Below are 64,046 nucleotides of genomic sequence, written 5' to 3' on the forward strand. Positions count from 1 at the left end.
CAAGCCTATTTCACTTTTAGTTGCACCCTCCATCTCATTGCAAAGAAAACATGTATGATACACCAGTGCTTAGACAAACTTGAGTAAAAAGAGCCTAAATACGTCCCCTTTAATCAAGGTACCTACCTCATTCTTATTGTTCTCTGGTTTGCGTCAATCTCTAACACTGACAAGGACCACAGATGTTAGAATAAAATACATAAAAATAAACAAAAAGGGCTTTGAAATCCAGAACAACAGGATCATCAACATTTTCATAGCACAGGTGCATCGCTCTGAGCATGAGTTGATCACACATAATGTGACCTTGAATCTTCTCTGGAGTTCCCTCCCCCTGCTGGATAACTTATTCCTGTATTTTCATAACAGGACCAAAAGTTGAATAAAATGAGCAGACAAATAATCATAAAACCACTTTATTGCTAGGAAACATGACAATAATTCCACTACTTTTGCTTTTACCACATGTAATTAAAATTACTACTTTAAATAATATATATTACTATTTATAAAATTGCTTCTGGCAGAAAAATATACAGTAATTAATTTTTGTTAAAACTTCATTTTTGAGATGTAGTGTTTTGAGTTAAACAGTGCGGCTTTGGCTTGGCTTTCTAATTGTCATTCATTCTTTAAGTTCAATTAGTTTCTTCAGGTCAGACTTCAACGTCTCCTCATCCTCCTCCTCCTCCTGTATCTCCACCTCCACACCATCCATGGTTCTTTGCAGCTCCTCTTTGATGCGATTTAGCTCCAGAAGCCCATCCTGCAGGTCCTTACAAACTTCTCGGATTTTAGCAGCAAACTCCGTTTTGGCTCCCTTTTTGAGCTCTACAGAATCCTTGGCCAGAAAAAAGACATCCAGAGCGAGAAAGAGCCCGGACATGACACCAGTTGTGACACTCATCACCTGAGCAGCTTTTGCAGCGCTCCCTGCAGCTCCAAGGACCTGAACAGTGCTGATCAGGCTCTCTGTGTTGATTACTAGAGCCTTACCAGCCCGGCCACCTTCCTTCATCACGTGTTTGACGTTCTGGTTGAGGTGCTTCTTTGAGATGCTCTCAGCGTATTGCTCAAAGTTCCACTCCTCAAGTGTTTCCATTCCCTCCTGTTAGGTAAGACACAGAACATTGGACGTCATGACCAACAGATTTTAGAAATGTCTTTAAATGAATCTGCAGAAGACAAGGAAACAAAAAGGAAAGGTTCATCAACCAGAAGTTTTGGGATTATGTAGAGGATACTTAAGAAAAAAAACAACCTTTCTTTCACTAAGAGATAAAAGGACCTACAATCCCACTGCGTAAAATATAAATAAAAGCAGAATGCAATATTTTACAAATTTCATAAACCCATATTTTATTCCCAATCGATCACAAATAATGTCAGATGTTAAATCTAAGACCTTGTACCATTCCATGAAAAATACTGACTCATTTTGAATTTGAAGGCAGCACATTTCAAAACAGCAAACAGTAGGGATGGGGCTCTGTTGGTCACTGCATAAAAAACAGACATGATTCTGCACTGGAAACCACTGCATTGGTTCAGGAACACTTCCAAAAATCACTGTCAATACAGTTTGGCCATGCCATCTTCAAATACAAGTTAAAGCTATATCACGCAGAGGAGAATCCATAAGTGGACATGACCCAAAAACGCTGTGTCTTCTCTGGGCCCAAGCTCATTTAAAGTGGACTGAGACCAAATGAAACACTGTTCTTTGGTCAGATAAATCAAATATCTGAAATTCTTCCTGGAAACCACAGACACACAGATCTTGTGGACTAAAGAAGAAGAACCATCCAGCGTTTATTTAGCACACAGTTCTAAAGCCTGTATCGCTGATCTATGGGGTTGCATCAGTGCCTAGTGTGAGCTGATTACACATCTGGAAAGGCACTGTCAATGCTGAAAAGTTTTAAGAGGTTTCAGAGCAACATATGCTTCCATCCACTTGCCAGCTCTTTCAGCAAAGGCCTTATGCATTTCAGCAAGACAATTCTAAACCACAAACCCCTCACATCACAACAGCATGGCTATACAGTAGAACCGGCTGCCTGATACAGATGAGCTGAAGGCTGCTCTCAGAGCAACATGGGCTCCATAACACCTCAGCATTGCCACAGACTGATTGGCTCCATGCCCTGTCATATAAATGCAGTAATTTATGCAAAAGGGGCCCTGACCAAGTACTGAGTGCATAAATGAATATAGCCTTTTGTTTTTTTTTTGGTTTTTTTTTTTGTTTGTTTGTTTGTTTGTTTTTAAACGTAGACATTTCTGTATTATAAATGCATTCTTACTGGTGTTTTGTGATATTCTAATATTTTGAGATGGTAGAATTTTTTTATTTTCATGAGCTATAAGCTGTAATGGTGAAGATTAAACCAAAAAAAATCTTGAAATATTGTACTTTGTGTGAGATGAGTCTAGAATATACACTGCCTGGCCAAAAAAAAAAAGTCACCACCTGGATTTAACTAAGCAAATAGGTATAAGCCTCCTACACGATAATTACTGCATGGGCGATTATCTTTTAGCTGGCAACAAGTTATTTAACCCCAGCTGATGCAGTGAGTAACTTCTCATTTCTTAAACAATGGATTTTTTCTACCCTAATGGCACGGGCATATTCCAAGATGACAATGCCAGGATTCATCAGGATCAGATTGTGAAAGAGTGGTTCAGGGAGCATGAGTCATCATTTTCACACATGGATTGGCCACCACAGAGTCCAGACCTTAACCCCATTGAGAATCTTTGGGATGTGCTGGAGAAGGCTTTGCACAGTGGTCAGACTCTCCCATCATCAATATTAAAATGAATGCAACACTGGATGGAAATCAATCTTGTGACATTGCAGAAGCTTATCGAAACAATGCCACAGCGAACGTATGCTGTAATCAAAGCTAAAGGCGGCCCAACGAAATACTAGAGTGTGTGACCTTTTTTTGGTGGTGACATTTTTTTGGGCCAGGCAGTGTATAAAAGTTCAACTTTTTGAATTAAATCAGGAAAAATGAACTTTTACATCATATTCTAACTTCTGAGATGCACCTGTATATGCCAAATTTACTGTATGTGCCTCAGGCACATTCAGAATAAACTCAAAGCATCCAGTGAGCCCAGCTTATTAAGTTTCAGGGCGGATTTTGCTCATTCCAACTAAAGGAGCATCAAACTTCAATGCCTTTACCACTGATTAGTTGGTGCCAAAACACCAAGCCTCTAATTACATGCACTGTTTCTAATTTCTTTGAATATAATGTGTGATGTGATTGTTGTAAGACAAGAACAGTTATCTTTAGGACAGAATAAGAATGCACTGTGTCGTGCAAAGCAAGAGGCGCACAAAGTTATCAGCAGACATCAGCTTACAAGGTTGGTATTTACAGATATGAACGTTTGCTGATACTTACAGGTATGTTGTACATACTGACAGTATAATTAGATATTGGCCATAACTGTACCATCAGGTATAGGTGGTTGCCTAGAACCCCACACACTCATCTTGAATAAAGCACATGTAAAACAATGACCAGACTGTCTTCCCTGCTCCTCTCTTAGCTTCACTTGACTCAGCCTCTCTCAAGCCTTGCATGCAGCAGTGTAAACACCTCTACTCACCTGTAAAAACTCCAGGCACTCTTTGATATCCCTCATCTCTTCCTCATAGTCTTGGATCATCTTCTCTACCTTCTTCCTGTCAGTCTTTGAATGCACCGTGTCTGTGATGTTTGCAGATGCAGATGTCACTCCACCTGCTGTAGCTACACCGATGCCTACGGCTGTGACAATGAGTGATGTTCCTGCTGTGAAAGGTGCCAGAATAAGGCCTGTGATGGTGGTGATGGACCCCGCGACGCTGGCCACACCGCCACCGACGCTGGCTGAGACCGTCTTCTTATGGAAAGCGTCTGCTGCATCCGCCAAAGACAGCAGCTCCAAGATGCGCTGCTGGAGAGAAGCGCCACGTTGGTTGAAGAAGCGGACGAACAGACGAGCTGCCATGAAGACACGATCAGCTGCTTGTTCCACCACTCTGAGATGAAGAAACAAGTGTTTCACTGTATTTGTTAAAAAGTCACAAGAAAAGATTTGGAAAACATCTAACTTACTCTTCAGCATCATCATCCTGGTTTGCTTGATTCCACTCGTCCCATCCTAACACATGAAAAAGTGATATTTCAATACAAGTTCCAACCATAACAGCACCAATAAATCTTCAAATACTTAAATCAAACATACCCTCTACCGTTCTCCACCATGCTACAAGGCCTTCCTCATCCTGGAAGTGAGCAGTTTAATAATACCAAGTAACAAAAATGAACATTATGTGGTGTTTTATTTATGTGAACCATAAATGTGTCTTACATCTAAAGGGTCCACAACAGTTCCTTCACTGGGTACTGGGATTTCTGCCAACTCTAGCGTCTGAACTTCCACTGCTGCCTCCTAAAACAAAAAAAGTGTACTGATCTCAATATTTAAACAGAATTTACACTCCGATATTAATGTCCTGTTTTGCTGACAATAATCTGGAGTTTTATCAACCTTGGGTTGCCTATAAGAACAGTAACACGCTGGTTGGAGTTCATGCAACAAATATTGCAAATAAACCGTTTAATTTCACTAGGTAGATAATAAACTTGCTTGTGTTTTCTTTATGACCATATATCTTCTTTTCCCCATTTAAATGGTCTTATGTTGGAAAATAACAGTTCAAGCTAGGAATGTGCATAGTGTAGTGCTGTTGGCTGACATTGTGAAAAAATCAGGGTTTTTTTTTTGTAAAATGAAGAGGATACCACACAAACCCCGTGTCTTAAGTGACCATATATCATTGTTTAACACATGGGTAGCTTGTGGTAAGTCTACCTTAAATAGTAATGGCATGATCGCTGACTACTGAATCTAAAAGAGCAGCATATATTAAATGATGTGGCTGATCGGGGACAGTAGGAAGCAGGCATAGGGGTGTCTTATCCCCCTCTCTCCGAACCCTGTGGATCACACTTAAGGCATTTTTTTTTTAACTCAGGGAAGAAACCCCCCAGCCACAGCTCTGGCTTAGGTAGTCTTGAAACTCAGTGGAGAAGACAGTGAGCAGACGTTTTGTTGCATTTGTGTAGGTGTGTGTATTTTAGGATCGGTAAGGAATTCATCTTCAAAAAGAACCCTTCGATTTTACACCCAATACTCAAAATGTAAAAAAAAAAAAAATATTGAAAATATTAAAGAAACTGATTGGAGTTCAGTCCTGATATTTTAAGATGGTTAAGCGTAAAGATATTTGATCATAAAGATCATAGTTTTAGTTACTAGAGGCTCCAAAGTTTAGGGAAAGTGTATAAAAAGAAACACTTAAGCTCAGTTAGGTGCATTGATTTTGTTTTTAACCAAATAAATATATTAATTCATTCTGCTGTTATATTGCCTGGGAATATAGTATAATGTTGGTGGTAATAATTGAGAATCATGTAAATGTCTGCAGTTGGCCTCCATATAGTTTCAGTAAAAATGAACAACTCCACATCATGGGTTATATAAGGTGTTTGTGTAAGGCCTCAAACAAATGCACCATTTAACCAGAATGAAGAAAGAGGCATTCCCCCTTTCAGTAAGACATACTTGATGTGCTTGGTAAACACATATCTTGTTACTAATGGATTGAACACTATTTGAGGTGTTAGATTTCTTGCATTTTGCCAAACATGCTCAGTTTTCTTGTTTAACAACTTCTCTATCAACCATTTGATCTTTTCCCCCACTAGTTCAATGACGTGTGAATCATCTAAGTCATGCGTGTTTATAAGTGAATTAATACAACTTCAAAGTAAAGCTTTAGCATCAACTGTGCAGTTTTATTTTCACAGTTCATCTGCAAAACATTTTTAAGCCCTTGTCTTACAACAACTTTGAGTAATTCCTAGGTGAAATAATCCGACACACATTACCGACAAATCAATTGCATTATTTAAGTTTCATGTAGGTTTGAAAAACCACCAAAAGTCCACAGAGCCAGACATACACTTGTTTTCTCATGCATCATTTCAGTATGGTGTAATCAACAGTTGTCATGACATTTTCTATCGCTCTTTTAAAACGTTGCCCTGTCATTTAAGCTCAGAGTTGCCATGATGGAGTGACTTGCTTGGCAACGGGAAATTTGGAGTCACAAGAAAAACCACAACCGATTCCACCTGAGAAACCCGAGGCGGTTGTGTTAAAGGCAGATGATGTTCCAAAGGGACTTAACTTGAATGGTAATTGCGTGGACAAATAAAACCTTTCCCATCTCAACCCACCCTTTATAAATATACCAGCCTGCCTGGGTTATTAAAGCACTGATGAGGCGTGTCGGCTTTATTTACACAGCTTCATAATGTCGCTGCAAAGTGACTTGCATGCGAGGAAATGACTAATCGGCATGCTGTACTATGGGAGAACAGCAGCACTTCAGCTGCCAACCTTTTGGTTCAGTTTTTGAACGGCACCTTTATTTTTTGGTCATTATTGCAAAATTTATTACAGAATTCTACCATAAAGTCTTCTTTCACAAAGCCTCTACATTTCAACTATTTTTAAATTCCTTATTGAAGGGAACCGTGCTGAAAGACCTGCCTAATGTTTTACCTGCTCTATTAACTTCTATAGGGAGCAAGTTTTCATATCAAGGATCCCCAACTCCTTTATCCTAAGGGCCAAATTATGTCAAGAATATCAACATCAGTGAGTTTTTCCCCCATCTGCACAAATAAAAGTTACTGAAGAAATTATTTGTTGTTTCAGTTGCCAATGTTTTATCATTTTAATAACACCAGAAGTTGTCTAATGATTAAAAATGGTAAAGTCCAGTATCAAGGACACAAGAAAGAATTGAGGCAAAATGATAAAAAGTTGTATGAGAGGAAAGTGGTCAACATAGTCAAGACCAAATTATTTTACATGTACAAAAATTCTGACAAATTAAACTGTGCTTAAATTAACGAATTATGAAAAGGGTCTCCGCTGGGCCTGACTTGGTTCATGGGCCATTATTTGGCATCAGGAGATGGGAGGTCAATATGAAAAAAAGTCTGATAACAAACAGTAGCATGTCTGCCTCTGTATCAGTATTTGCACAGAGATAAGGCTGGTCATGTGTTGGTAAAGGAGGTCGTACATAGCATTGTATAATTTAAAACAGGGCTTTGACATCTCACATCAGCATGCCTGGGTTTCGTTTCACTGTCATTAGAAGTGTTGTTAGCTGGTGGCTAATGGTGTCTCTTATTTTGAAGTGCATGTACCGGCTGCTCAAGTTGATCACAGCTGTATATTCAATACAAGCGCATTAGGCTACACATAAATATTAGCATGGATTATTGAAACATTTTAGTTTGTGGATGGTCTGAAATTCTCAAAAAAAAAAATCAGTCCATCTTTTAAAATGTGTTTTGTTTTTTTTAAATTGATACTAATGAATTACATGGATCAACTCTTCAGGTCAAAAATCTGAAGTTATGCATTAATTTAAGGAGAATCATTTTCTTATGCAGTCAGACTGGCAACAGAACGTTTCAACACAGTTAAAGTCTGAGATTTAGCTTCATCTGGTTATTAGTACAACTGTGAATGGCACAACAGGTACCAGAACTCTGCATGGACATTTCAGAGAACAGAATTTATGACTTAAAATATAATTTGGTTTACCGTCTTAATTTTTAAAAAAAGGAAGTATTTGTTAAATTGAGGAGGAATTGCTTTTAAACCAACCGCTGTTGGTTGTTCGCCACCATGACAAATACATTTTTCCTACTTCTGCTGTAACACTGCAGAGTTCTAACCTTACAGTGCAGATGGACAAGCCAGAGTCCAGGTCTGTCATCAGGCAAATCCATCTTGCAAAGCTCCAGTCTGAATTGTGCCTTGTCTGAAAATGGATCTGACCAATCAGCATCATTTGAGGAGAGTGAGACGGTGGCTACAGGTGGAGTTTAGTTTTCCTGGAAGGTAATATCAATGTAGCAGTGTAGTAGTTAGCTTAAATGTAGTTAAAAAGTATAGTGGCAGGACTGAATTTATTTATTAAAGAGCCAACACTGAAAGCTTCCATTTGCAGAGAAGATGCTTCCACTCTTCTCCTGATCAGCCTCGGCATGAGTTTTATCCACCAACAAGCTCCACTGCTCCTAAACTACAGCAGTGCCCACCTGTCTAGTTCAGGGTACTACTGGAGCTGCAATTGCCTGCTACCTCTTTTTGTCTCGTCGCTCTGATTGGCCCGTTATAACTGCGACCAATGGGACATTTGTCCAATCACCTTCTGAGAAGTCCTGCGCTTACCAAACACTTTGTATGGGAGATTTCCCAGATGAATGGAAAATATATCCTATGCAATGGATACATGAAACAGTCTATCTGGTGTGTAAGGCTAAGAGGGTCCACTCATAATCACATCTGTAGTAGAGCCCTCAGGAATAAAACTGGACAGGACAGAATTAGATTACATTGGTGGTCATAATGTTATGACTGATTGGGTGTATGTTTTCTCTTCTATTTTAGATTTTCTTTAGTACTTTGTGTGAAAAACTGAGTCCTGTGTTAGGTCATTCATACATTAAAGGCTAGATACAATACTCACCTGGGTCGGTTCCTGAGAGTCAGGTGATGCAGAGTCCTGTGGAGTAAGAACAGAAAAAATAAGGATGCATTAGTAGAGATAAATTCACGTCCATAGTTGGTGCATAAATCACATGCTTTATTGTCCCTTTCATTTAAATTAAAAAGAAAAACTCAGCTTATGAACAGTTCAAAAGCCATACCTTGTGTTATCAAACATTCCCCTTTTTACTTTTCCCATACTTCCTTTTCAATCCATAAAACAAGTTCCCTTGTCAGTGGTTAAGTTTAGGTCATAATCTAGGATCTACCTGGAGTTCCTGAATTTCTCCAAAATAAAAGCAGGCCAGTATACAAACAGGAAGTCACTAACCCTTATGTCAAGATGGTACAAAAAACACAAAATGACACAAAAGTAGTTCTATATGCAAAAAGTGGAATTTTTTTTTAAAAAGGATATTGACCGCAGAAATTCTGAGACTTATTGCAACAAAAGTTTTACTGTTTGGCAGCCCTTTGTGAGGAAAATTAGGAAAAAGTGATCTCCGAAAACATTTACCTAAAATAACCACTTTGATAACAACTTGGCACAACAAAAAGAGCCACTTTTACAACCAAAGAGTACTGGATTTTGCAGTGGAAATTTTCGTATTTTTAGTAGCAGCAGTAGTATTTCAATCCAAAAGGTGCAGGTTGACACTTAAGTTTATTATGCCTACCCTTCTTAATAAACAAATTCAAGACAGCTCTTACACATTATGGGTTGAGTTACACCAAGCAACATAATTACTGATTTTTCTTACTGGTTCCTTTGCTCCAGACCCAAACAAGGCACTTGGTAGAATTCTCTTTATTCTGAAAGTCTACAGGAAAAAAAAAAAAAAAAAAAACTTTGAAAAGCAGCATAAATGTAAGAGACAAAGAAACTTCCCATTTTGCATCTTACTTTTCACTTACTGAACTGGTTTTGAACATACCATTGTTCTTTTCTTTGGCACTTCTGTTGGCTGACTTTTCACCTCAGAGCTGGCATCAGAGTCAGTGTACCAAATAGACTGTGGAGAAGAGAAAGGACTAGTTTTTTGTTTTTCACTTCACTCATTGCTGTTATACCTCTTATATTTAGATTAGCTGATGGGTCATGTATTTTAAGCCTCTGTGTTTGATAAATAAGCTTTACTGCTGGCTGTGATGTTTTCAAGTGACTCAAAGATCTTCACAATAAGCCTTGTATTATATAGTTTCTTATGTTGAAACTTTAATCAAGGTTAGATTGGCACATTAGCAGGTCTTTGTCTTGTGTTGGCTCATGATCAATGATCACTAATCATCAATCATACACCATGTGCAGGTGCTTCTTCCATGACAGTTGGTTTGTATTTGGCCAGACTGCATGCCCGTTTTTTTTAATTTTTTTTTTTTAACATCTGCTTTTAAGACGTACAGCAGTGAGAGGGGTCTGGCTGCAGACGCCTCCTTCTGCAGACCACTACTGTAGTATGAAGTGGCCAGTAGTTAAACCAAACTGCACATGGTTGCACATGACGGTCAGAATAACGAGAAGCTGATTCCACCTTTCCAACTAAAACAGCTGTTGCATTGTGTTTTGGGTGAAGACAAACCTTAAAATAAACAAACTCAATGAAAAACCGGATTCTCTTGTTATTGCACATAAAGGAAAGATCATATTTCACTGGCAAAGCTCCCTAGAAAGCCCCAAGTAGCTACTCAGTACTTTGCATAAACGTTGAATAATCTACTTTTTATTTCTACTTGAGTAAATCTAAAGACTAGTACTTTCTACTTATGTTAAATTTAACCAACGTTAACCATCTTACTTGGGTACAACAGTCAGGTACTTTTTCCCTCTCTGCTTAACCCTAATGCTAACTGGAAGTTTAATCAAATTTTATTTGGAAACTTTAAGCTTGTATTTTCATTCTGATAGATGTGGCATCTCACAGTAGTGGTCTGCAAGAGACCATATTTAATATTGGTTATAAATCTTATCTGATGCATCGTGCCAGGGTCAGCTTGAAGCTAACTTTTAAACAGTCCCATTTGAAAACAACAATTTGACATTTTAAGTTCAAGGCAGAAAAATAAACCAATTGAAAAAAAAGTTGAAAAGGTCAGTAAATCCAGTTAAAAGTCTGGACAAAGGGGTGCTGTGTTTTGCATCTTACATGTCTCTCAATGGTGCTGTCATCCAAGCTTTCAGTGCTGGTGGACAGCTCTTTTTGCAAGGTTTTGGGTTCCTGTCAGGAAAAAAATGGAAAGCTAGCCTGAATCAATTTCATTCATAAACAAAAAAAAACAAAACAAAAAAAAAACACTTTTGGCTTCCTGAGATCAAATGGATGGATATTTGGTTATTTCTGATATGTTGATATACATATATTAGAGCAGAACACCAACTAAATCATTTCTAAATTGTTTTGTCAGTCTTTTTGAAACTCACATAAGACTAACTACATGCAATTCTTCTAGAAAAGGTGGATTTCTTTTTCCATATTTAGACATCCAGCAAGGACAGAGAAACGGAGCTACTAACATCACTGCTGACACAGAATGAGCGTGAGGGGCGCTAAATAAATGTTATGACAAGGCTAAAACTTAAAAAATCAAATTTAGTAATAAGTTTGTACAGTGGTTTGTACAATGGTTTACTGAGAAGATCCTCTCAGAATGTCTGAAATAACCAAATGCATTTTTCTTTGTATTAGTTTACACTTCAAATGTCAGTCCTCCAAAACCAATTTTGAGGAATGAGGATGGAAAAAAGTTCAGCTGAAGTTGGCCTCAAAACATCATGGACTGAGGTGAAGCATTAGGACACATACATATAGCTGAGCTATCAGCTGTAAGTATGTTCATATTTACCACTTCTGAATGTTGAGTATCTTCAGGGTATTATCGGCTGATAATATTGTGCAACCCTAAGGAAATCATGTTTGAAGTATTGCATCCAGCATCTTAAGATTCAGTAATCATCAGTGTAAAAACACGAAACACCTTGGAAACCTCTGATGTAATCATAACATATCAAAAGCCAGAGCAAACATCTTCCCTCTGCCAAGACATACAGCTTCACCTTTACCTGCGTCTTTGATGAGGAATCTGTTTTTGGAGCCACAGAGTCAGTTTCACATTCCTCTTCTTGCATCTGTAGACAAATTACATTTATATAAATGTTTTTTTTCCTGACAGGATGCCAACATAGCAACTTTAAATGTGAAAACAGAATCTTACATTCACAAATTTAATGGATTTTCTTTAGAGTACCTGTGTGTAAGACCTAAAGGGGTTTACTCTCTGCATCATCCCTTTGAACATCCCAGGGTTCTGAGATACATGAGAAAAAAGAAAAATCATAACACCATTAACTGTTAAACAAAATGAACAGTCCACTTGCATCTAAGTAGGTCCCTGTTTGAATGTGGATTAACGCTGTGAAAGCAGGACAGGTCCTCAGTTTTTTCTTTGGTGCCATCTAGTGGTAGTTTGGAGAATAACGCTTGCAGACCCCAGATTCACTGAGGGTACACACTCCAACTCAGCTTGACTTGTTGATTAATTTCACCTTTAACCTCTAAAAATAAACCATCTTTATTTGGGTAGGCTTAACTCCACAGCAGAATAAGTTGTGAGCTTTATTATACTCTGCATGTTCAGGAAAATAATTAAAGTGGGAAAAAGAGCAAAAATTCATTAGTAAATGGAAATTAAAAACTATTACTAAAGGCTCTTCATTCTCTACATTCAAAATAGATATGGACCAAGCTTTCTGTCCGTGCTCTGCATTTATTTCGTCTGTTCTCTTGAAGCAGACTAAAATATGCCCACTAATTGAGGGGACAATGTTCAGAAATGTAGCCGACAGTTCAAGCCAGAGCAGCAAAACTCAACAAAGAAGAACAGATGTTCAATGAACTGCTAACCACAGGAGATTCAAAGAAGAACCTGGTACACACAAGTCAATAAGGTGCAAAGGACTAACGTTTTGACATGCACCATGTCGTCATGACTCTGATGAAGACTGTGCTGGGACACATTAGTAAATAAGTGACTTGTGTGCTCCAGTTTCTTCTTTGAATTGCCCATGGTTAGCAGTTCACTGAATCATTCATTAACAGTCTGGTCCATTCCTGAGAGCACCAACCTGCACCGGTGGATGGGTTCTGTCTGTGCAAAATAGAGTCCTGCACCAGACTGGATACCTGCGGGTTCCTTGAAGCTTTGAGATATTTTTAAGCACATGTTACCTTTTAATTATATCGCATGATGACTTTGCTTTGGTAAATGAGCTGTAGGAGCCCAAGGGAATTACTCTCTCATACATTTCTTTTACAGTCTTTGGTTATACTGTATACAAATGGGCAGCCATGTCAACAGAACCAAGTATTCACTGATGTATGCAAGCATGTGCAAGTGTGTATTTACATGTGTGTGTAACATGCACATGAATAACAGAATGTTCAGCAGCCTATTGCCCTCGTTAAGAGCCTGACTGCAAAGCAGCTAAAAGAGAAAGCACTTTAAATGAAAGTGAGAGGCTGTAGGTAGGCATTGTGTTTAATCACAGGGTGGGTCAGGTCATGGATCCGGGTATTAATGGGGAAAATTGCAGGTAACAGGTCAGGTCTTCGTTCTGAGATCTACACGTGGGGGAATGCAGGTTTGCAAAAGTGGACCCATGCAGGACTCTGGAACAATAGACTCCTGTTTTAAGAAAGAAGAATACTTCTGACTACTTGTACTTGGTCTCTTACAGCTTCATATTTGGCAAGCTTTCCTCACAAACATGTACTATGATAGCTCATCTTGGCCCTGGGACGGACACTACAAAGCACAGCTGGTCAGAGGACGAGTGGCGCAGCAGTGAAGGAGCTGTGGAAATTTGTGCTAGATAGGTGAGCTCTAGTGGATCAACTGTTAATGTCCAACCTAACAAAACAGATGTGTACGAGCAGCAACAGCTGTACTGTTCAAAGAGCACAGATCCATTTTCATATGCAACAGGAACATAAATTAACCTTTAGGTTGGGAAGGTGATCCTAAAATGTTTGCATTCAATCCTTGGCTTGCTTTGTGAGTTGCAATCACCTTGAACAGCATTTCTCAAATGGTGTGGTAAGGCACACTGGTGTGCCTTGGGGGGAAGTTTAGGTGTGCAATGGGAATTTGTATGACCAAATGTTCTTAGTACAACAACACAACAGCTAAAGATACCTTGACCTGTGTTTTATAAACTATTTTACATGGATATAAACATGGCGAGCCTTGAGATTTTTGCTCGATCTTAGGTGTGCCTTGAGGTAAGTTAAGGTGTGCCGAGGTAATTTGTACAACCAAATGTTCTTAATACAACATCATGACAGCTAAAGATAATCTAACCTGGTCTTTATAAACAAGTTTGCATAGATATGAACATGGCATGCCTTGAGATCCTGGTTTGATCTTGGGTGCGCCTTGGACTAATAAAGTGTGAAAACCACTGGCCCAGAAAAGATGTGGTCAGATCACTTTCAGTTGAACTTGAAGCAGTTCATCAGCAAATCCACCCAGCCAATCGAGCGATGACTGATCCATCTCTACAGCAGTAGACTAAGCAGCAGCCACTCTGTAGGAGTGAAAAGCTTTCTGGGAAATATTGATTGCTGTTCAGAATATCATTATTAATTATGAAAAAAGAATGCGTAACCTAATAGGGTTGTTGTATTGCTCTTGTTACTCAGGTTAACTATAATATTAATGTATATATTTTTGAGAATTGTTAGCTAGCTAGCTAGCATCTTTGAGCCATTCCACAATGCAAAGTGTGACTGGTACACGTTGCATTTTCTTACCTACACAGTGTGAAAGGCAGACTGTGACACAATAATGTAAAGAAAGCCCTTCGTTTGTTGCCTCTGAGGGGAAAATGCAACAATGCATCATCTTAGCATCTCAAACAGGGTTTAGTAAATAAACCACAGGTGTGAAAGCAATTCAAGTATTTAGTTGAGATCTACCTGCTTCTCTGGCACGTTGTTATTGTCTGTTAAGTTTCCACTGCTGGAGGAGAGTTCATTGTTGAGAGGCTGGGGGTCCTAAAAAAAACATGCAAGCAAAAGAATGAGAATGTAGAGACTTGAAGAGGTCATAAAGTAAGATCACATCTGCAGATATAAACAATCCACCTAATCATCATAGTCTGGTACCTTTGGCTGAGAAGATTTGAATGGGTTGACTTTCTGTATCATTCCTGCAAACGCTCCTGAATTCTGAAGTTAAAAAAAGATGTCACATTTCTAGGTGAACAGCAGCAGTTTTGCAAGTCAGTCAGTCAAATGATTAATTTAAAAAGGAAAGGTACTCAGTAGGGCTGTCAGCATTTATCATGATGTTATTAAAGGTCTATTGTTAGTGCTTTCATTTTTTTGTAATCACATTGTTGGATGCTTTGTTGTCCCTTTCAGCTCACTTTGGTTGAGCCACAGTAACATCAGCCACTGTGATGTAGAGTAAGTCCACCACTGCTCCTTAATGTCTCATTTCAGTTTAACAGACAGCTCAGTGGTCATTGTCATCTTGTAAATCAAACGTTTTATCTTTTTACTGTCCCTTAATTTCCTTTTCAATTCACAACAAGTTAATTTTTTCTGATTAAGTTCCTCATTGCTGGCATCGGGCCAAAACCTCATATCTCCATTTTTCTTTTTTTTCCCCATTAATCAGCGCTATCAGTCACCCTTTACATCTGTCATTGGGTTTTTACAAATTTTAAAGCAATAAAAAAGTGACTATTGCCACTCAGTGTTTTAAATTAATTGAAAAAAACAGCACTTTTTTCATTCCTAGGAAAATGGTGGTTTTGGAGATATGAGGTTTTTCCCAATGGCAGTGTGTTATTATGTAAAAAGCAGGACTGTGTCCAAACAGGAAGGTCATTATCATAAGTTAGATGGTGCAAAATCCAAAATGAGACAAAAACAATTTAAAATTTTAAAAAGTGTAATGAACTACAGAAATTCAGCAATTAATCACCATTAAGAAAAAATATTGTTTGACAGCCCCAGTATTAGGCATCTGCTTTTTTGTTTTATCTACCTGCTTCTCTGGCATGTTGTTATTGTCTGTTAAGCTTCCAGTGCTGGAGGAGAGTTCATTGTTCAGAGGCTGAGAGTCCTAGAAGTAAACATGCAAGGCAGAGAAAAACACTGAGAATGCAAAGAAGAGGTCCATTAAAGTAAAACAAAAACGGCTCAGTGCTGCAATTAATAGGGCTGAGAACAAAACTGATATCATTTTTAGAAATGAAAAACTAGACTTTCTCTCAATCTCTTTCTGCTGCTCCCTTGGGCCTCCAGAGTTCACACCCTTTTACCTTGTTTACTTTCTCCAAACAACAATGTGGCCTCCAGCACTATTGAAAAGTTTATTCCCAATAAAAGGTGAAGTAATGGTTATGGATTTATCACAATAACTCTCCCTCCCCTGAAACTAAAGAGTGCACTTTCACCCTTAAGAGTTCCTTTATCCCAACACATTTGTCTCTAATGACAAAAAATGTCAGCTTTCCAAAAACTGTTGTAAAAATAATATATATTAATATGTTTTTCCACTTTAAACAAGTTAGTCTTTTAAAAACAACTTCAGCCTAAAATATACATGTAAAAAAAATGAATGGTATTTCGTGGATCTTAAGCCTTTAAAGGTCAATTTGTTTACATAATTCCACTTTTCTTTTATCGAAAACAAAACAAGAAAATATTTTCCATAAATACATTTCAAGGAGTGTTTGATTATGAAACGGTGATTAGTGATAGAAAAGTGATTAGCAGCAACACTGATTTTGATGCATCATTTTTTTGCAGCATCAGAAAAAAAAAATCGCAAAGTTCTAACAACAAAAAATTTCAGCTTCCCAAAAACTTCTGTAAAGTTAAATATATTGTTTTCCCACTTTAAACGAGTCAGTCTTTTAAAACTTAAAGTAAAAAAGCCTGAAATGTTCATATCAAATATGAATTACATATTGGGGATTTTAACCCTTTACAAAAGGCCAGTATGTTTTCATAACTCCACTGTTTTTAACAGAAAAAAACCCCTCAAAGGCACCCTTGCAGAAAATGGTTAATCTGAAATTTCTCAGCATGCTTTGAATGGGAAAGTGGCGCCATCTGGTGGACAAATACAAAAATTGAAAGCTAGTAGTCCAAAATGAAATCTTACTATATAGGAATGCATTAGATTATGTAAAGATCAAGATGGGATCTTTTCATTGGATTTCAATGGGACATTTTTTTGTGGTTAGGAACAAATGTGTTGGTTTTTGTGTAGCTCAACCATTTAAGGCTAATTTAAGGAACTGAGACGACAATTCTGAAATAAACTTGCATCCTCTGGCTAACTTGAGCCATACTCATTCAGCACAGCCAAAATGGCTTGAAAAAAAAAAAAAGGCACAAAATGTCCCTAGGATCTCTTAAGGGTTAAAGACAAGTTTACAGCACTTGAACCTCAAAAGTTTTCTTCTGTAACATTTTATTAAGAAATATTAAAGAAGAGCTTGATATGAGTGATTCTGTGTTAATTTGTATTTTCTAAGGAGGATTTGAAACCTTTGGTGCAGTGGACTTGAATGGGTTGACCTTCTGCATCATTCCTGAAAACTTCCCTGGATTCTAGACATGAAAAACATTTGATTTATTAACATGAACTTCCAATCTGCAATTTTGACTTGCTGATGACGTACTAAAGAGCCATCACCTCTTTAGCTTCAGGTTCTATCCTGATCTCTGGTGGATCTGCAGAGTCACTCTGAGGATCGCTTTTTGGCGCCTGCTGATGAAGGAAGATAAAAGACGCTCCTAATAAAGCCAACTTATACATGAAGTTTTGGGGTTCTGAAGCTAAACGTAAAGAGAAGATACCTGTGCAAAGGGTTTGAAGGGGTTCACTTTCTGCATCATGTCTTTAAACATACCAGGGTTCTAAAACACAAGAATTCAAGTTCATTTTGAGCTCAATCAAGTAAATTCAGTCCACATATAGAGACTAAATAACATTTACAAAAATCTAGGTGGTAACATGTCGTCTGGCTTTTGACTAGGTGCTTGGTTTCACAGATCTACCTGCTTCTCTGGCACGTTGTTATTGTCTGTCAAGCTTCCACTGCTGGAGGAGAGTTCATTGTTGAGAGGCTGGGAGTCCCCAAGAGTCAACATGCAAGGCAGAAAAAAATAAGACTGAATGCAAAGAAGAGATGAGGTCTGAAAAGTAGAACAGCAACAATGGATGACTAATGCAATCAGGATTGCATTGTGGTACCTTTGGCTGTGAGGATTTGAATGGGTTAACCTTCTGCATCATTCCTGCAAATGTCCCTGGGTTCTAAATAACAGACACAAAAACTGGACAATCAGAAATTATCTAATTGTTCTGTGTGAACAAGCTACATATTCACAAGTCAACTTGACTTAAATGTCATGAACAATGTGCAGTAGAGCAGAGAGAAGCTGTGTCTCAATTCAGGGATTGCATCTTTTGATGACTGACAGCATCAAAGCTGTGCATCAAAAGCTGAAGGTTACTTTGAATGTAGCCAACAAATACGTCCTCCTTATCCCAGAGGTTCATTTGTTGCACCCCTTATGGCCAAACATTCCCAGGATATATTTTGTGTGAATTAACAGTGGTTTACTACTGTACTTTTTAATAGAGTTGTTGCTTATGCCACCTGTGATAGCTGATTGTATGTTAAAATATATAGAGATGACAAAAAAAACATCTCCTGATCTGAAAATATGAAAGATTAGAGTTTAAAAATAAGAAAGGAGGGATGCTATCCCTAAATTGGGACATATCTTGTGTATACCTCTTTGACTTCAGTTTCTTTTGTCGTCTCTTGTCGATCTGCAGATTTATTTTGCTCATTTGCCACCTCCTGCCGAGAGAAAAAAAGGTCAGGATCAAAAAAATTAACATCCTTAACAGAACATGCTGGCAAGCTTTTTACTAGCTTGTTGTGCTTTTATTATTAAATGAGGGGAGAAGATACCAGTGGTAAGGGCTTGTATGGGTTGGCTTTCTGCATCATTTCTTTGAACATATTAGGATTCTGAAACATAAGCACATATGTTAACTCTCTGCATCAAGTTAAAACAGATTTGCATGTAAAGAACAATATTTACTGTCCTCTGATGCAGAGCTGGCCATGAAAATACAACCCAGAGGAAACCTTGTTAACCCAGCATGTAAACAAAGGGAGAAAAAAAATCTTAAATCATGTTTTTATACCCACCTGTTTAGATTCTGAGACCTTTCCCTGTTCCAGTGACTCAGAGGATGGAGCTTTAGGGACCTGCATGAAAAAATGAGCTGAGTTGACTGCTGTCAATCAGAAATCCCTCTTGTTATGGTTTTTCCCATCAGACAATGCTCGATCTACCTGCGAAGTAGACTTGAATGGATTGACCTTCTGCATGACTCCTCTCAGCATCCCAGGATTCTGAAATACAAGTTTCAGACATTTAGAAATTGATGCACCAACTTCTCAGTTTAAGTCCTCTAGTTTTGTTTATTATCTTAGCTGGATGAAGTTCTGGCTGCAACATTGACCAAACCAGAACAATGTTTGGGGTCTTGTTAGCTTATTTTGAGTTCTTAAAATAACTGTTTAATTAGTAAAAGCTCAATTATTATTTTTTATTTAGCAACAAGTTTGGTGACCTCTCTCACTTGTCTCCTTCTTCCTTGGTAACTCAGTTTGTGAGGATGGACTGATCTAGGCAGATTTACACACGTGCCATATTCCATCAATTTCTTCATTATGGATTTAACTGAACTCTAGGGATGTGAAGTGCCTTGGATTTATTTGTATCCATTCTGTGACTTATACTTTTCAATAAACGTTTCTTTAAGTTGCTTAGAGTGTTCTTTTGTTTTTAAGGTGCAATGGTAGCCAGGAATACTGATTAACCAGTGGACCTTTCAGACACAGGTGTCTTGATACTACAGTCACTTGGGACACATTCACTGCTCTCAGGTGATCCTAATTTCACTACTAGTGAGACTACTCGCACCATTTGTATGGACCTCTGTTGAATTAGGTCAGTCACTTTAAAGGGAGTGAATATTTATGCAACCACTTACTTTACATGACATATTTTTATTTAACTGATCTTAATTTTGTAGAAATCTGTTTTCACTTTGACATCAAAACGGGTGTTTTGTATTTTTTTTGGTCAAGAAAGCCAAACTTTATTGACCATGATTTATTTTTTTATATTTTTTTTTATAGGATCTGTATAATGCCTATGCATATTCCACTGAAATGTCGTTCTTAGAGCTTTTAGATTGACCCAAGTGTGGTGTTGCAGCAATACTGACATCACTACCCACAGTGCATTGCACAAGAATGGCAGCCAAAGTGTGAATCGGTTCCTTTAAAACAGGAGTTTCAAATTGCTCAATAGCCCAAATGTCAGTAATTCACTACTTTAGTGATATATGGGCTAAAAAATAAATAAAATAGTATCTGCCAGGATATTTGCTTTTCACCAACCTGTCATGTGCAGTTATGTCATGTTGTAATACCTGAGTTGTCCTCACCTGTGTGGAGTCTGGTCCTTGTTCTAGTGATTCTGATGAAGGAGCTTTGCTGACAGTGGAGGGGGCCTGATTGACGAAAACAAAAAGACACATATATTTAGATTAGGAAGTCAAAATTAAGACAACTGTACATTTGAATGTCGTATGGATTTACCTGTGATGTATACTTGAACGGGTTAACCTTGTTCATAACTCCCATCACACCACTCCTCTGTTTACAGAAAACACAGATTAAACATGCCGGCATTCGGCAATCGTTGAGATAAATGAGCAACTTCTTCTTACCTTTGTTTTTGGGTTTAGTTCACTTGTGACCTCGCTGTTGTTTTCCTAATAGAAATAATTACAGTCAGAATGTGTGGAAACACCTTTGTTTGTGTATGTGTGGGTTTAAACATTTACCTGCGAGGCTTCAAGCACTTCTGCATCCGGCCGGCTCAGGCTGTGTTTGGTAGGGTTGTCTAGTTCCTAAGGATGATAGATCTTTAATTAATAAAACAAACACACAAAGACAAGCAAAATGCAGAAACTTTCTCTGAAGCCCATCATACCTCCTTGCTGGGTCGAGGAGGAGCAGCTGGAGATGTAGCTGAGCCTTTGTCTCTTTTAAACATATACATGCTGAAATAAAAGTGTACTCAATATAAGTGAGTGACAAGCAAGGAAAGTGGCTCTAAATAAATATAGCCTCAGCAAAGTGGGCTGGGCTTTTCTTATTGCAGTGTTAAAGCTGTCATCAGCTGCCAAGGTCGTTCCTGGTCTCACTTTAGTCACACAATCCAAACTTCATTCAAATATTTTAACATTTTAGAGGCAATGAATTTGGTAAACGCTCAAATGTCGTTGAATGTCAGTGACATGCTTTGGTGGAAAACATCTTTTAGTTGGATAACAAAACGACTTTGACTCAAAGAACCGGTTGTTTCCACTCTGTTTACACTACGTCACCTGATAGCTTACCCCGGTATAGCCTGACGTGAAAGCACGGCAAGCTAGTTAGAAAAGTTAACGTACGACGGTTTAGTCGAAGTTTGGTCGAACAGGCTTACGCCGAATTGAAATATGTTCCCAACTGTGTGGTAATATGTTTCTAGTTTACTTTTAACAACACTGAGCTAAGCAGAAACACGACAAACGTTTAAAGTGGTAGTATTTTGAGCACGGTTTGGCTTGTACGTCACATAGGCCATCAGAAACAGCGTTGTTCTTTGTATGGGCGACTACAGAGGAATGTTCGACCACGCAAAAACCAACCGACAGCACAATGAAACGAAGGTGCTTACCTTAGAGTTGAGACTGAAAAAAAATGCAGGGTTTCAAAACAACAACCGACGACTAAACTTGTCTTAAAAGTGGAACGACACCGTTTTTCACTTCCTTTTCATCACGGAGAGACGTCGAACTGGTTTGTCCAAAAGTGAGGCGGACCGCAGGTGTTTGATTACCGATAATAGGGTCTCTCTTGTCTGCCCTGATTTCAGGCGAAGGTTTGGTTAAAAAGGCAGAAAATAGACAGCCAGGCTACACAGGCATGGTATCAGTGACTAGTTCCTCTCCGCCCTAAAGCTATGCATACTTTTTAAGAAAAAAGAGTCCCGTGTCCTCATTTGAATCACCTGTGTTACCTTTACAAGGGCGCGGCCTCTTTCCTATGGGATTTACATTGTCCCATCATGGCTATTTTGGGGTGAATTCAGCGATTTTGCTCTGCTGCCAAAGCACTGGACCAAGGATATAGTTTGGGATTTTTCATTGGTTTTAATTGTTATTTTGCTTCGTTTTTAGTTTAGATATTAGTGTTACTTTTTCCGACAATAAGGAATAAACTTGCCAAAGACCAGACCCAAAAGGGTCCGAAAAGTAAGCAATTTTCAAAAATATGCCAAAAGAGGCTACTCTGCACTTTAATTGTATTCATTCAAACGTGATATCTGAATTTAACTCAAGATCTAAAATTAACCAGTTTGTGACGTATTCCTTAATCAAGTAAGACCATTTTACACTCCCTAGGTTTGAGCGTACATGGAAGTCAGTACTGCTGTCAAAGACTAAAACTAAGATTTCCCCTAATTTATTTTATTCATGTTAGTCTTGTAAGCACACAATACAGTTTCAGTTATTTTTTGTAAAGCTTAGTTTTTATTAAGTTTCTGTTAACTAAAATTATTTTTACATTTTAGTTATATAGTTAGTTTTAGGTCATTCTAATAACCTTGTACTGGACTGCCTAAAATTTGACAAAACGAGTAATTAAGTTGTCATGCAATAATTTTTTTCTTTCTTTTTGTTTGTTTTCGTTAACTAATCAGCTTCTTTATACTAAAGCACTTCTTGGTTGTTTGGTTTAGCAAGTCAAAACAGCATTTCAAGGGGGAAAAGTATAATAATTTGGCTTTTTAAGCAAGAACAACCTAATTTTTAAATGATTGGTCACTACATATGCTACGCTCAAACATTAGTGGCAACATCCTTCTTCCGTTGTGCTCAATTTAGCTGAAATTGACTTCTATAGTATAAATTTCATAATCCTAAAAGTAGTGGCGGACTTAGCAATTTTGGGTCCCAAGGCAATCCAAGGTATAGGGTCCTTCACATCCATTGTTCTTCCTCCTTATTTTACCCTCTGAGACTGACATCAAATACGACAAAAAGAGATACAGGTTATAGAGAATTTAAATAATTCAAAATTTAATTTTAGCCACTTAATTTTTTTCCCTCTGCTTTTACAGAAACTTTTTCTCGCCTGGAAGTTTGGTGACTTTCCAGGTAAATTAAAGATTAAAATGACATCAGTAATTCCGATGTTGAATCTCTTTAGAGATAGCATTATCCAACATAATTTTTTGTCACATGGGCTGTGACAACCAATGGCAGGCTGTCATGCTTTGCCAAACAGCGCAGGTCCAACTCATTCTCTCCGGACTGAAATACAGTCATGCAGTTTTAATTGACATAAACAGTCTTTATTTAGAGATACACCTTTACATTAAGATATCTGAACATATGAAAATAGAGTATTTACATGAACATTTTTGCCAAAATTATTCAGAATACAGCGACAGTGTGAATTACTAACATCACCGGAAAAGCAACATTCACACTAAGGACCTCATTAAACTTTATACAGTCATACAACTAGAGATGGTTATTTATCTTTATTTACAATATATGACATAAACATCTTCAGCTCTGTGATAGCTACACAGAATATCACAGGGGCACATTCAGGTTAAATTATTCAGGTTGGCATACCACAATGGGTCCTATGCAGGCATAGAAACAAAAATGGATGCCACACGATAAGGCCAAACATTTATCTTTATATAACTAAGAGGCAACACAGTAAATGTGTACAAATTTTATAGGCTGTTTTAGCAACTGACAATTTTGTACAGTATCCCTGTGGCTTTAAATTCCCAAGATAAACCAAGAAATACATAAACAAAAGATGAGACACAATTAGCGTAGGCAAGTAAAAGTACAGTACAACCTACGGTTAAACATTAAGGAAAATGTCCTTACTCAGATTAATTTATTTATTTTAAATCATTGCTGTTTTACTAATACCCTCCATCCTGATCTTTGGTTTAGAGAAAGAAACACTCAGGATAAATGTGTAAGGCCTCAGCACAAAGTTTCTACTTACAGGCTTTGTTTCATGTTAATGCAGACTCATATTGCATTTACATGAAAAATAAACATTTAGCTGTTTTTCTGAGTGGCATTACTTTCTTACAAGATGAGCCTTTGTAGAAAACAGCTACTGTTTTTCTGTGTTGTTTTCTCTGTTGGAGTTTTTTTTTCATATTTTCCTCTTTTTTTCAGTTTTTCTTTTTTTTTTTCCGAAGTTTACATAACACAAAATTCTCAGCTGCCACTGAAGCTCTCACATGCATGTGGTCGCTTCTTCCTTTAATGTGCTGCATGACAGCTTCTGCTGCAATTTTTGAGTGAATAACTACTGGGACAAATAACTCAAAAGAACAGAGAAAACTTGTAAAAAAAAAAAAACAAGGAAGAAACATTTTTTTCATGTGAATGCAATAAGCTTCTGTATGTTCATACTCTTAATAATGATGCAGATTACTTTTGTTATAGTTATCTCTTCTTAGCATCATTAAGATGAGATAATAATATGTATCATACCATTAAATACAACAGTCCTACAAAAATACTTAACATGTGAATCTATATACATTTTTGTTGAAACTGTGTCAAAAAAGATTTAATTGTAATGGTCTCCTGGATTACAGTTCATTGTAATGTGTTCCCACTCAAAATTTTTCCTTAGTGAGGCAAATGGAAATCTCAAGCTTAAACGAGCAGTAAATTAAGCAGTTTCTCACCACAAAGCAACATTTGATACGTCTTATATTTAAACCTTCATGTATAAACCTTGTACCAGTTGAACAATTCAGGCTAGGGATGGGTAAGAGTGCTTGGTGTGGCCTTCATCCTTCATTACTCAGGTAATGTTTCATTCAAGCACACTATGCACACTCTTTTAAGCTTAGACATTTTGACTGATTTAGCATCACATGTGTTGTTAATGAACACAGAGAGATATCTTCTCCAACCACAGCTCTGACTTCAAAACACAGCGAGCAGGATTACAGCCACAACTGCTTTAAGAAAGCTACGGTGACACTCAAAGGACAAATGACACTGAAGGCAAACAAACATTAGCCTGTTAGCACCGACTAACCAGCCAAATTCAGGTACTTTTAAGCAGTGTAAGGTGAATTTGCTAAACACACCGGCCACTGAGGCAGGTAAATAAAAGTAACTTAACAGATTCAATTAGTGAAAGTAGTGGTTTTCAAAGTGAGGGGGAGTAAGCCTCCCCTAAGAGAAACAATGTATTCTGTGGACCCCCACCCCCATAAAAATACCATTTAAAAATGTAAACAGCTATATTTTCAAAAAATTAAAGCTCATCTTCAAAATATTTTATCATAACATTTTTAAATTTTTTATATTTTGGTCTGCATGTGTCTTTATACATCCATCTTTCCCAGGAATTAGTTGTTTAATTTCAGTAATGAACTTACTGCCAACACTACCTGATTATTATGCTCATCTTTAGAGGGAACTATGAGTTTACATCTCTGCAGCTGATGCAGGATTGCATAAGTGCAGATCATCCTCCACCTTCAGCCTTGCCTGGTACTCGATTTTGATCATTACTGGTGCCAAAAACCTGCACTTGCACAGGCTGTCTTGGTATTTACGGTGTCAAATGTCTCAGTTACCTTCAGTGACCAAAATTAATTTTACTTCTAGTCAAAGTTCCCCTGTTTTGATTCCTAGTATTTATGTCTTAATAGGACCCCAAGGTTTGCACAGCCTTATGCTCTTATTAGCTTGTAAATCTTTGCAAATCAAACACTGTGGCTGTTGAGCATCATTAAGACCAATGCAGGAAAATCCTAACTTTAACAGCCGAGTAATATAGTCTCCACATTTACCATAAATCTGTCTGAATATCATAAGCCTTGGTTATCATATTGCACCCTATTCAACAATGCTGATTGCTGAAATGAAGTAGCTGGTAAAAAAGTCTTTGTGGCTTGTTGATTGTTTAAATCCACCAGTCACAGTGCCCGCTATAAACTCATAGCCTGATCTCTCCATGAAGTTAAATGCTTTAGTTAGTTTGTTAGCCTCAGAGCAGCGTGTTTTGTCTGTGGAGTGGAGTTAACGGCAGTAAACGACTAAAGTTTGGACAATCTCATTCATACTACAAAGCTCGGTGCTCATGTTTTTTCATGATTTTAATAATCCTCAGACCATCATCTCGTGTTATTTTATGCAGGACTGGGATTTAAGGTACTGATGAGCATTATGATAAGGGTACTCCAGTATTAAAACTACTGTAAAATCCCATCCCTAGTGCCTACAGTGCTCAGTTAAATGTGTTTGTGTTCCTTTTATATGGACGATAATCTGTGAGTAAAGTAAATGTCACAATATAGTACAAACATGAGAACAACTCTTTTCCAAACATGGATGCTTAAACTTAAATGCTCACAGTGATTTCATTTTAACATTATTGTAGTGCTTTTGCATATATTGATATTTTTTAACTTATTAAAATATACAGTTTGTTTTCTTTTTTGCAAAGACGTTGGAAAAAATGGTCTGCTAAGTTCACTTAAAATGTCTATTTATCTACCATGGTCATGATTCCTTTACAAACTACCTCTATTAAGCCACCAGAGGGGGCTAGTTATCTTTTTTTAATGTGAAAGTTTCTCACAAGGCTCCAGTAGCATCCTGTAGCTCCTCTCTGATTGCATTTAGCTCCACGATTCCATCATTAAGAACATTGGCCACCTCCTTTATCTCAGCCACCACCTCCTTCTTGCATCCTTTCTTCAGCTCTCGAGAGTCCTTGGTGAAGTACTTGTCCATGCCTCCGAAGAGTCCTTGGACCGAAGCTATTGCTGCATCTATTATCTCAGTCGCTCTCATGATGGGCGAGTCTACTAAGCTGATCATCTGGACGGCCCGGCGGATCTCCCAGTCCTTCGAATAGTGCTGGGTCCCTGACCTGAGGAAAGGATGCCCGCGGAGTTTGTACAAGCCCTGATTGACGAAGTGGAGGATCTTCCCAATGTCCAGCAAGTGAGTCTCATACTCCTGTAGGACTAGCTCCACCTGGGAAAGCACAAAGGACAAAAATATTAATGAGTAGAATTACAGTAGAATCCTTGATAAGACTAGTAAAGTCAAAACCAACATGTTAAAACATAAATAATGGCAGTCGGTGTCCTATATTAACTGAAGTACTGTGCATCTCAATAGTAGACCGTGCATGCATTCAACAGCTTACCTTTTTTCGGTCATGCATGTTGTTAACATTATCCGATATTGCAGCAGAGGCTGAAGTGATTCCCCCGGCTGTTGCCACGCCAACACCAACAGCTGTTATTACAAGAGAGGCCCCAAGAGTGACTGGTGCCAGAGCCAAACCAGCAATGGCTGCGACGCCTCCTACAGCTGTGGTTGTTCCCCCAGTGATGCCTGCTATCTTTGCCTTGTGGTGGAAAGTGCTGATATCGTCTGCGATGGTGTGGAGCGTGATGATGGACTGCCAGAGGAACTCAGCTCGCTCCGTGAAGACCTTGTTGTAGACACGCAGGCCACGGTGAACTTTATCTGCCAAGATACTGAATGACCTGGAAATATTTGGAAGAGAAAGTCTGGTTAGTAAAACATAAGGTGTGGGAGTGACATGTTAATACATTTGTTTTGTCCAAAGAATCAGAAACAGTATTTACAAAATTCACCAAATATTCTATGAACCCTGAACATTAAACACATCTTTTAATATTTTCATCTGACTCAGATTTTTTGTAACTGTACTTTAACTGTGACCCTGAGGTGAGATGGTAGCTTGTCCTCACATGGCTGATCAACTGGATTTCTAATGTCACTGATGGTTTTAAACCAGTGCACAGTTCCTCTCCGTGTCTGCACCGGCCCAGAGTACACAAATACTCTGTTTGCCAACTGGAAGCTACAGCTGGGGCTAACAATATGCTTCATTTTAGTCATGTATACAAGCATGACAAGTTTTCAGCCTTCTAGTTCACATAATGTTAGAATCTAAACATACAAGTCAAGTGGAATATCTTATTTTATCTCACTTTGGTCCAAAAAAAGAAAAAAAGGTTGTTTTTTTTTGCCAAATTTGAATTCATTTTCACCACTTTTCCCACCAGTGTTGCCTATTTTAACACATTTTTGCCAATTAAGACCCATTTTTTTGAAACCCTTTCCACCATTTTTTCAGTCTGTTTTTCTACTTTGAAAACAATTTTTGCCACTTTATGCCTAATGTTGCCTCTGCTGACCTATTATTGCTACTATCAACCACTTTTTTTTTTTTTTGCCATTTTCCGGTTATTTCTTGCCACTTTTTTAAATCTAATTTTTGCCATTTCTAGTCTATTTCTTCTACTTTTAAATCCCATGTCACCACCTTTTCCACCATTGTTTGACATAATTAATCCATTTTAGCAATGTTTAACCCATATTCTGTTTTTTTAACAAAACTATACATTTTTAAGAAGGCTATTTACTACACAAATGAATAAAAAAAATTTTTGTTTCTTTGATATTCAGGTTAAATATAAAATATGGATATTACAGCTTCATTTTATAATGGATCATGGTTTTCCTCATCTTCATGGTCCCAGAAATTAAATTAAATTCAGCTGTAAGCACTGCTGCCATGATAAAATGGATGGGAGTTATGCATAACATGCATGTATTTACATACTTTTATTTTGTGTATGGCTTGCATGAACTTCTGTTGCACACTAAATTGCCTGTTAGGGACAATAAAGACTTATTTTCTCCTGCTGTGATCTACTGTACAGTCAAAGCCAAACAACTGGCCGGTTTCTTGTTGAGAGCTTGAATCACCTGGTTTTATTCAGTAAAATTACTGATTTTAAATCGTGCTCAAAAAGGTTCAAGAACACAAAAAAGCGACTCAATTACAATAACCTGAGTAAATGTACTGTGTTACTTTCCACCTCTGCTTAGTTCTTTCTGCTCTTATTAGGCACATCTTTTGAAATCAGTCATTTAACTCACAACTCCATTAACTAAGGGTATTCCAGCAGCAGTAATAATCCCTACTGCACCTTTTAAACTATTGGCTAGATGATTAAACTTTCACATCAATCTAGTTTAATAAAGAAACATACTTGGACTCATCCTCCTTTAAGATTTTGTCCTCATCGTCTGATGGCACCTCATCCCATTCTGAAAGAGTCAAAGAGGTTTAACAGGCTTAGAAAATGTGATTTCATTGTTTATTGTCAGTTTCATGTGGCTTCATCGAGATCTGATTGTGACTCACGTTCCACAGTGTTCCACCACTCCATCAAACTATCCGTGTCCTGTGACAAAACAAAACAAACATCTGAGCACAGATCTACAGGAAAACTGATTCAGTGCTGCACATGTAAATACTTGTTGGTTAAATAGAATATCTGTTGAGCAAGATTAAAAGGAACAGACCCCTTCCTCATCCTCATCCTCTGAACCTGCTGCAGCTCTCTCATCCATCTGAGCAGCCAGCCACTCAGCCTGGGAAAAAGGGGACAAAAATAAACCAGGCTCTTTGCTACATACTTATTGTATTCAAACAGATTAGTTATTATAACCTGGTTTTATTTAGCCAAGACCTTAAAATTTCTAAGAACTAGTTGACACGCTGGCTAGCTATGTTGCCAAACTGGCTCAGTCACATGTTAAAGGAATGTGTCCGATCAGGAACACAGACAAGGAGATAACAAAGCCAACAGTGGAAAAAAACAACATTTCATATCCCAGATGGCAGTCAACAAAGTGTACCCTACATGAAGCATGCTGGTAGTTTTTTAAAAACACAAATTAGAGAAACACTAAATCCGCTTTAAAATGTGGAGTTTAGCTTTAACATCAAGAATACTAAAAACATACTGAAGAGTTGTTAATAAAGAAAAATATAATAGTAGTCTGAGGATGAGTTCATAACAGAAAAAATAAACATATAAGATAATCTTAAAGATTTCAGCTCAGGCTACAGATGCTCAAAAGGCACCATTAATTCAAAAATCAAAGGTGTCAATGTTGTGATTTTCCAGTGAGTCAAGACTGACTCACTGAAAGTTCCAGTAGCCTAATTATTTTGGGAGCAGAACAAAAACTGTAGGTCAGATTGATCTTTAAATCTGGGTCATTTTACAGGTCATTAACACTAAGCTTTTAAGCCACAGATGACCAAGTTTATCAAAGGATTTTAGCAATGAGCCGCTTCGATTGCAGCCACTATTCAAAGAATCCAAGAAGAAAGAATTACCAAGTAAATCACACATTGCCTCAGGTAAAAGGTGCAAACTCACCTTGGCAGCCTCTGACAGGTGGTCACCAGATTTAGCTCCTGGTGGGTCTTCACCCTGCATGGCTTTGCCCTGCCAAGACAACAGAAGTAATGAGAAGAGAGTAAGAGCATTCACATTTGTGAAGATATGAAAGCACTCGCAGCTAAATCATTCACAGGTTCCAAACTTTTAACAATCAAATTCAAGATTTTTTAAAGACCTGAGCAGATAAAAATTAATATATTTGGTGTGGAAAAAGTAAAAAAAAAAAAAAAACAGAAAAAAGAAAAAAAAAAAGAAAGGCAGGTGAGATTTCTCAGTACATCGGACAGAACTGAATTATCTGGTTTATTGTTCTGTTAATGAAATGTCAATCAATACAAAGAAACAGAGATTTTTATTGGTTGTAAACACCCTAATTTGATGATTTCAAGCACATCTAATGCATCTTTTGCATCAACATATGGTATAGAGATATCTATAATAACACTCGGAACAAGCATACAAGATGGCTGTTAAAAACAAGACTAATGCTGTAATGCCAATTTACTGAACGTAAACATTTTTCAATGTCTTCTGCATCAACACGCCACTGCATTCAGGTCTTCCTCTGGTCAGATCAGTGCAGTAGGTTTTCTTTGGACAGTAGTCTCAGAACCTCTGTCGTTCTTTTCTTAACTTCTGAACAGACTCGAAACGTGAGCACAGATTTGATCTTAGGAAAAAGCGCAGTGTGAGCTGGCGTGTTGTCTTGATGACGAATGAAACCATTTTTCCACAATTGTGTTTCTTTCTTCTGACTTTTTCTGGCAGTTTTTCTATTACCTGTTGTTATAGCGTTGATTCACCATTGAACCTTCTGGATCCTAAAATTAATCGCTCAATGTCAAAGAAAACATCATGGTCTTGAATTTGGACTTGTTTTGTCCAGCTTTCTTCATCTTTGGTGACGATGGTGTACTCCAGTACATTGACTGCTGTTTCATCTCAGGATCGTACAGGAAGATCAGTTTCATGGCAAGTAAAAAAATTTGGTTTCCTTCAATTTGTTCCAAAACATCTCCACAAATTTACTTGCATTTTTCCTTTTAATCATGAGGCAGAGGTTTTGCAACACTTTTGTCATGTTAAAATTATTCAAGCAAAATTTGCAGAACTGTCTCAATGGAGACCATTTCTGCTATCATTCTTATATTGAGTCGATAATTTCCAACAATTTGTTCATTTGTTGAATGTTTTCAGAAGTTTTTGATGTGCATGGACATCCTCCCTGCTTTCACAAAATCTTTTGTGCCATTCAAACACACGTACACGTGACATGCAGTGTCCCCATACACCTCTGCTAATCTGCTCAAAAGATACTCCCGGGGTGAGTCAAGCAGAATGCTTTGACTTTCCAGGGTGCGTATGGCTAGAAACTCCCATATGGATAGATACATTTATGACAATGCCTACTGAATACAATAAATTGATTCAAAAGCAGTTAATTCATAGTAACATGAATATGAATTTGAGGGTGCAACAAGCTTTATGCTATAAAGGAGGAGGAAGATTTTCCAGCAACAGCAGCAGCAGCAGCATGGTGTATCAGCATTAATGCAAGCAGGGATTAGTGAGAAGGATGACATTTTTAAATATACCGCTGTGTTGAGAGCAAGAGCTGTGATTGGTTGTGGGAGCTAACATGCGTTCCTCAACTTTTAAGCTAATCATTTTCTGATACATTAGCAAAAACATGCACTCCAATCAGTATTCAGCAGTGAACAAAAGACATCACTTATTGGAAACTTACAGCAGGTTGTGCATGAATACCCAACCTTTAATATATAAAATCAGTGTGACTGTGAATTAGCAGTTTTATCCTCATAAGCGCACTGTCATTATTTAATAGCCATACCATAAGTATGATTTAAATCAAATAAATGTAGGTAGAAAACAAAGACTGGAAAGGATATGTCTAAGTCAAAGTGCCCCCTACAATCTAAGCCCATTCACTAATGAAAATAAGACTTTTAAGGATCTAAAGAGACCCAGCATTCATGAGAATAGCTGTAAGTTTGATCACGTGTTCACCTTAGCCTTGAATTTCTTGAACTGCTTCAGTTTAGATGACTTCTTCTGAAAAAGAGACAGAAAAGTGTTGAGAATCACATATTTAAAAACGCCAAAGATTAGGGGTGATAAAAATGACATTTATACCGGTTTGCAGGTGTCCACTTCATCTTGGTCACTGGCGTACATCTCTTCAGGACCCAGGAATTCATTTCCTGTTTGTGTAACGTCATCCTCAGCATAGACATCCTGCAGACAAATATGTCAATGATAAGTCAAAACTTTGGAAAAATAATGTACTAAATCAGAAATGATGATGTTTTTATGGTGAGCTTACGTCAGCTGATGGTTCAAGCACGTATGGGCTGAAACCAGTCATTTCAATCTGTCCGTTGGCTGTCTTTGATTTGCGTGGGGGGGGAATAGGAACTTTTTGTCTGAACTTTTTCTAACAAAAGGAAAGAAAAGTATTACAAAGCAACCTATGACATCTAGTCAGCAGATCTTCCTGTTATATAAAATGTTAAGTTTCTGAGCCTCATTAACAGTGTGATGCAACAAAGAGTGTTCAGAGATGAGTTTAGTCTTCCACTGAGAGTGTCAATGACATTCAGCTCTGTGCTGCATTCACATGTGATAACTCCTATTGCTGCTAATCTTCTGTCAGATTGATGGATGCTTTCTTTTGTCAGTGCATTACATCACAGGGTGTTTCTACTTTTAAAAAACACACTATGCTTATAACACTGCTACTGTAAAGCTTGTTATTGTTGCCATTGTTGAAGATACTTTATCACATTACCAGTTTATCCATCCCCTTTAGTTCTTCATCATCTAACTCCTCTGCTGAGAGGCTGCTTTTCTTCTTCTGAAGACAGCAGTCGTCCAGCATGTCCTCCTATAAATATATATGTAGGAAAATTCAACGCATCTCTCAATGCACAGCAGACAAACATTCAATAAAAAAACTAACTTACCTTGGAGCTTCGACGACCCACATTCAGTAGTTTCATTTTGGTCGTTTTTTTCTGTTAGTGAAGGAAAAAAGAACATTTATTCACATCAGGATAATAATGTGTCAATGAAATGTTGTATAATTAGAAAACAAACTTACAGGTTTAACATCTTCATCTCCATATGGGTCTTCATCTCCATTTATACCAGCGGACATTTGAAGAGCTCTCTGTAATTGCTCATCGTCCATAAAATCAGCCTAGGTAGAAGAGAAGTTTACTTTAAGTGAAAATGATGACCTGCTACTCATAGTAAAACTGTATTACTACAAATGTTTGAATTACCATGTTAAAGAGGTAGCATTAATAGAAAAATATTACCTTGCTAGCTGACTGAAGACTTTGGTGTTTTATCTCCTCCACATCCTCAAAAGCATCTTCCTAAAGTTGAGAAAAAATATTACAAATTAGATATATCTATATCTAAATAGGAAACCAATTACTTGTTATAGACAAGGGTTTTCATCAAAATTACACAAAATGTTGTTTGATTGGGCATGATTTGGAAATAAACACTTCTCTATCGAAGGCCTCACAGCTGACAATTCATATCAGAGCAAAAACCAAGCCATGAAGTCAAAGGAACTGCCTGCAGAGCTCAGAGACAGGATTGTTGCAAGGCACAGATCTGGGGAAGGCGACAAAAAATCTGCTGCACTGAAAGTTCCCAAGGGCACAGTGGCCTCCATAATTCTCAAACGGAAGAAGTTTGGCACAACTAGGACTCTTCCTAAAACTGGTCGCCTGGCCAAACTGAGTAATCAGTGGAGAAGGGCCTTCGTAAGAGAGGTGCCCAAGAACCCCATGGTCACTCTGAGCTCCAGAGATCCTGTGTGGAGATGGGACAAAGTTCTAGAAGGACAACCATCACTGCAGCCCTCCACTGATCTGAGCTTTATGGCAGAGTGGCTCGACAGAAGCCTCTCCACAGTGTAAAACACATGAGTATTCACCTGTGGTTTGCAAAACAGCACCTGAAGGACTCTCAGACTGTAAGAAGCAAGTTCCTCTGGTCTGATGAAACCAAGATTGAACTGTTTGGCCTCACTTCTAAACTTTATGCCTGGAGGAAACCAGGCCACTTGCCTAGTATCATCCCAACAATGAAGCATGGTGGTGGCAGCATCATGCTGTGGAGGTGTTTTTTTCAGCAGCAGGGACTGGGAGACTGGTCAGGGTTAAGGAAAAGCTGAATGGAGCAAAGTACAGAGATATCCTCAGTGAAAACCTGTTCTGCAGCACTCAGGACCTTGGACTGGGCTGAAGGTTCACCCTCCAACATGACAATGACCATAAGCACACAGCCAACACAACACGGGAGTGGTTTAAGGACAACTTTAAATGTCCTAGGATGGTCCAGCCAGAACCCTGACTTCAACCTTGTCGAACATCTCTGCAGAGACCTGAAAACAACTGTCCACTGACGGTCCCCATCCAACCTTACTGAGCTCAAGGGGATCTTAAAGAAGAATGGCAGAAAATCCTCCAATCCAGTTGTGCAAAGCTTGTTGCACCATATTAAAAAAAAGATTCAAGGCTGTAATTGCTGCCAAAGGTGCATCAACTAAGAACTGAGTAAAGGGTCTGAATAATTATGTCAATGTGAAACAGTTTAATTTTAATAAATTTGAATACATTTCTAAAATTCTGTTCTCACTTTATCATTACCAGATGCTGAGTGTAGATTAATGAGAGAAAAACAGATTTAAACAACTGTAGTAATGTTATTCAAGGGAAAAGTTAAAATACTAAACAAATTAAGGCATTTACTAAAGGTATTCACATGGAAAATTATGAAAATTCACCCATTTTATACAGCATGAGAGGCATAAGCTATTCTTGTACATGCTTATTGAACTGGAGAAGACCCTTACCTGGGATTTCTTTCGTGGTGTGTATCCATATGCTCCCAAAACCTCATCTTGTGATTTGTCCTGAGGGTAAAGACATCCAAACATCTACATTAACATGTTCTTTCTACAAAAAAATGTAAGCGCAAAGAACATGCTGTCAAAACCCACCACATTCAAATGTATCAAGTCCTACCTTTGAGTTTTTACGGGATGCATGTCCGCTTGCTCCCTTCAGATCATCAGTCTGGAGAGGCACATGAGCTATGCATTAGGTCAATAAACTGTGACGTACTACTGTATGAATTAAAATAGATGTTTGATACCTTTTCTACAGTGATGGCAAATCCTCTGTGTGGCACAAACTTGATCTTCATCCTCTTTTTCTTCTTCTGTAGAGAGAAAAGATTCAAAGTTAAGAAAACTTTTTTTTACATTTGATTAAAAGCTCATGAACTACAGTCACACATACTAGACCTCAAAAATCCATCAGTAAAAAAAAAACGTGCAAAGAACATTAAAAAGTAGTGGCTGACTAGCCCTGTTTAATACATACTGCAGTGAGAATAAACAAGTTTATGTCATATGCTGATGACAATGTCATGCTTTGCTCACGGTCCACATTAGCTCTTGTCCATTTACAGCTTGATATTGACACCGTTCAACTGAATTTATGATTTTTTTTATAGTTTAATGCTAATAAAACTAGGGCCATGCTTTTTTTGCCTCTGATCTCCCTGTCCCAGGGTTTACATACCAAGTTTGGTTCGAGTTACAGCTAACAGTCCACATGCAATTTAGGTGTATTTTCTTGACTCGGAGATTTAAAAAATGGCAAAAATCAAACATTTTCTGTCCTATTTAGACATAAAAAAGTCATCCATGCTTTCACTTCTTCAGGTCTGGACTACGACAATTCCCATTTTTCTGCTATCGCCCAAAAATCTATTTCCAGTCTCTAACTCACGTAAAACTCAGCAGCCAGACTTGTAAACACCAAGACCTCCCCTGTTCTCGCTCCTCTTCACTGGATACATCACACATTTATTAACACCTTATGAGCCTAGCCTCTGCCTACATTCCCGGGGAAGTAGCCTCCTTGTAGTACTCACAGCTCGCCTCGTCAGAAAAGGTGGCAGAGCATTTTCTGTAAGAGCAACGCAATTATGGAACTCCCTACCTGAGGAGCTGAAGTTCGCTGATTAAGAGCCCTCTTTTAAACCACACCTTAAAACCTACTTTTACAGAAAAGCCTCTTTAAAGTCTGTTTAAATGGTTTAATTTTTTTTCCATGTAATATGCACATTGTTTTATTGTTTTACTGTTGTTTTAGACCTTGTAACCAATTTAAAAGTTATGTCTGTTTAATATCAGTTTTTCTGTAGAACCTGGCTATGTTAATCTCACTTTATTAAAGCTCAGGTCTTGTGCTCAATGTTTTTTAACATTTGTCAATGTTGTTTAAATCTGTGTGCTTAATAATTCTGGAATAGGTTAAAGTTACTACTTTTGCAACGATTTTCACAGCGATTACATCCTGGCATGAATACTTAAGTTGCTGTCAACAATTAATCAAAGTAAGCTAACCTCTCCATGACCAGTCCCATCCTCCTCTTCTTCACCAGTGCTGCCATCCAAAACCGTCCCCTGTTGAAAACAACAGAGAGCATCAAATATGTTCTGTATGAGCCATTTACAAAGATTAATACTGATCTTGAGCATTTCAATATTTTCTCTTTATGACCTAAAGTTATAGTAAGAGAAAGAGGAATTCTAGTTCTTGTTTTCTGAATGCAATCATGCAACACAAGCTCTCATTCCAAAGCATTTTTGTCCAGTTTTTCAACATTTGAAAGAAACACTTCTGAGCAATTTGAGCTGTTAAAAAAAATCTTTGACACTTAAAATACCAGAGGCTTATTGTACTGGTTTAAAAAAGGAAAGCTCTTTGAAAATATACTGCCTGTAACTGGGTGAGAAAACAAGATAATCCTATTTTGTTAATAGTTGGGATTCTGCAGGTGCCATACCTCTGACCATCGCCGTATGATAGAGTTCTTCTTGCTCACACCTTTCTTGTCATCATCCTGCTGTGGAGTTAAATAGTTGTCATGAGATCTTCTGTATGAAGTCTGTTTTTGTACGCTTTTAGACACATGTGGGTAGCTGAAATGGTTTAATCTTCCATGGTAGATTCAGAGGAAAAACAATCATTAAAGTAACAGACACTTCCAGTTTCTTACCTTGGATTCTTGAGGTAAATGTCCATTCATGTGTTTTCCATCTAGCGTGTAAGAATGAGTGGATGCTCTTCTAAGCAGCGCACTGACTTTGGTCTTCAGAGGTTTCTTCTGGAAAGAGAATAAGCCAGTATAAAACAGACACTCGGTTTTCAATGCGTTTCATTCAAACAAAGCTTTAAAAAAGGATTCATACTCGGTACTCCAACCCGTTCTGTTCTTCATCTTCATTTTCTCCAGCTGATGAGTTCCATTCTGCAAGATAATCCTGCAAAACAAAAGCACTTGCACTCAAACCAGTACGATACTTTAAATACAACGAATATTTGTCACAATTATACCTGTGACATCAAAATGCAAGACTAACACAACCTTGAAAGATTAAGATTTGATTCTTACCTTTGAAGATTTACGTGCAATTGGCAGTGTCCTGCTCTTCCCCTCTGCTGTGTCATCAGGAAACTTGTCCTTCAAAGAGAAAATCATTACTGGAAAACAGACAAACACAACTGAAGCAGTAAAATTTAACATTACTGCAGCTTTATCTACCTTTGATCCTCTTCTGGAAAGTATTGACATTCTGTGCTTTTTGTCCTTTTTCTGTAAAAAGAAAAATATTTACATATGTACAGAAAAACATGAAGATAACAGCCACAGACTGACCACTTAGAGTATTTAATCTTACCTTAACCTGACTGCCAGAGCCGTCCTGCTCCTCGCCACTTCCTTCTTCAGAGGCCTCTTTCTTTAAGAGATATAAGGACCTTGTTAATGTGGTCTTTTTGCTTACTAACAAACAAAACTGACCAGAAAAAATCATTCAGGTCTTACCTTGTATGATTCTCGTCGTAGTCTCAATGTTCCAGACTTGAAGAAAAAGAAACACAAACATGAGTCTCTTTTGAAAAGAGCATTGCCATTTGAGTGATCAACAGCCCTCATGAACATGTAAGCCACCAACCTGACCACTACACACACTATAACTACAGTTGATACCCTGGTGAATCACTACAATACAGCACTATCCCTCAGCCTGGATTCTCTCACCCCTCTGAAGACTCGCTCAGTCTCCTTTACCCACCCAGCCCCCTGGTACACTGCTGAACTCCGCTCCATGAACACTTCTGGCCAACAGCTGGAGAGACTTTCTAAAAAATCTGGCCTCACCGTCCATCTGGAGGCCTATAAAGAGCATGTGAGCTCCTACAAAGAAGCTCTCTCCAGAGCAAAGTCCAGCTACTACTCATCCCTCATCAGTGACCAGCAAAACCATCCCCGGATACTATTCTCCACAATAAATCGCCTTCTCCGCCCCATTGACAGCCTTCATCCCCCAGCTGACTTCGACTGCTGCACTAGGCACCTGCAATTTTTCCAGGATAAAGTTGCCTCCATCCAGCAGCAATTTTCATCTGGACCTCCAACTCAGGATTTCACTTCACACCAGGACACCGCTCCTCCACCTCACTGCCATCTTTCCTGCTTCACACCCGTGGACACTCTCCAAGTGACCGAATGGGTCAAGAAGGCCAAGGCATCCACCTGCTCTCTCAACCCCATGCCCACACCACTGGTGAAAGCATCTCTGTCTGTTCTCTGCCCCATCATGGTAGACATCATCAACACCTCATTATCATCTGGAATTGTCCCCTCATCCTTCAAAACTGCCTCAGTAACCCCAATCATCAAGAAGCCCGGGTCAGACCCGGAGGACCTCTCCGACTATCGACCGATGTCCAACCTTCCCTTCATCAGCAAAATTCTTGAAAAAGCAGTCGCTGCCCAACTCCAGCAACACATGTCCAACCATGAGCTCCATGAACCTCTTCAATCAGGATTTCGCACTCACCACAGCACTGAGACCACCCATATCAAAATAACCAACGACCTCCTCACAGCTGCAGATTCTGGACACATTAGCCTCCTCATCCTCCTTGACCTAACCGCTGCCTTCGACACAATATCCCACACCATCCCCCTCGACCACCTGTCTCATCATCTTGGCAGCACTAGTACAGCTCTCCTGGTTTCACTCATATCTCTCACAAAGAAAACAATTTGTTTCCATCGGCACCTCTCCCTCATCCCACGCCCTGGTTAACCAGGGCGTGCCTCAAGGCTCTGTTCTTGGACCTCTCCTTTTCACCATCTACATGCTTCCCCTTGGACAGATTATTCACAAACATGGTCTCAGCTTCCACTCTTATGCAGATGACACCCAACTCTATTTCAGCACCAAACCATCCACTCAGCTCCCTCCCCACTCCCTGGTAAACTGCCTCCATGACATCAAAGCCTGGATGACCTCTAACCAACTCAAACTCAACAGCAATAAAACAGAGCTCATGGTTGTGGCCCTCAAAGCGCTGCTGCAGAAGGTTGGAGATCTCATGCTCAATGTGGACGGGACCTCCATCTGTCTGTCCTCCGAGGTCCAAAACCTGGGCGTCATCCTGGACTCCACTCTCTCCTTCCAGTCCCACATAAAGTCTGTCACCAAATCTGCCTTCTCAAGAACATCTCCAGACTCTGACCATCACTCCCTGATTCTGTGGCTGAAACACTCATTCATGCTTTCATAACCTCCCGCCTGGACTACTGTAATGGAGTCCTGTCTGGAGTACCCAGCAAAACCCTGGACAGGCTTCAGTACGTCCAAAACTCTGCAGCTAGAGTTCTCACCCGCACTTGACCCTGGCAACACATCACTCCGACCCTCATCCACCTCCATTGGCTCCCTATCAAATCCCGTATCAACTACAAAGTCCTCCTCCTCACATACAAATCTCTCCATGCTCTGGCTCCTCAGTACCTTTCTGATCTCCTCTATCCATACACACCAACCCGCAACCTTCGATCTTCAGACACCGGCCTATTTTCCATACCCAAAACCAAACTCCGAACCTATGGAGACAGAGCCTTCAGTGCTGCAGCCCCCACCCTCTGGAACACTCTTCCTGCAGACATCTGTGGCGCACCATCTCTGGACATTTTTAAAAAACGTCACAAGCACCACCTGTTCACCACAGCCTACAGTCTTCATTAAACCACCCCTTACACTCATCCTACCCCTCACATAGTTTGTCCATGTCTATGTGTTCCTGTAAAGCGTCCTTGGGTTTCTTGAAAGGTGCTATATTAATTCAAGATATTATTATTATTATTTAGAAACTTGCGTAGAGAATTCAAAGTGTTTCCTTACAGGTTTGAAGTCAGGGTCAAGCTGAGGGCTGTCTTCAGGCCAGTCCTCAACACACTTTTCCTGCATTGGCATTAAGAAGAGAAAGCACTAAGAAAATGAATTCGATCTTTGTAGTCATTCTGTCTTGCACCAATGTCAGACTAATATGGGGATTTTGAATAGGTTGTTAGTAGTCACGTGATCCCAATGAAAAGCAAATGCAAAATGGGGGGCAGGAAGTGATGGACAGTCGTTAGGAATGAATGGGAACGGAGGAAAGTTAGTACTTTAAAGCTCTAAATTGACCTGAAAGCTGCAATCATCAGTAAACTTCTGTAAACATCTAGTCTGATCCTGACACTTTACAAAAAAGGGATTTTTTTTTTTCAATTTACCTGGCATAGAGGCAATTATTATCTCACATTATTACTTAACCTTGCAGACCTCCTGGCCTCGAGCATTGACTAGCCAGATGAAGGAAGACAAGGGTCTAGAGGAGTCAAATACTGAGCTTAGAGGCTAGCTGAGCCCCTTTAACCATTTATCACCTTTGTTTTGTCATAAACACGTTTCTAGTGGAAACGCCAATATACTATTGACGAAATTAACTTTGTGGAATAAGAGACCAAATTACTATGTGCCTTTCACAAGAGTCTGTTCTGCAAGACAGCCATGTAATGTGAGCCACGATAGCAAGATCCTGCTTGGGTGTCAGTTTTCTTCCCTACATTTTTTGTCGTTATTTAATCCAAATTCAAAAAGCCCAACTGGTACCGAGTGAAGAGCTGTTTGGGAGCCAAAAGACCAGCCATTATTAATGAGCTCAGCCAAATTATCCAGAAGAGACATTTTTCATCACAACAAGCGAGGCTTGACTGAATCAGCTGTGGAAACACAGGCAAGATTGTGGTTTACAGCAGGGGTTCCCATCTTGTTTTCCTTGGAGCACCCCTTCTTAATCTGAGAAGAGCTGAGCCCTCCTAAGACCCACAGGAAAAAGTGACGTATTATCAACATCAGTTTAGATCATTTCATTGATAAAAACCCAAACAAAACAGGCAGACCCATGGTTTTCTTACCCAAATCCCCCCAACATAAACCATTTAATAAGTGATTTATCACAGTTTAGGTCACCTCTGACCAGACAAAGCCTTGCCCTGTGATACTCCACAGCTGCTAGGGAGTCCTAGACCCCAGGTTGGGAACCAATGGTTTACAGTGCTACACTGTAGAAAACTGTACTGAATGAAGCCAGACCACTTTGTGGAAATGGACCATACAGGAGCAGTGTTTGGCTGTTTGTCCAGACTGTAGACAGAGGCTTTAAATCTGTGCTTGCCGCTCTTTCTCAATGAGCTTTTCAAACTTTTTAAAATCATTATTATTGCATTTTTTAGCCTGACTGTGCCACTACTTTCAGGACTCAAAGTAGCTCACTTTTTTTTTTTTTTGCAGTTTGAATGATTGGCACAGTCATAAAAAGAACAAAATTTGGGCAATTTAATAGCCCTTCTCCATGCAGAAATCACTTCCTGCCCCCCATCTGGAATTCTCAACTGTGTTGTGAAGTTGTCTGCAAAGAACCTATACACCTTTTGCATCTAACGTCAAAATATCTGTTCCAAACCAGAAACTTACTGGTTGTCAGTGCTACATAATACTCTAGTTCACAAATTCTTTGCCGTAATCTTAGAAAGCTAGAAACATAAGATGCAAAAGGTATAAGATACATGCAAATCATTCTATGTAGGATGAAAGAGCATTTTCCAGAACAATGTCTTTTCGGCTGATAGCTTTGTGATTTACATTGCGGACTCCCATACATGAGACTGGGGAGTTCAAATCCAATGTGGGTCCTTGGGCAAAGTTGAAATGTTATGAACACCTGTATGTTGCTTTGGACAGAAGCGTCTGCAACATTGTACTGTAAGAACAGAAGCACTAAACGGGCTAATGCCAACTCTAGCAAACATGGGTGTTACAGTTTAAAATGTGATCCTGTGGATTTCAACCCAATGAGACGTCAAAACGGACTACTTGAAAAAAACATCTGTAGTTTTCCATTAAATATACAGTGCTTAACAAACTTATTAGACCACCTGTCATATCTGTCTCAAAGACCATCCAGCATCATGAAGTGCTTTAATGCAGACTCTTCATTTTCAGTCAGCTCTCCACGTTTTACCATTTTGAACAGGAATGAGGGATTTCAAACTGAATTCACCCAAATTTGAGCCGGCTCACTGGGCTTCTCTGAGAAGTCAGAATCAAGTATAACATTCAACCACTAAAACTCATTTTTCTGTTCAGGAAAGCAAGTAAATAACGATAATTTGACATATTAATCAAGAAGTAATAATGTGCTTTACTATTTTTTTCAGTTTTGTGTAAATCAGTAAATTTGAAAATCATGGATAACAATATTAACTATATTTTAGCATTAAAAATATCATTTCGGTTAAAGAGCTTCTACATATTTGTGTAATAACCATTGCAGAAACATAAAAAATGATTTTGGTAATTACCAATGCTGTTAATTTAGGGCAGCTGTGGTATAAACCTTACTTTGGTTAGGGTTAGGGTGGTCTAATAAATTTGTTAAGTACTGCATGTCTTATGAACATATTTTAACATTTTAAATTAAAAAAACATTCATATATATTCAAAGGGCAACTACTGTACGTAGGCATCAGGGCTTTTGTTTGCTTCTAAGATCACTGCCTATGTGCAGGGAAACGACTCTTTCAGTCTGGTCTTGGCAAGTTTCTCCATTCATTAGCGCTCTCATGATGACTCATCTAATTTGACTGAGTCACTGACATTTGTGTTAAGTCAACTAATTCTATCATGCTCCTCTCTTTTACTTTAACAGTTCCAAAAATAAACCTTAGGCATAATTATTGACTAAAGTGCATAGAAGCCTAATGTCCAAAGTGGAGCTTCACTGTAGCGACTGATTTGTTGTTTCATGCTCTGAATGGAATTAGTCCATTTAATTTCAGTGACTTCATTGCCTTTTTTACTCTTGTTTTCCAACCACATCTCACATTTTAGTCCTACTTCTACTTTAATTTGTACCATCAGCATATTTGTGACTATCACAGCATTATGGTGTAAACCCTCTCAGTAGCTACTTCCACAGTGCCTCTCTTTTCCGTGTCTGTTACACCTTCATTCCACAACGGCATTTTGTATGAAAGCGACCATTCTGCAATGGTGGGGTCGATCTCACCCCACCTCTGATCTGGATCAAGAGGTAGTATCAGAGCTGTAACAGACGTTTCCGCAACGAGTGTGAAAGGATGTCACGACATTCCGCAATGGCTAGCGTGCACTGCTGTCTCTATAAACAGGAGATTTAAAAACCAGCACGGTTTATTTAAGTGACATTTCATCAGAGAAAACAACAGGGGGATAAAACAAAGAATAATGTGGATTAACTGGAGAGACTGTGAGGTTAGAGAGCTGATCACACTCTGTACAGGAGAGGAGAGAGCAGACACATCTCTGCTCGCAGCAGCGTCTGAAAAGTTCCATGATGTGTTCAAGTGAGCTCGGTACTCTGAAGTTTCTGATCTCTGACGTAAATAGTTGTGCTGTGGCACTGCTTAAAGTCGGACCTCCAACTCAGAAACATGGAGGAAAAAAAGTCTGTTGGATCTAATCGATTAAAATGAATGTTCGTGTTATTTTACTCATATTTCATTTAGAAAATACAAAGTTTTGAACAGAGAAATCCAGAGTTTCGGGTTTCATTGAAAGCAGCAGCTCGGGCAGCGGCTGCCATCTGATTACGGGACGGCGGGGTGTGTGTGAAGGCTCAGGCATGCACGGCTCTGTTACACCTTTGTGTGAATTGCTGGTTGCGGAACAGAGACGGGAATTCCTTTTCACCTTTATTGCGGAATCTCTGTGTAAAAACGGCTAGTGATTCTACTCTCATTGTCCGGGCAAAGTCATTTATAACTGTTACACATTCATTCATATTTTTCATCACTTATATTGTAAACCACTTGATTACTTCATACCTGTCCAATCAGCAAGATGTCCTCAAAAACAACGTAGTTCTGGGCGTCCACCGGTTTATTTTCCTGTGAAGACGAAACAAGAAGAAATGCCGAAAACATTCCCACAAAGAAAGTACTTTCTATCAAGAGCACATACTTACCCAAGATACCATTGCATTGTTTATTATTTGTCCCTTATCTTAGAACATACTGTTGCCTGAGGTGATTATAATTAGGTCATATGTCTTTAGTATACCTACCAGAGTTTTTGGTTTACGATGAATAACCGGTTTAGGGAGTCTTTTGAAGGATAGTTTTGGGGATGTTTTTGGAACAGGTTGTTCAGGCTCGATCTAAACACAATCAACAACAACAAAAGAACATCATTAGGAGCATAGTAGGTTCACTAGCAAGAAGACAAGTGAAATAAATGAGGAAAGTTTGTTTCTCTGAACTGTGTTCTTGGCATACAAGGTTCGCTGGCATGGGTGGCCTTTCTGGTTTCGGTGACTTCTCCGGCCTTGGTGGCTTTTCTGGCCTGGGTGGCTTTTCAGTCTTCTGTGGCTTCGTTCGAGGCAGAGGCTTTGGAGGACGTTTAAAGGTTTGCACCTGAAAGAGTAATTATAGAAGGTTTGAGGTCATTCAAATCAGAAAATCTCTTCAGAGTAATTAGTCTTGATTCCATGCATCCTACAGAAGAGGGAACCACTCATCTATGTGGTTTTACAGAACACTGTATTGGTTGTAAAATATTATATGGTACTTGAAACTTACATGGGTCATTTGGGACTGGCTGGGTGACATGGACAGATTCCTGGCCCGAGAGAATGGAGACGGCTGCAGGATGTCATGTTTGGTTCCCTCAGGAGTCATTAAGAAAACGTCCTGTGGCCTATCCACAGATGTAGTCTGAGTGTCTAGACTGGATTCTGATGGTGCTGCCTTGAAGAGACCTGGAGATGATACCATATCCATCTTTGTTCCATCTGCCTTGCTGGTAGGCTTTGGGGGAAGTGGTTTGAAGATGTCTGGAGTACTGTTAGAAACATCTTGGAAAGGGTCTTTTGAGGGAGTAGCACCGAAGGGGTCATCCAAACTGGAAGTGTCGTGGAATAAATTCCTGGTAATTGGGCTTGGGAATGGATCGACTGCAGATGTGGATGAAGGGGAAAAAATATCCATAATTTCCTTGGAAGATCTTTTAAAATTGGACTCTTTGGTGGCAAGTTCCCCGCTCTTATCTGGGACACCCTGACACAAATCCACTTCATTGGCTGTAGATGTGTAGAAAGGGTTTGCCGCCTTCGGTCGAGTTGACTTAGACGGATCATCCTTGTTGTCTGAAGGAGATTTGAATGGGTCATCAGAGAGATTGGGGGATTTGTCAGAGAAGTTCAATAAGTCTGGTGAGTTCTGGTTTCCATTGTGAAGATGGCCGTTGGTTGATGGTTTCACATGGTTTGGTGTGATGGCCTTTAGAGGTTCTCGGATATCGGCTCTGTTTTCCATAGTTTTAACTCCAGTTTGAGGATCCAGAGGTGAACTTTGGAATTCAGGTGGAGGGACAAAGATGGCATCAAAGTTAACTTCCTCTGAGGTTTTTCTCCCTGCATCCTCCTTTAAATGACCTTTGCTGCCTGATTCCTGATAGCAGAAGACAGGGTCACATGTTCAGTAAAAGTACGAAAGGTAATCTGGCTTGAAAATAACAAAAAAACTTTTACTTACCACATAATATGTATAAAAGGGGTTACTTCTTGCCAAGCCACCATTGACTCCATTCTGAAATTTATACAGGACAGAAAATAAAACAGGATTATTTTACTATGACTTAGCAAAACAAATGGTGTTCTTAGACAAAATAACTGAATTTTTTTCCTGGCAGGTTTGAGTAGTGTGCCAAACTTTCACCCCCATTGACCTTGACGTTTTCTTGACAGTCTGAAGTAAACATTTCTGTGCGAAACTGGAAGTGGGAACTACGTTAAAACTGCCCTGTATGCTGTATCTCATTCATGTTTTGTGCTTCTTACTCGTGAAGGACCACAATTATTCTCTGCAACCCAAGTTCCCCCTGAAAAGGCTGATTTATGTTTTACATTTAAAACAAATCAGACACAGCTCTCTGTTCATCTGCGTTAATTTCATCAATATTTCATCCATCCATACCAAGCTTATGGATACAAATCAAACCTTGAAATACTGATGCCAATCTAAAGTCTTGAAAAGTCCTTGTTTTTTTAAGTGTGTTTTTAAAATTCAGCTGTACTTTACTCTAAATAGTACAGTTATATTTCAGAGGCCAAAAATTATGTTTGGAAAGATACTCAAAGGTGTCACTCTAAGTCCTAATTTTGCTAAATTTAGACTAACGAGTTATTACTCAATGAATGTCAAACAGCAAAACAAGCTCTGCTACTCACTTAGGAGATCTCATGATAACAGGAACTTACATTGTACTTTTGAGAACAAAACAAGAGAGAGGGTGTGTATCATACCCGTGCTGCAGCATGAGGAGGATTTTTATTCTCTGTGTTCAAACCGTTCTGAGAAGAAGAAGAAGAAAAAACAAATCGGTATCGTGTTATCATAACAGTCCAAAGTATAGTTGTGTAATGTACCCTTTATGGAATATCTGAGACATTTCAGCCACACCAGAGCAGGACTTTCTCTATAATCTGCTATGACTTTTGATTTTGCTCTTTAGATGTTGAAAATCACCTGTCCTTGAAGAAGCTTGTGGTTTTTCGCCACAGCAGCTGAGAGATCACTTAGGAAATCACCATCCTGTGAACAACAAAAGTTATCTGAACGTACATCAACATACTTATGGAGGAGTAAGCATGAGAAGACATGCATCATGCTTTTCTTGGATTCTTAAAAGCTGTGATAAAAATGTCATGTGTTGCTTGCCAGAAATGTAAACAGAAAGCTGTCAACGGCTGGTCATGCAATGTAACAAGCGTGTCTACAGATTCTGCTGGTTGCTTTGTGATAACTAGGAGTGTCTACACAGCACACTTAAAGATACAAAGACAGACTATTACTTTACAAGGACACGTTTCTTCAGTTAAAAGTTGTTGTTGGTGGTTTTTACTAACCTGTTTGTTGACAGAATCATTTGCAGATGATCCGCTGGATTCAGAGTTTGATGAAACAAGAGTCTGAGCATGAAAGGGAAAAATCACAATCACAAAACAGATTGTTTTTATCCTTACTATAGAAATGTTCAAGTACTGTGTAGTGTAGCTACTCACCATGTATTGATTTTGGAAAGGGCTCTTGGAAACTTTCTTTAGCATATGTTGCAGCCTTTCGACACTCTGGAGAAAAGAGAGAAGAATCAGATTTGGCCCACTTTCTTGGTTTTATATCGCGTTTACTGGGACAAAATAAATACTTTTTGGGGGAAAGTAGCAATTTTTTTTTGTTTTTGTCAACTCCTTAACAAATTGGATAATTTATGTTGCTCTAAACCAGGGGTGTCAAACTCAATCACAGTAGGGGCCAAAATCTGAATTTAGGTCCAACCTGAGGGCCTAACAGGGTCAAGATTTAACCGAAAACTTTCAACCGTGTTTTCACAGGTAATGAATTATAGGGGAAATTAAACAGTGATGATAAATGATTTTGAGATTTCTTTGAAAAAAAAAAGAAAGAAAAAAAAGTCAAAACTAAATATCACAGCATCAATGTTACTGTGTGTCCATGTCAAATAAACGCTAAATAAATAAATAAATGTGTTTAAAGACTCAAAATCTGAGATAAAAAGTCAATTTTATAAGTCCTAAAGGTCAAAATAAAAACATTAAAAGTCAAAGAAGGTTTTTTAAAAGGAAAATATATGGGATCAAGAGTTAAAATCATGAATTTAAAGGTCAAGATATGACAAAATACAAAATCAAGAGTTAAAAGGTCAAAATAGAAGAAAATTGTGACTCTAAAAAGGTCAAAATATGAGATAAAATTCTCAATCAGGAGTTTAAATAGTGAAAACATGGGATTTAAAGTCAAAGTTGGGAGTTTATAAGGTCAAGACATTATTAAAAATGAAAAATTGTGAATCTAAAAGGTCAGAATATGAGAGAGAAGGTCAAAATTATGAATTTAAAATGTCAAAATATGAAATAAAAAGTCAAAATCCTAAGTTTCATTCATAATCTTGGGAAGCAAAATGAAAATAAGAAATGAAAACACAAATGGATTTCTTTCCCTCATTCCTGACTTTATATCTCATTATTTCTACTCTCTACTTTTTCAGATTTTTATAATTTAAAAGATTTTTGTTAGTGTTCAAGTTTAAATTTACATTTCTAGACAGGAGGGAATCTGCAGACCTCATTCTGGTGAGACAGTTCAAATTAAGATATGATGTGATCTTGCGGGCTGGGTGAAACTGCACCATGGGCCGCATTTGGCCCCCGACCTTGAGTTTGACACCCATGCTCTAAACCATTGGTTCCCAACCTGGGGTCCAGGACCCCAGGGGAGGTCACCAAAGATCTAAACGGGGGTGTAAGGCTTTGTCTGCTGCCAAAATAAAATTAGCAAATATTGACCAAAACTATGATACAGCAGTTATTTATTAGTGTATACAGAAGTCTTTTGATAAGAAAAGCATGCATATGCCTTTTTAGGGTTTTATCAGTGAAACAATAAAAATCTATGTTGATTCCTGGTGGCATTGTGTCACTTTCTCTTCTCTCATGGGTCTTCACTGCTCTAAACCATGTTAACTACTTTTTTGCATACATTAATTTCATGTGGACATGGAGGACTGAATCATGCTAAAGATGAGGGAGTTACAGTTTAAGTTTAAGTTATTATCAAACAGATATTGCTTGGTATATTTTAGCCCTGCTTTTACATCTGGCAGTTGTTTTCTCTTCATAATAGTTTTTTAAGCCTGGGTTAACATAAACAGTTATTCAGAAGTAGTATTCCAATGTCTTACCATTGAAAATAACTGAATTAAACCGCTTATCTTTAAAAATTCGTGGTTAAGTAATAAAGCATGGAAAATCGTGATAATAGTCTGAGTGCAGTGTGACCAGATTCTTTCTGCTTTTCTGAACTTGAACAAAAGCAGCCATCAGTCACAGACATGACAGTGCAAAAAGACATTCAGAACAGCTGACATCATGATGCTTGGGGCTTGGCTTCCCAGTCTGTTTTCCTCTGCAAGATTCACTCCATCATTTAACAAAGGCATTGTTTTAGCAGAAGCATGCATGGCCTTCAATACAAGCGACATTTAGCATAGTTAGACAATGTTATGTGTATGGGTTTTGACTGCTGGATAAATTATTTCCTACAATAGGATAAGAAATGCATACACTATTAGCAGTAATATTTTGGATTAAATAAAGCATTGCAGTTTCATGTTCCCTTAGATTTACAGTTGTGTGAATGGAAGGTAAATACTCAGTCCCACATGTCCTAAACTTAAAGCTGTTATGGTTAAAATGTGATACAGGAGACACATGGTAGAGTTGAGTTAGGCTAAGGTTGAATTGTCTGCATATTTGTGGGGGAAACACTCAAAACACACATGCAACTGCCTTTAAACCAACAACTTTTGCCATTGAGGATTTATTTATTTAAATAAAGTTACTCACAGGTCGTCTATCCCCAGAAGCACAGTTCGGTGCAGCTGCATCTTCTCCATTGTCGTCCGCTCCTACCTCGGTCTCCTCCTAACAAACATTCACATTAGAGCATCCATAGAAACAGTTCAGCTAAAATGGGGCAGCTAATAACTAAATGAGCTAACAGAAGGCTGTTTTAAATCCACACTTCTCTACGCAAGCCGAGAAAACGTCAGCTAAAACGTCAGTACGCATACAAAAATACACTTTTTAAAAGCTCGGCGCCTACCGTAGTCGTATCTCCTCTCATGTTCAGCAAAAAAATGTTTATAACTTCATTAAAACCGGAATAAATTTCCCTTTATGACTCAGCGATGAAAATCCTTTGAGTTCACACACGTCAGTGCGTCCACAGGATTGACAGGACTACTGGAGGTTAATTACCTTCAAGTTTGATGCACCTGTGTGAAGTCAGCCGTGACGTATGGCAAAAGCATCCGGACTATGGAATTTCAAAATAAAAGTCTTCAATGCGCGCGCGAACGGAAACCTGCGTTGTTTAGAGATGACACCAATGTGGAAGTGCCGAAAAAAAGAAAGAAGTGGAAGTGCCGAAAAAAAGAAAGAAAAAAAATGCAGTTCCTCGACTGTCCACTAATTAAAAAGAGCAAATAAAAAAAAATCTCTGTGAGGTCCCATGTTAACATGCCCATTTATACATAAGAAATAAACATGTTTGTGATAAAAAAAAAACACATTCTTATTTCAATAGCCCTTTTTTCTATTGTAACACTGCACAAAAATGTGTATCTTAATCCATTTTTAATTTATCAGCTGTATTTCCCCCCTGAAAATAACCAGGGTTGCCCTACAAATTTCACCCAAGGGCCAAATTATGTAGACAGGTTTAGCTGCATACTGCAGATTTCAGACACCCCCTTTTGCAGACCACTATAGTGAGACGCCACGTCTGTCAGAACAGAAGTGGCATAACTTGTTATTTGTCAACATTTCATAAATAGAAAATAAAAGGTCAGAGGTCTAATCTGGGATTAAATTCTAGACATAAAGCTATGATAGCTACTTAGTTCTTCTATGTAAGCCAAGCTATATGCTAACTTTCACATTAGCAATGTGAGCTTTAGCAAATGTAGCTTCAACTAATCTAGCTAGATTAGCTACATAGGTAATGCAGCTACATAAGTAAAGCAGCTACATAGCTATCATAGCTTGATTAGCTTGAGCTATGTAGCAACTTAGCTACTTTTTTCATTATTTTTACTTCTTCTTCTTTTTTTTTTTTTTTTTTTTGAACTAATGGACAGTTTGCCCAAGTTAAGGTTATGACATTTATTGTTATTTAGTTTGTGTTTGTCAAACATAATTTTAATTTATTTACCACATCAAAAACCTAAAATTTCAGCAATAATATTCAATTGTTTTCACTTGCTCATTTTATTCTTTTATTAAGTGATTCATTTCCCTTTTTTTCCTTTTTTTTTTCCTTTTCTTGCACAACAAAACACCAGACAGACAAACCAAGGACAGAATGAGAGATGACATCCTACAAAGGAGCAACAAGGTGGATTTTAAACCCAGGCAACCCAGCTCAAGAACAACAGCCACTGCACATGGGGCATACAAGCATAACCAATCGGCGGTTTCACTTGATTTTCATTCAACTTTGATATACTTTTTCCATGTTTAACATTTTTTACATTTGAACTTTTATTTTGAAGACAAGTTGAGTGCTGTATTTCTGTAACTTGACCAAGTGTTGTTATTTTCCCACTGCCTGACATCTCAATGCAAACAGACCGGTTGTCCTCGCCCAGCTCAGCGGGGTGGTGTGTTGCAGGGTTTGTTTATGTGCTGAAGCTTGGTACTAATGTATGAGGAAATACTGCTGGTTTTGATTTAATGACCAACAACACCTTGTGCAGAAATAGGAGAAATGCTTTTTAATGTGCACATGAACAGGAGAGCAAACACAGACAGATGATTGACAGTTCTGCTGGTCTGGCTCCTCCTGTTGGGCCTTCACACATAAAGCACAACAGAAAATAAAACTTTCGGAATAAAACTACACAGCAGTACAGATATTTAATTTTGAACTGCACGTTTCCTGGCCAGTATCAGTTAACCAGGGTTATAGTCCTTGTAGAAATTTATATCAAAACTGAAAGTAATGATTGTCAAAAGGCTGATCACAAAAAAAGATAAGAGAAAATATTTCTTGGACAGCAGAGTTATGATTTTTTTTTACCAGGCTTAAATAAGTCATAACAGAGGTGTGGTTTCTAGGTAGTTTAAGAGCAACTGATGCAGATCATTTTAAGCCAGCCTGTTACATACGTGGTACAGATGTCCATCAGTGTAGAGACTTGTGAATAAATAATGTTATAACAAGCATTAAACTCACAACTCACACTAGGTACGTATACTTTTCCAGTGCATATTACATAAAACACAGTGTCATGCAAACTGACCGGAGGTGCAGTTTCAGCAGCTGTCCAGTAGATGCCAGTAAGTCTTAAAGACTGAGAATGAGAGCCAACCTTTGGTTCAAGTAAAACTAAATTTTATAGCAGGTACATGTTAAAATAATTAACCATTACGTTATCAACAATGTCAGTCAAGGCTCAAACATTGTAATGTAGTACAATTTCTCAAACACATATTTTGTATGTTTATTTTATTTCCTTCAATGTTAGCATTTGAAACTGAAGATAGCACAACAAGTTTATCCCAGGTCTGTTTTTGTTATATTTAGGTTCAATTTTCACTTTTTCTAAATGCAGGGTGACACAATAATGGTGGACAAACATGGTTTATAATTTGATAACTTATATTTGCTGTTCATTTCCAGGGTTCATATGCACCATGGTAAAAACGTCATGAATGATTCCCAGACTGTCAGGGGCAGAAATGGACAGAAAAAATAATAAAAGGGGGTTAAAAGATGGTAAAAAGTGGCAAAGGGGTTAGAAAAAAAGGCAAAAAGGCTTTAAAATTGGCAAAGAAAAATACTTAAAAGTGGCAAAAAGGAATAAGACAAAACAAAGAATAAAAAAAGTGATGAAAAGAGGTTGAAAAGTGGGTTAAAAGAGCCAGAAATTGATTAAATGTGGTAGGACTTGGTCAAAGGTGGCAAACAGGGCACACAGAGACAAAATATATTCGAATCGGCAAAAAAATGGTTGAAAGCAAAATTTGTTTGAAGGAGGAAAAAAGTGGCAAAACTGGGTTAAAAAGTGGTGAAAATGGGTTAAAAGATACAATATGGGTTAAAACTGGCATAAATTGATTAGACGTGGCAGGAATTAGTCAAAAGAGGCAAAAATATGGCACACACAGCCAAAATGGTTACAAAAAAACAAGGTTTAAAGTAGCAATTAATAAATGAATAAATAAATTGGATAATGGGGGAAATGTGTTGCAAGATGCAAAAATGCAATAAAAAAAGGGGTTAAAAGATGCAAAAAGAGGAAAACTGGGCAGCAAAAAGTGGTGAAAAAGGGGTTAAATAGTGTCAAAAATGTGTTTAAAGAAGCAAAAAGGATTAAATGTGGCAGAAATTTGTGTAATGTGGCAAAAACTGGTCAAAAAGGCAAAACAGGGCAAACAGGGTCAACAATGGGTTGAAGAGGGAAAAAGATTATTTAAGGGGAGATAATACCCAAAAAGCAGCCAAACTGTCTTGAAAGTGGTGAAACGGGTTTAAAGTTAAGTCTTTGTCATCTGTACTGTAGTTACATTCTGAAGAACTGTTTCTTGGCTACGTACGTCTGCCTCTGTGTAGGGTTCAGAGCTTTTCAGACCTATGGCGTATGCCAGGGTGTAACCTTGATGCCTGAGTGTAAAACAGTCTTTCTGTAGCAGCCTCTGTCCTGTCATACAATATTTCCACAGTAACAATAAACATGTAACGCCTGACTGCAGCTCTGTCATGGCTTCACTGTCTCATTTAACATACTGTGCCATTTACTGTATTATAGCCTACATAAAGAAAGTTGCACTGAAAATGAATTTATTCTTACACTGTAAAAGAAAAGCAATGATGTGATAGGTGTAGGAGGCATAGGAATGTTTGAGCATGCCATGCTTTTACCAAGAAGTCATGTGATTGTCGAGAGAGTGAAAGAAAAACATCTGGGACCATATCTGGTATTTACTGACGGGGAAAAAAAAGACAGGCACATGGCGTGAAATTTTCCGTCTTACCTTTCTCACGACATCTCAGTTTGTATGGTCAGTAGCCAAAGACAAACAGCGATACAGAAAGTTTTACATAGGTAACTTCTGTCTTTACAGCTATGGTGTCCACACCAAACCCAACGTTAAACCAGTGATTCACTTAAGTTGGGCCATAATTTGGTTGTGTTACAGAGACATAAGGTTCAGCTTAAGAGCAAAACGTCCTGAATGTGCTGAATGTGACCTCTCAGTGAAAAGCATTTTTCTTAATTATTGCAGTGTTTGATACAGGGCTGTCTCATCTCTAAATTATCTCTGCACCGGCAGCTGAACTTCTGTTAACTATCATTAATTCACAAACATTCACAAAAGTGAGAGTAAAAACATAATAGCATAATGATCAGAGGAGAACTAAAGCCATCAGCTTTAATCTACGTCTATTAGCGTGGATACAGTGGTTTTTGAGGTGACAGGGACTTTTAGTGCTTTTGCATCTCATCTTACTGAGTCCAACTTGTGTTAATCTGAAAGGTGAGTTAGAACACACCGTTTGTTGACTGATGATTTCTGCCTTTTATTGTAAAAATGTAAGCGTACTTGCCATGCCAGGGAAAGTTTAGTTTTTAAGATGGCATCATAAAGAGAATTAGACACTCTGTTCTGTCCAAACCTGTCTTGAAGGTAATTTATTTTCCCAGAGAAATATCAACATGTTTTTGTTCATAAAACTCACCATTTCACATGATTTTCAAAATCCACAACAATTAACCACAGCAACCAAACGTACGAACGTCAGAGCACACGGCACAGAGGGGAACTCTAGACTGGCACAGCACCAAGACCTGCTGCTACGAATGAGGCCTTCCTCTTTAACTAAAACTTAAAGTTTTGTCTTATTTCTGTTCAACAGGGTTATAAATGTGCATTTATTAGCTGAAAAAAGCGACAGCATGTACAGGAAGTCACATGTTTTATTTTAAAATATCAGGGAGTTCCCTGATATTTCGCATGCATGCATGCGGGCATGGCTGGTGAAAAAGAAACTAAAAAAAGAAGATAAAAGGAAGAATGTGGTGTTCGTGATGTAGATTATCTCAGCTGTTCTTGAACCACTCTTGTTTTCCATCTCATCAACAAGTAAGTATCAAATCTTATTCCTATTTTACATGTGTTTCATGAACAGCAGCTATTATTAATTTTAGTCTCAGTTTTAGTCTTTAAATGACACACATTTTAGTTTTAGTCACATTTTAGTTATTTGTATCCTTTTTAGTTTCAGTCTAGTTTTAGTCGACGGAAACTCAGAACATTTTAGGTTAGTTTTAGTCCATAAAAAGTCATCACATTTTAGTCCAAGCATTTATTTCTCGCCTAAATCTGGTACCAAGTCATGGGAGTGTTTTCTACACACCCTGCCAGACCTGGGGTCCCTGTTTCTACAGCTGAGAGGCAGAATGGATACAGATGCATTGTTTTTTTGACAGATTTCACCACAGTTGAGAAATCTCACTAAATAGACTAAATAGTCTAAATAGTCATTTTAGACTAGTTTTAGTCATTTTGACGAAAACTAAACTTACTTTTAGTCAGTTTTAGTCATCACAGATCTATTTTTGTCAGTTTTAGTCTAGTTGTTGTCATGGAAAAAAGGCTGCCAACAAACATTTTTAGTCATAGTTTTAGTCAACAAAATTAACGCTGGTTTCATGCAGAATTGTGACATATGTAGGATTAGTAGTAATATAGAGAGGTAGAGAAAAACTTGGAACTAAACTTTTTAGAATGTTTGCTTCCTTTGCCTTTGGGACAAAGTAAGTCTCCTACACAGAAAACAATGGCCCATGTGTCTATAAATTCCCTGAATCAGTTAGGACACTTAAAATTGAGCCTGCTGCCTCATAATGCACATAGACATTTGTAAAGTTATGCTTTATAACCATATTTTATTTTAAACCTGGATGTTAACCACTGTCATCAAAGCAACAAAAATGAGTTTAATTTATTTATGCTGTAGTATAATAAAGTCTGTTTCAAAATGTAAACCCCATTTTATTAAAGCAGAATGAGCTTTTTGTTGGTGATGTTAATGTGGATGGGCACTTTGAACTGGACTATTTGGAAAGTTACGTTAGACTTCAAAATTAAGCCATGATGTCAAACCTCAGGATGCTTAAATTAAGTATAGAAAATCGAGACAACTTTGGAAAACAATTACTAAATTTTCTAAAGAGGCAAAAAGGTGAAAACTGGCAAATATAAAAACCAACCTAAACCTTAAAAAGAAAAAAATAAAAGGTTGAAAATGGCAAAAAAGAAGTGGCAAACACGGGTTGAAAATGGCTAAAATGAGTAAAACCAGAAAATTAGTGGTAAAAACAGGGTGAACAGGGCCAAAAGGGGCAATTAAGATGGGTGAAAAGTGACAAAATGGGGCAAAGAAGGGGAAAATTGGGACAAGACCAAGATTATTTCTAATTGTCTAGTCTTCACAAATGTGTCCTAAAATTATTTATGTGGACACCTTATTATTTTAGTTACATGAAATCTATTCCAGATTCTGTGACATTGAGAAGAATTTTTCCAAAGCCTCCAGATCTGTTTAATCCCTTCACCTTACTTTGTTCATGACTTAAGACAAAGGAGGATTTTAAAATCAGAACTTTAGGGGTGCTAAAGACATCATGACATGTAGACATCTTTGCAAGTCTTTACACACCTGCAAAAACACCAGTGTCATTGAGTATTTATTCTATGCAGTGTGCTGTCTATGGTTTATTAAACTAACTACAGTGAAAACTTAGTAATGTTAGTTTAAATATTATTATCACATACTAGTAGTTCTCATCATTGGGATTTTACAACATCATAAAAATATAGGATGTTCTGTAATGAGACATTCAACAAAACAGAAACTTTCACTTATTAATTGTAAATACTTTAATGCTAATTCTGTTTTACTCTTATATCACTACGTTTTGAAAGCAGGACTTCTATGTGGGCTTGTTTAATAATGTGCTTTTTAAACATGCTGTTTAAAAGTATGCTGTTAAAAGTATGTAGTGGTTGTATATTATTCCACCACACAAGGCCCACACTTGCTTGATCATACTGACACCTAGTGTCTGCTGTCAGTACCACCTCTATAAAAAGTGCAGTATGGTCATTTTTAATGACAGTTGTGGGTAACCTTGCAAAGCAGATGCACATAAGTTTTACAGCAGCAGCAAGTTGGTCTAAGATTACATTTTGACTGAATTGCAGCTCTTAAATTGTCCATTATTTGTATCTGTATTGAAACAATCTTAAAGTCCTAATTTTTGCATTTTTATTTTGGCCAGATTTGACTGTTTGTCTTAAAAATGGATGCATCTGACACAGATACCGAAGACTTTATCGACATACTAAGTGCTTTACACCTTCACAGTGGGTTGATGCCAAACAAGGAAGAAAAGCTTCTTCTACAAAAGCTGCAAGGACTGGTGACAAACATCAAATGGAGCTCAACGGATGTCGCTGGCTTGTTCCATGCTCTCTTGAAGCGATTCAACTCAACAATAAATGTCCGCTCATGTCTTGTCTCATGGATGTTAGAAATGTTGCACTGTATTGAGATTAACAACATCACTCCTACTTGGAAATGGAAGAATGAAAAGACTCTGCTTGATCTGGTTCAAGACAAGACTGAAACAGACAAAAACCTTGAGGAACGCCTAGCAGATGACACAGAAAAGGAACTGAATGAAATTATCGAGGAAATCCGCCAGCAAGAGTTAAACCAAATCGATGAACGTCTTTTAGATGATGTGAAAGACATTGTTTCATCAGTTTATCTCAGTCCTTTACAAAATGATACTTCCAAGCATGGGGACTTGAAAAAAGATCTTCTGAGGCTCTGTCAGGCAGTAGGAAAGTTCAGACCCCGACTGACGCAGATGGTGAGCTGGTGTATAATGGTGCTTTCCAAAACTGGGTGCCTAATTCAGGTTGGCACTGGAGAGGGAAAGTCATGCATCGTGGCAATGTTTGCCGCTTTTCGAGCTTTGAGAGGTGAAAAAGTTGACATCATGTCCAGCTCATCCGTTCTTGCAGAGAGAGATTTGAAGGACTGGAAAGACTTTTATAAGGACCTGAATATCAGCGTCAGCTGTAACTGCAACAAACCATTGGAAGAGTTGAAAAAGTGCTATGAGTGCCAGGTGGTTTATGGTACAGTGGAAGAGTTTGCTGGCGACTGGCTTCGGCACCACTTCCAAAGACAGGACATATTTGGGGAAAGAAAATTTGAATGTGCAATTGTGGATGAAGTAGATTCCTTAATGCTTGATAAGGGTCTACATGTGGTCTATATAAGTAGCGAAATGCCGGCTTTGCAACACCTCAATCCACTCCTGGCCTTTATTTGGGCCACTGTGAATCAGTACAGCAAGACTGGCAGGGGAACAGGTGTGGAGAGTAGTGGTCTACTGCAAGCTGTAGAAGAAAAAGTAAAACAAGCTTTACGTTTTACACCATGTGATCTTAGCAAAGATAAAGGTACCTGCTACGTTCCTGGCTTCCTCTCAGATCTGGTCAACTCCACGCTCAAGGTCTGGATTAAAAATGCTTTCACTGCCCAAACCATGTCATCAGATCATGAATACGTCCTCGAGAGACATGGGGTTGTGCCTGTTGACTACAGCTGCACAGGTGTTGTGGAAAACAACATGAAATGGACGGATGGGCTTCAGCAGTTCCTTGAAATGAAACACGGATCCAAGCTGAGTGACATGACGGCTATCACGAACTATATGTCCAATGTTGGCATGCTTCAAATGTACGGAGATCAGATTTTTGGGATCTCTGGGACCCTTGGCCGAGAAGCAGAAACTGCAACCTTACAGAAAATCTATGAAGGCATGAAGACCTGTCAGATACCAACATTCAAGCGCAGAAAGCTGTTTGAGGTGGAAGGGGTGATTGTAAACAAAGAAACAGAATGGATAAAGAAAATCTGTGATGTTGTCTCTTCACAGACCAATCCTACACTATTTAGGGGTCCAAGAGCTGTGCTGGTCATCTGTGAGACCATCAGTCGAGCAAAGGCTCTCCACCATGCTCTAGGAGACACAGTCCCAAACAAAAAACTCTACATAAGCAACAACATGGACAATACTGCAGTCTTCTCTAAGGATCTTAAACCAGGGGAAGTCATCATAGCAACTAATCTCGCAGGTCGTGGAACAGACCTTCAAGTATCTCAACCAGTGAAAGCAGCAGGGGGCTTGTTTGTTGTCCAGACCTTCTTGCCAAAAAATGCTCGAGTTGAGGCGCAGGCATTTGGCCGCACTGCTCGACAAGGAGCTCCTGGATCTGCTCAACTCATCGTCTGCACAAGTCATGTGTCAAAACCATTCCAGTTGCTTATTTTCAAGAAGAAACTTGAGTCTATGCTGGATAATATAATGGATGTCACTCCTGTGCTCCGAAATCTTTTTTGGATGCAACTGAGCTTGTACCAAAGAGGACATGGTGATGGACAAACTATGTCTTCAATGCTGTCATGGATTTTGTCTGAAGACTCCAATTCAGACATAAAGACCATTAAAAAGGTCAGAGATGACTTTGTAGCAGAAAGCCTACAGAGCTTCTTGGAGAATGACATCCCAGAGATAAAGAAGAAGGCAGAGCTCTTCAATCAGTATCTGGGGGTTCTGGAGGAAGTGCACAAGAGCAAGAAAAACAACACAGATGATTCATACTTGTTCGCACTGAACGAGTTTTGGGGTTTGTGGCTACTCACGAATGTCAATAAGAGCGAATCGATTAAGACTTTGACAGAAAAACTGACTAAAGACCTGGAAACAGCGAGGCAAAAACTCAACCAAGGAGAATCACCACTATCAAACTTGTACTACTACACTGCAGCTGGAAATGAGCTGCGAGACAAGGGGCATCTTGCGGAGAGTATTAAGATGTACACAAAGGCCATCGAGATCGATCCTTGTTGGGCGGCAGTTGCATATTACAACCGTGCTTTTGCATCTTTAGCCAAACAGAACAGTCAGCAGGATCCAGCATGCATCAATCACGCTCTGGAAGATCTGAAGAAAGCACTTGAGTCTGTTGAGCTCTACATTGAGCAAAATGAGGTCACATGTAGATACTTAAAGCTACAAACCGAGAACTGGAGCAGTGAGTTCATAACAAGATCTGAGCTTCAAATGCTAACCAGAGAAAAAGTGCTGTTGCATTTCAAGGTAAACATCAATGAGGCCATAAAGAAAGTAGACAGGGCCAGTGACCTAGGCATGACTGTAAAAGTGGAGGAGAGTCTGGTCCGCTTCCTGGTTCCTCTTGTGCATTTTCTGCCCATGGTGTTACTCTCAACCCAGTCACTGCGTCAAATCTGTGCCAGAGACCTACTGAGAATCCAACAGCTCACCAGTGATCCTTCTTTTGACATTTTGAATGAACTCAGCCGCCTTGAATCTCTGGGTCTGACTCATGTTTATGCCTTAGACACACTGTTCTCTTTGGGTGGCTTTTTCTCAAAGATAGGAAGGAAAATTTTTGGAGCTTTTGATTAGATGGTCAGCAGGAGGGGGCGTCTGAGAGCTGCAGTTTTCAGCCAGACTCTTGGAAGTTGTTGATCTCCAGTGCCACATGAGAAGAAAATGAATGCGATTAGACACTCCACAGCTACTTTAAAGAAAATTACTATTCCCCTGAACAGACCTTCTTAACCCCGACATCATGTATTGTGTTATTTGATAAGAATATAACTGCCTTTAATTAACATTACAGAGCCTGAACACTGACTGACAGCTGACAGTGATCCTCATATTAGTGTTAGCTAACATGAACTAGCTAATGTCAGCTAATAAGCACTCACCTATGATCTTAGTCTTCACTTCCCAAACTCCAGCATGATTGATCAACACTGAACATACTTCATACTTTTGTCATCTTTGATCCTGGCAGTGCTGTAAAGAGAGTGATTCTTCTATACCATGGGTGTCCAAACCCATTTTTGATTTACACCCCCAAATATTCTTTAAATTAAAAAAATATGGCTCTCAATAGAGCATGAAGCTTGTGCTAGACTGTGTTATTCCTCTTAGTTTCAGGACAAGGCAGTGCTACCATACTAACACTGTAAACAAACATTTTGACAAGTTTTTATGCTGATTTTTTAAGGACTAAATTGAGTCACTTTGAATAGTAAACATGTTGGCTACCAAAATAATAAAGATATTTTGATTTTTAACACCAGTGAAGTTCCAGGGCTGGAGCCAGTGGTAGCCAGAGCTGACCAGGGCCCCCTGAAATCTGATTGACCTCCCCAAAATACTTGAAAATGACTGGATATTTGCCTTGCCAGCCATTAACTAAGCTAAAGTTAAGTTATGGCTGAAAATTTTCTTATTTTAGTGTTTTCAGTGGTGTTCCTGTGCTGTATGAGGCTCCAAAGGGACAGTCATTCACAGTTTAAATTAATATGTTTCCTGCACTAGTCAGGTGATGTAAATATGTATTATTTTGAGGTGATGAAGAATAAAATGCCAGTCCCACAGGCCCCAACCCTGGTCATGTGATAGAACTTTTTGAAATCATGGACCGAAGATGCTAGCTCATTGCTAGCTTAGCAACAAATCCCAGACTGGACTTTAAGATATGGCAGAACAGCAAACTATCAGCTAAGTATGCAGTATTAGTATTGAATTCAAGATCAGCTGTACGTAAAACACTAATAGGCTATGAATGACCTAAACCTTGCACTCTTTCCTCCTGCATAAAAACTTTCTTTTTTTTTTGTGGCCAACAAATTTTAAAGTATGAGTCAGGAGTTTTAGCATCATACACACCAGGTAAAGGGAGAACAGGTAGATAAGTTGAGGGGTTTAGAGTAATGTTCTTTGTCTACAATGTTAGGAAACAGCTTTCATAAGTTTTGAAAAAGTTTCAAAATCAAAAATAGAGGAACCTCTGTATGGATTTTATGCCATAGAAAAAAGTCCTCTGTGTTTTGACCTTATTTCAAACAGAAAAGTCCTTCAAAAAAATCCCCATAGATTACGAGACAATGGAACCCGGCGTGCCACAATGCCAACACAGTGGCTGTTTTTCTGACTCTTGCCATGTCAGCAAAAATATTGGAGGGAACGAAGAAACAAAGTGCAGCTTCAGCGTAGTGTGGGTTTGTTGGCCAGTCTTGGTGGTGCTGATGTTTCCTGATCACTTTTTGGGAAATCCCTCTGCTTTCAGAAACCTATGTGATCCCAAAGGCATTAATGCATTTTTTAAATTGTGTTTATCTGCACAGGCACATGGTGTATACGGCATTTTGATAAGTGTTGTCTATTGAAATTAACATTTTTTGATCGAATAAATACATATTGTACCTTTTTCATGTAGCTCTATATTGCACAATCTTATGGGGTTTCTTGCCTTTTTATGTTATGATTCTTGAAGTTGATACATGATTTATTCTAAGAGAAGTGAGAAAGCATTATTTCACACAACTATTGTATGCAGCAGTGCAATGTTTGAAAAACACAGAAGAATTTGTTTCCATAAATGATTGTTGATACAAAAAAATGTGTTTTTGTAAAATCTCTGAAGCACTTTAATTTTGTACAATAAAAATCAAGCTACCACCTGAATCTTTCATTATTGACTGTTGTCCTTTAAACAAAAAAAGGACCATACATTTCTGCACGTTTTGATTTTTTTTTTTTGTTTTTTTTTGGTTTAGTTTTCCATTAAAGATGAAGTTCCACATTCATTTAAAAATTGAGGACAAATTAGATTGATGCAGCGGTAGTATGCTGGAAAGCGAGTGAATATAATCATACATTACTGCCACCATGTGGTAAAATGAGGTACTGCATGATCAAAGACAATGCTGTCAAATTTACTGGGAATTACAAAAAATGACAGATATGCAAATACTTTTAAACCTATATTCAGCTGAATAAGAAAAGATATTCAGTGTTCAAACTGATAAACTCTATTTTTTTAATCATCAATCAATTTTTGAACACATTCTGAATTTGATGCCTGCAAAACATTGCAAAAAATCAGGACAGGTGCATGTTTACCACAGTGTTGTCACCTTTTCTTCTAACAACACTAATGAGTGTCAGAAGATGCTAATTGTTGAGGTGTTTAAAGTGCAATTCTCTTCCAATCTTGACTGATGTTCAACCAAAGTCTCTTTAAATGCAGGTTTCCTCTGTTCTATTTTAAGCTTTGTGATGCACCACACATTTAAATGGGAGACTTGTAGGCCAGTCTTGTGCCCACACTCTTCTACTGTCATGCTGATTAAACTCTTCCTTTACACCTGTATGTACCCCTCAGTATTAACCTCCTAAGACCTGGGCTTTTATTTGAATGTAACTTTAGTTTCTTCCACATATTTGGGAGGTCCATAAGTAGGACCTGATAAGTTTCAAAGCTCGGCCTTTTAACAGGAATTAATTAAACAAAAGTTAATGTCCACAAATCTCCTGAAGGTCTGGTTTCTGCATACAACACGGGAACAGCTTTAGAGCAGATGTTTTGGCTGAGTGTCAGCCAGTTGGTCAGTTGTTGGGGGTCTTCAGTCAGTCAGAAATGGTGTCAGTCATTTAGAGAAGTGGTGGGGTCATTCTGATGATGGAGTGACAACAAGGGCTTTGTTAAGGCCAAGCATAAACAAAATTTCCACTATTAGTTCTGAATTTTCCCTCCAAAATCCCCACAAATTCCTTGAAATGTCAAAGAAATTATCTGCAATTTCTGTGAAAATTATTAAACATGTTTTGAAGTATTGCATAAAAAGAACCAAAAAAATGTTGCGAGCATCTGT

At 38.4% G+C, this 64,046-nt stretch overlaps 2 protein-coding genes across 4 annotated transcripts; both read right to left on the bottom strand.

Moving 5' to 3' along the window:
• Positions 1-400: 400 nt before the first annotated feature.
• Positions 401-21,825, bottom strand: si:cabz01007802.1. Its single transcript, XM_041779425.1, has 29 exons — positions 21,489-21,825; positions 20,757-20,826; positions 20,608-20,673; positions 20,491-20,535; positions 20,360-20,416; positions 20,206-20,271; positions 19,043-19,102; positions 18,896-18,955; positions 18,653-18,712; positions 18,470-18,538; positions 17,923-17,985; positions 17,727-17,795; positions 17,526-17,585; positions 17,362-17,436; positions 17,214-17,276; positions 15,700-15,777; positions 14,811-14,873; positions 14,622-14,699; positions 11,893-11,952; positions 11,708-11,773; positions 10,794-10,865; positions 9,585-9,662; positions 9,411-9,470; positions 8,630-8,665; positions 4,378-4,458; positions 4,252-4,291; positions 4,122-4,167; positions 3,631-4,045; positions 401-1,108 (listed from the first exon to the last, which is right to left on the bottom strand). Exons 2-29 carry the CDS (start codon positions 20,823-20,825, stop codon positions 626-628), a joined length of 2,538 nt encoding a protein of 845 aa, XP_041635359.1. The 5' UTR covers position 20,826; positions 21,489-21,825; the 3' UTR covers positions 401-625.
• A 1,439-nt stretch (positions 21,826-23,264) lies between these two features.
• On the bottom strand, positions 23,265-50,428 carry si:cabz01007807.1. 3 transcript variants are annotated; one of them, XM_041779424.1, is made up of 36 exons: positions 50,307-50,428; positions 50,048-50,125; positions 47,687-47,752; positions 47,531-47,593; positions 47,151-47,216; positions 46,928-46,975; positions 46,158-46,211; positions 45,204-46,073; positions 44,901-45,038; positions 44,690-44,782; positions 44,451-44,513; positions 40,444-40,503; positions 38,073-38,108; positions 37,927-37,986; positions 37,791-37,841; positions 37,641-37,709; positions 37,438-37,509; positions 37,245-37,349; positions 37,032-37,091; positions 36,589-36,648; positions 35,328-35,393; positions 35,198-35,248; positions 35,026-35,085; positions 33,473-33,532; positions 33,253-33,351; positions 33,116-33,166; positions 32,941-33,036; positions 32,476-32,586; positions 32,286-32,387; positions 32,160-32,204; positions 30,108-30,176; positions 29,242-29,310; positions 29,081-29,120; positions 28,926-28,983; positions 27,041-27,386; positions 23,265-26,865 (listed from the first exon to the last, which is right to left on the bottom strand). In XM_041779424.1, exons 1-36 carry the CDS (start codon positions 50,325-50,327, stop codon positions 26,461-26,463), a joined length of 3,861 nt encoding a protein of 1,286 aa, XP_041635358.1. In that variant the 5' UTR covers positions 50,328-50,428; the 3' UTR covers positions 23,265-26,460. The 3 variants fall into 3 exon arrangements, with proteins under 3 accessions (XP_041635358.1, XP_041635357.1, XP_041635356.1); XM_041779423.1 differs by having other exon boundaries at positions 32,160-32,201; positions 37,245-37,352; XM_041779422.1 differs by having other exon boundaries at positions 37,245-37,352.
• Positions 50,429-64,046: the final 13,618 nt, after the last annotated feature.

This window comes from Cheilinus undulatus, linkage group 22 (genome assembly GCF_018320785.1).
Source record: "Cheilinus undulatus linkage group 22, ASM1832078v1, whole genome shotgun sequence".
Classification (NCBI taxonomy): Eukaryota; Metazoa; Chordata; class Actinopteri; order Labriformes; family Labridae; genus Cheilinus; species Cheilinus undulatus.

Excerpts from the sequence above, each read along its gene's own strand:
- si:cabz01007802.1 (XM_041779425.1), bottom strand. The coding sequence starts at position 20,825 with ATGTATATGTTTAAAAGAGACAAAGGCTCAGCTACATCTCCAGCTGCT. Across the intron at positions 18,539-18,652 it reads CATACAAGCCCTTACCACTG|GAGGTGGCAAATGAGCAAAA; the intron begins GTATCTTCTCCC and ends TTCTCTCGGCAG. Across the intron at positions 11,774-11,892 it reads CCTTTAGGTCTTACACACAG|ATGCAAGAAGAGGAATGTGA; the intron begins GTACTCTAAAGA and ends ATTTGTCTACAG.
- si:cabz01007807.1 (XM_041779422.1), bottom strand. The coding sequence starts at position 50,327 with ATGAGAGGAGATACGACTACG. Across the intron at positions 38,109-40,443 it reads TTGACCCTGACTTCAAACCT|TCTGGAACATTGAGACTACG; the intron begins GTAAGGAAACAC and ends TTTTTCTTCAAG. Across the intron at positions 29,311-30,107 it reads ACCTGTCAGAGGCTGCCAAG|GCTGAGTGGCTGGCTGCTCA; the intron begins GTGAGTTTGCAC and ends CCTTTTTCCCAG.